The sequence below is a fragment of the Homalodisca vitripennis genome, chromosome 5 (assembly GCF_021130785.1).
Source record: "Homalodisca vitripennis isolate AUS2020 chromosome 5, UT_GWSS_2.1, whole genome shotgun sequence".
Taxonomy (NCBI): Eukaryota; Metazoa; Arthropoda; class Insecta; order Hemiptera; family Cicadellidae; genus Homalodisca; species Homalodisca vitripennis.
In genome coordinates, this window is record NC_060211.1 from 186,273,884 (window position 1) to 186,345,972 (window position 72,089).

Here is a 72,089-nt window from a genome sequence, read left to right on the forward strand (position 1 = left end):
TCAGGACCTGGAACGAACATGTGGCTCCATTTATACGTTTTTTCCAGGAAAAACGTTTGATATAACCTTTCAGATGCTTGTCTTCCAAACACTATCTTACTGGTTTTAGTTGGGTTAGTAAACGAGGGATTTACATTGTAGTATTGTTATACCATGTAGAGGGCAATATTGAAATGACACTGCTGAATTGTCAGATTACTATTCATCCAGTAGCAGAATATAATTTTGTTTTTGTGGCATTTGGCCCATGACTAGGCCTCTTTGTTGGACTCAGGCAACGATGAGACCAGTAATTTCTCAGCAGGCATTGGATGGGCCAGAAATGTAGCCGATCTTGGTCGACAGACATGCTCGAATTTTTAAAATGATTTGTCATTGTGGCCTGTACATCTCTCCTACCCCAACCTTATCTTCTTGGCTCAGTGTGCATTAGATCTGTGAAGCATATTACGATTTATAGATTGTAAAGGTACACAGTTTCTTTTGGGCTGTTCTCCAATCGTCATCAATTGTAAGTCAGCGTTTGATTCAATTCAATTTATTTTAATATTTTCACTGTAAATTTAAAATAATTTCCTAGTAATTTGAGAGTCTGGAAAATTTTAGACGTTTAAAGTAAGAAGGTCCCTATTTAAATGTTAGCCAATGTGTAACATAACTGTTTGGTTTCAGGAAACTCTCAGAGTACTTTAGTTTCAAACTTTTGGATTTTTTCTACATTCAGGTTACTTTTGTAACGTTTGGGATCTTTTAAACTTTTGGATTAGCTAACCTTTTGCATACATTTTATAGTTTTGTTATATCTTATTAATTAAGATTTGTTGCAATTTACACAAGAATTTTTAATTTTCAAGTAATTTTAATGTTCAATATTTTAAAAGTAATATAAAACATTAATTACAGCCTTGGATCAAGATTTGTAAAGATTGGAAAGTATTTTGCATAGAAGTTTTATTACAAGAAAGACTTTATATTTTGCAAAATAGCCAGACTCTTTATTTAGTTTTTTTGTGTGTGAATGAAATTTATATTAAAAAACAAGAATAATTGTAAAAACCTTGTATCGTTGTTTTCAAACATTCTGAAAATAATTAATCCAAAATTAAAATGACATTACTTTTTATTACCGGCCATTGCTTATATATTTATTAAATTAAATTACTTTATACCGTAATTAAATAAGAATACAGTATAGTATCATCAGCATACAAGGAGATAACTATACCTGATACGTAAGAGTACAAGCAATTCTGCATGGTGAAGGTCAGACTCCCTGGACACATACGAGTCGATATCAGCCGATAATTGCAAAGCCACAGAATATGCAGGAGTTTACACTGCTTATTTTATATTCTCTACAACCATAATTTACACAGATTGGTAGGTTTTCTACACCACTTATATCTGCACAGGGAAAGATGATAACTATTACCTGGAGGAGGCAGGAGTAACTCTACATGGGGAATGCAATGGGGTAGACCTAATATTCTCTAATCCCATCATTTACACAGCCTTGTGACCTGTCTATGTCTGTTTTAATGGAACTTTTTATGTAGTAACCCAATTTTAATCTTTTCTTATAATAGACTATTAGAAAATTAGTATAGCACTAATGTAAATGAGACTGTATATAAATTAATGGATCTTAAATTAAATGTTCTATTTATTTCCTAGTTGAACCAAAAATCTATTACGTATAGAGTGTTTTATTGATTTATCAATATTCTAAGGAATTATTTCGAAGTCAAAATATACTGGAATAATGATGTATTATACAAAGAATGCAGAAACAGGTAAGGTTTGTTATTTTTAGTTTTTTGTAAATATTGTATACTGAATAATTTTTTATTTAGTTCTGTATAAATGCTTTTCAAAGTAACATTCATAATGTTTAAAAACTATTCATATCTATTCATTGATTTCAAAATAGCATTTTATATGCCTTTTAAAACTGCAATATAAAATAACTGAGATTTGTCAGGACATACAGAAACATTAAATGGGTTGAAATATTTTCTTTGTTTTGTCCCAAATCTAATGAAAAACAATAAAAGAATTAAGTGTAAAAAAGCAGAGCTATAATGTAATGTGTGATTCTGTGTTTTTTATTTTCCTGAATTACAACATGGAGCATCTTTTCCCAACGCAATGCAACAATTGAAATGGAAATATTATCTTCAATATGAAAAATAACAATAATTTTTTAAACATTTCCAGAAAACTTTGGTTGACTAATAATTGTTGTTTTCCATGAAAGTAAATACCATAATTTATCAGTCTATTAATGCCTCAAGTTACAAAACTCATCTTGATGATGTGATATGCCAAATACAATACAAATTTTAATAATACTGATAATTTTGTACTGTTTGCCTATTACTATAATTTGGTAAAACTCCTAATTGGTAATATAGGTAAAAATCAAACATATGTTTTGTAAAACACCTTAATTTTTAAACATATACACAAGAAAAAAACTGCTGCTTTTAATGATAATAGATTTTATGTTACAAAATGTATTCACTTATGCTAGAATTCCACAAGTATCAAACAGTTTTATGTACAGTTTCAATCAAAGTTCCGCTTCAAGGAATGTTTATTTCTTCTCATCAAGACCATACTTGCTCTTCACTTTATCAATCTCTTCCTTCTTCTTGTCGACATCTACCCTCTTGAATGCTTTGTTGGCCTGAAATACAAGCAAATTATTAACTTAAGGCAGAAATGAAAAAAAATATTTGTTATGTAAATGAGTTTTGAATCGATTCTGCACACCAAAATGAAATAAAATACATAACGTACGCATAAATTTCAATAACTAGTACTAATCAATTTTTAAAAAGGTTAACTGATTCCATTACCTGATAGTACAGAACAACCAGATATCTGTTACACACGTTGAACCCTGAGAGATGATCGCAGGCGTTCTTGGCATCAAAAATATCTTCATAGACAACAAACGCAGTGCCTCTGGTGTCGGGAGTGTTCCCCCTGTAACACAATCACTGTTTGTACGTTGCCCTTAACCCTTCACATGCCACTAATAAATCCATTAACTTACCTATAACGCCAACACAAGCAAAAGTTTTTTTTTTACGTTCAAAGCTAATTTTTATTATAACTAAATTATAAAAGGTAAAAGCAAAATAAGTATAAAACAGGGCATTTTTTCTTAAAATGAGCGTATGGGGTATTGATATCCTACCGCAGATTGAAGGTCATTTATAAATACTTCCTTGGCAACTGCAATAAGCACGGAGCGTGCACCGGGCATTTTGAAGGCCTTTTGTAAAATAAAAAAACTCTTCAAGAGACATAAACTATAATATTGGACATACCTGTATTTGGCGTTTTGATCAAAGTTTACCATTCTAATATATTCATCTACGGCGTGGAAAGGGTTAAAAGTATTTATAATTTGAGACAGCATCAGATTTCAGACACTGCACTAAGCAGAAGGTGAAATGGAACTAGACTCAACATTCGCACAATTCCACCTAGAGCGCTCTGGTGCTGTCTCACACGAAACTGTCACACATCAAAGTCCGTCACCTACATAACTCACCGGTAAACCATAAAATGTAAATGAAATTATGCATCTATATGAGTCATCTGTGACTCACATTGAAATACAAGAGCGATTACAAAATTTAACAATTCAGCAAAACATGTTAAACATTCTTTCACAGCCATAAAACAGATCGATTTAAAACTGGTATTTTTGGTTTATACGATGCTTATTCTGATGCATAGCAATTGGTCTGGTACTGGAATCCGAATCCTCTTGTTATGAGGCAGTTAACTCACATATGAGTGAACTGACCCAACTTCCCAACTGGGGCATCAAGGGAAGCAGACATGCTGTTTAGGATGGAACTGACCCAACTTCCCAACTGGGGCATCAAGGGAAGCAGGCATGCTGTTTAGGATGGAACTGACCCAACTTCCCAACTGGGGCATCAAGGAAGCAGGCATGCTGTTTAGGATGGAACTGACCCAACTTCCCAACTGGGGCATCAAGGGAAGCAGACATTCTGTTTAGGATGGAACTGACCCAACTTCCCAACTGGGGCATCAAGGGAAGCAGGCATGCTGTTTAGGATGGAACTGACCCAACTTCCCAACTGGGGCATCAAGGGAAGCAGGCATGCTGTTTAGGATGGAACTGACCCAACTTCCCAACTGGGGGCATCAAGGGAAGCAGGCATGCTGTTTAGGATGGAACTGACCCAACTTCCCAACTGGGGACATCAAGGGAAGCAGGCATGCTGTTTAGGATGGAACTGACCCAACTTCCCAACTGGGGCATCAAGGGAAGCAGGCATGCTGTTTAGGATGGAACTGACCCAACTTCCCAACTGGGGCATCAAGGGAAGCAGGCATGCTGTTTTAGGATGGAACTGACCCAACTTCCCAACTGGGGCATCAAGGGAAGCAGGCATGCTGTTTAGGATGGAAGTAACCCAACTTCCCAACTGGGACATCAAGGGAAGCAGGCATGCTGTTTAGGATGGAACTGACCCAACTTCCCAACTGGGGCATCAAGGGAAGCAGGCATGCTGTTTAGGATGGAACTGACCCAACTTCCCAACTGGGGCATCAAGGGAAGCAGGCATGCTGTTTAGGATGGAACTGACCCAACTTCCCAACTGGGGCATCAAGGGAAGCAGGCATGCTGTTTAGGATGGAACTGACCCAACTTCCCAACTGGGGCATCAAGGGAAGCAGGCATGCTGGTTAGGATGGAACTGACCCAACTTCCCAACTGGGGCATCAAGGGAAGCAGGATGCTGTTTAGGATGGAACTGACCCAACTTCCCAACTGGGGCATCAAGGGAAGCAGGCATGCTGTTTAGGATGGAACTGACCCAAATTCCCAACTGGGGCATCAAGGGAAGCAGGCATGCTGTTTAGGATGGAACTGACCCAACTTCCCAACTGGGGCATCAAGGGAAGCAGGCATGCTGTTTAGGATGGAACTGACCCAACTTCCCAACTGGGGCATCAAGGGAAATGCTGTTTAGGATGGAACTGACCCAACTTCCCAACTGGGGCATCAAGGGAAGCAGGCATGCTGTTTAGGATGGAACTGACCCAACTTCCCAACTGGGGCATCAAGGGAAGCAGACATGCTGTTTAGGATGGAACTGACCCAACTTCCCAACTGGGGCATCAAGGGAAGCAGGCATGCTGTTTAGGATGGAACTGACCCAACTTCCCAACTGGGGCATCAAGGGAAGCAGGCATGCTGTTTAGGATGGAACTGACCCAACTTCCCAACTGGGGCATCAAGGGAAGCAGACATGCTGTTTAGGATGGAACTGACCCAACTTCCCAACTGGGGCATCAAGGGAAGCAGGCATGCTGTTTAGGATGTTACATTTTTAACGTCTCCTTTATAAACCTTTTTTACTTACTATACTTTCAATCAAATCAAATCTTTAATTGCTCGTAACAATTGCACATTGTATGGCAAACGTGATAATTAATTACAAATTTTAAACTCTTACACACATTACCACCACGTCCAAACTTACATAATTTTTCATACATTTCAGTCTCATTCATCCTTCGCCAATCTCAACCCACTTCTAATGCTGGAGTCAGTCATCGAATTGGGCGATCAACCAGTTAACACCAGAAACTCGTCAACGCTGTAGAATGCATTTGACACCAGAAAGAGCTTAAAACGAGCTTTTGACGCATTGGGCGTTTTTCATAGAATTTGGCAATCTGTTAATGAAATGAACACCTGCCTGCGAAGGTAAGTGCTCATAAACCACCGTTCTGTGTCTTCCAGTACGGTAGATATCTCTACCTCTAGTCTCATACCTGTGTTTGTCGCTTCCCCTGGTTAGGGCACATTTAGACAAACAGAACAAAGATGACTGGAGAGACTGGGCAAAGTCAACAGTTCAACAGTTGCAAATTTTTTTGATTTTAAAGTTTAACATTTCATTTTCATGTCAAACAAGATTTGACTATACAAAGATAACAGCCACTCTTTAAAAACAATACCATAACTCTATTATAATATCATGACCATGAATTACACTAAGAAATTAGACTTACACTCGTATTTGACGAATTGCACCGTACTTTCCGAATATGTCATACATTTCCTCTGCAGTTATCTTGTATGGTAAGTTGCGGATGTACAGAACTCTATTAACCTCAGGCGGCAAGCGCACCTGAAACATTCCATTGATCAATGTATCTTACTCACCCAGGAAAGGATTAAGTTTTTTTCTAATTATCTTTTTTACACTTGCCGCTCTTCAATCAATGTAAAATTACATTGATAGCAAGATCAGAAAAATGTGTCACTGTTATATTAAGATCAAAGAATTTTATATTGTTTCACTCTGTTTCTGATATAAACTGTGTTATTGCTGTTTAAAGTGCTTTTTAAGTGTATAAACTTCAAAAATTTATTTTATACACATTTGAATATATAGTATTGTGTATGTTAATTACATAAATAACTAGATTAAAAACAATCAACAATTTTTCAAGGTAAGTTCATACCTACTTGTGCCCTTTAAAATTTCACAAAAATACCTTTCAAGACGACTTATTTTCTTCTAACTATGTGACTAAACTACAGAAGTGAATGTATTATATATTAAATATAAATTTGTGTTTTAGCTGATTTTTGTTCCTAGTGCTATACAGTTACGATATAGAGTTATGTTATGTAGTTTGTTTTAGCTTTTGTAAAACATAATTGACGGTATTAGAGTTAACCCTTTTACTGCCGGCCATTTTTTTATCGTACCAGTCAAAAATTGCCAAGGGGGAAAATCGCTGTTGTGCATTCATTTACAAAAAATGCTGTATCTTTTTTATTTTTCATTAGATTTGCATGAATTTTTACTTTATTTACTCGTATTTAAATGCTGTTTTTTAAATAATAAAAAGAAATTTTAATTTGAAACAAACTCATTATTTAATTTTAAAAATTATGTAAATAAAAAATAAATAAAAAAATAAAAATTGTGTTTTGGCATCTGATAATTTATTTTTAAAATTATACTAAAATTTTGAGCATGATATCATTATAAAACTAGAGCAATTGCTTAGAACATATACCAAATTTGAAGGTGCTACCTTGAAACATAGCTGCACTATGAGGATTTTTCCCAAAACTGGTAGGCCTCCTCTAGGGCCCTACCAGTGGAAGTTGAAGGTAAACTTATCTGTGCCACATCCCCCTCACTATCTAATAACTCCTCATTATCTGATGGTAAGATAGTCAGGATCGTCATCAGTGTCATCCACATCACTTTGATTGTCATCAATAGCCCTAACACTAATATCGGCATATGAATCTGACAAATTCTGAAGGAAATCGTCACTCAGTTCGTCTTGCTCTTGTACACCACCATCGATTAGACTGTTTAATTATTGTTCCCTCACTCACAGGAGAGTTAGATGTAACTCTTTCACTCATTTTATCCTTGATCAACAAAAGTAACACTTCAAAAAACTTTCGATAACATTGTAAACAACAACAATGAACGAAGATTTCAGTAATCTAACCCGAATCATCTGGTTTTGACAGCTGTCTAGGTAGTTCGTCAATTCTAGTCAAAGACGACGAAAATAGAAATCCAAAGTTCTTCAAATGGCTTCTTTCATTATCCTTTCCTCCTAAACAACCAAAATACCGAATATTTCGGCATTTGAACATAACAGTAGCCAGTAACAATAAAAAAAACAGACGTCCGACATATCGGACGTTGGCGTTTTTCGGCAAAAATGCCGACGTCCGACATATCGGACGTCGGCAGTAAAAGGGTTAACACACTGCAGTCGAGTAATGGACGGCCTTCCATGAGGCAATGAATAACTACTTAGCTTTTCATAGTTCCGGAATATTTTTTATGATGTATATAAAGGTTACTTTTTTGCCTTTTCTCATAACTATGTAGTCTACATTTTCACACGCAAAAAATGAATTTAGATTATTCCTAACATAGGCTACAATAAACAATCCAGAACAAACTTGACAAGATTCATGAAGGAATTCAATGTGCGACTAGAAGTTTACCTAACATAAACAGTTTTGGTACTGTTCAAACAAACACTGTTGACACAACACCAGTCTCTAATGGTATCAGATAGGCCATCCAGCCTCAAACTGAGGTCTATATCTTTGTTCCCAAAAACGGAAACTTCTGTCATTAGCAAAGAGGTATGTCTCCGAGAATCCACTCCGAACATTGGCCGGGAGGTTGTTTATATAACCAAGAAAAAGAAAAGGCCCTAGCATAGAGCCCTGTGTGACACCATGCTCAACCAGCCAATAATCAGACATCATTACTACAAAGTGTTTGATCCCATTTGTTCAGGTATGACTTAATAAGACACACTAGAACTACAGAGACCATAGTAATCGAGCTTATGAAGTAAGATGCTGTTAGTAACCTCGTCAAAAGCTCTTGTAAGATCACAAAGTTGGGCACCAACTAAGACCACTTTCTAAGCCTTCACACATCTACATCTGAATTAAAGACAATAATAAAGCTTCAATTGTGCTATGGTTAGCTCTAAAGCCGTATTTACAGTCTACTGAACAAAGAGATAAACTCAAAATATCCTACAATATGACAATTAAGTATGGTTTCAAAAAATCTTGGATATCACACTAATAATGCTTAAAGGCCATAGTCCATGGTCTGAACTTAGGACCTTTTTGATGCATAGGTACAACTTTTAATTACTTGAACATGCAGGAAAAATATTATAGTTAATGCAAGAATTTATTAAATAAGCTAATGGTTCACATATATAATAGGCAGCTTCCTTCGAGTATGTGAGTTGAGGTTATGGATCATAGAGAAAACATTGTTTACTGAATGAAAAAGCATAAACTTAACTAGGCTACAATTTACCTTATAATCATTTTGTCTCTTATATACTAAAACACAACATAAAAACAATCAAAATTGAGTCTAAGATCGGTTATTAATCTTTATATCATAAAACTAGGGGCATTTTAAACTATGTACTTACATTTGCTCTCTTCTGCATCATAGCCATTTTATCTGTTGAAAGGAGAGAAAAATTCAAATACAAACAAGTAAATTAAAACCGTTGATTTTTAAAACTTATAAAATACGATCTTAGTGGAATTTATGTTAAAATCGCGATATTTGAGGTTATCCTGACTAACACAAACAAAGCGTACATATAAACGACGTACTCCCCTGGCCACTTCACTTTTCTAATCAATCACACTTTCCTTGCAGAATTACCAACGTCAAATAGCAAAAAAACCAAATGTGGACTAAAATTTCCTGACTGCTACCAATATCAAGCATTACAGCTCAAAATTAAATACTACAACAAATACAAGAATGTATCGAACCAAAAGCGTTGTAATTTAACAATTTAGACTTTGTATCATGAAATAGTAATACTCTACGATGGTTTAGACTCAAAATATTGAAGAACTCCATTGCTAGAAAGCATAATTTTTAATAAATACTTCTCTCATCGCGAGGAACAAAAGATTATATAAGGATGTTAAGGTAGTGCTTGGTGTATGGGTTCAGATTCTATGGTGGTGCCTTTAGAGGACCTTTTATCTATGGATTTGAAGCAGAGACGTTCTATTTGTCGATGTAAATGTTCGTCTTACAGTGCATCGTACAACCCCAACCTTACAATTACTTATTGTGGTCTAATAATATAGAACAAAATAAAACTATTGCTTGTATTATGTCATTTGAGGCAAAATATGACAGTTGAGTTATTGCAGCAGTTACCCGGGGAAGCATTAATCAAAATTCTACTCTCCTATTCCAAAAGATTAACATGATGGATTCCATAATTACAAATACACTACTAAGTACAATATTGTAATTGCCCTTGGTTTACTGTATTTGCCCTGCGGCACTCGAAAATCTGAATTATGATATCATTTTACAATTAGATTAAATAACATGTATCAAAGAACGTGCTGCTTGTAAATTTTACACCCGAACTTCAAGAACTGATATAAAGAATTTGATTTAACAAAACTGCTAATTTGTTAAGGTGCTTATAATGTCCTCGCCCTCTACAGAGCATTGAGGATGATTGTACGTTTATACGTTATAGGTACTATGTTGCGATGATATCATGAATTAACTACTTTATTATTCCCTTTCCTTAATCTTGCATGCATGTAGATACCTCCTTCAGAAAAACATCAGAATTTGAGCCCAGATGTTATAAGCAGTAATTCTTAAGCTTAAAACATTCTAAATAGGTTATTCCTTTATTAAATATATATATATATATATATATATATATATATATATTATATATATATATATATATATATATATATTAAAATTATATATATTTACAAGTGTCACGATTCAACACTTGAGTCCCCCTGTTCTCCTCGCGTTAACTGATCGCAATCATTCGGGTATTTAGTCCCGTTATTATGATTCTGCGCACGTGTCAAACGCAAAACTAACTCTCAATAGTTTTGTTTTTGTTTAAGGATTTTATTGTAAGGATGTGAAACGTACAGCTTTAGTTGGTAATTAAGTTACAAATAAATATGATACCCCTTCTCAGGGAAGTTTTATTATTTTTCTTGAATATAAAATCAAACATTTTAAATTACGAGACATTCGAGCATTAGATGGTGTGATTCAGCTCCAATACTTAAACTAACTATACTACAGTAAAGATAGCAACGTATTCAATTTGTGTTGAGAACAAAGTTTGTACAAGAGCTCTCTCGACTCCCCTGATATGTAACAGGGCAGTGTAATGGTATTTTACAACTATACTCGTATTTGATACACACAACGTACCTATAGTGGGAGGGATGGATTTAATGTGAATGATAAGTTGAGAGCTGCATTTCACATTCCCCTTACTGCAAAGTTTGAAATATGGCATTGTTACCGACTTTGACTCCTAGAATCTGGAATCTACTTTCGACTGTAGAGATAAAAAAGAGTCAGCGACGAAGTCATTCGAAACGACTTTTGATATGTTGTGCATCTGATGAGACAATCTATATTACACTGGATGGCTACTGAATAAACAACACATACCCAAAAAAGCTACCCACATTTTAAAAGTCATTAAAACACAAAATATTACAGATAAAAACTGTATATTGAAAAATAAAATACTGTTTTAAAAATAATCTTTATTCACCGTGGTTTTAAAATTATTTCTGCCAAGTGGCGTTCATTATTGTCGATACACAATTGACGATTTCCAAAGACTGTCATCACGTGATGTCCTGTCGTACGGAATAGCTGCTCTTGAATATATATTTCGATGTTTACGTAAATTTACCTTACATTTTAAGTTACACCACAGGAAAAACACATTAGTTGCGAGATCTGGGAAACGTGCTGGCCAATGAACATGGTCGAGGAATGACAACAGTTTTTCAGGAAAAGAGCACTTCAATTAATATGCAATCAGTGTAAGACGTAGAATCGTGTTTCTGAAACCACAAGTCACGGCTGTTTACTCATAAGTTTTGGAGTTAAGGCCTTAAATTATCTCCTTAATTAGTCTGTCTGAATTATCTTTGTATATGTCTAGTTTTGGACTAATACTTCGTTATCTTCAGACCTCGCCTGCTATATTTTCTCATTCGGTGTCGATAACCAACCTGAAGAAGGTACTCAATGTATTTAATTTAACAGAGCAGTACAGATAAGTCAAAGCTCATTTAAATAACAATATTAGGCCCGTACTCAGATCGGTTTTTCGGACAATTTTACCGGGGCACTGGCTTTTAGAGGGATCGGACCGAGTCCCGCCACATGTCTAATTGAACGGACTGTGTCGACGGACGAAATAGCTCAATATAATAACTGTAACGCTATTATAGACCAAATTTGTAATGTCGTATCTTTATAATTTCAAATACACTGTGTCTATTACTTTAAATTAATAATAATCTTACTTTTAATTTAACAATCTCGGTCGTGTTTATTTACATCGTGCATTCAAGCGGAAAAAGTCTATAATAATTCCTGCGATCAAACATAAAATACCACGACAGTTGAATTCATTTGAACCAGCTCCATACATGTAACACCTCTGAGTGGACTTGTCTTCGTTAAAGAATTGCACAGTTTGCAGTCAATTATCGTGAAACTAAGCGTAAAATATATTTCAATATCATTTCCATCTGTAATTAATGATTTGTTCTCCAAATTCGCTTTCTCGTTGATAATCCCATTCTTTTCAGTTTAAGACATATCAGCTGAATCCTTAACAAACTGAATTTTTATTGGCTGGAAATAACGCAGGTGATGGATGATCGAGCATTTTGAGAAACCAAAAGTGCATCCTTTATAGTAAGGGGTTCCTAATCACCAATAGCAAAGGCACAGTTGATGATATTAGCACACTAGAATTATCAGAGTTATTTCCAACGAATGTTGCCAGTAAAAAGAATGGCAAGAGTAACTGCCATCGAAGTCCATTTTAAAATGAAAGTACTTAATTTATTAGGATCCAACTAAGAAATCGCATCTTTTTTAACATCTGCTATTGAATATTTTAATTTTGTTTGATAAGGTATAGGAAATGACTTTTTTAAAGTTTCATGATTCGTTAGATAATTTCTAAATAAACATAAGGTAGTGCCAAAATATGCAAAACAAGTTTTTTATACTATGGCGATCTTTAGCAATCCTGTGAAATGTTATGTCTTTAAAAAAAATATTTAGTTCTGACACAATATTTTACAGTACCATATATTTATTTATATTTTTAAGGCGTAGGTATACGCAACCAATTAAAACTCACGCACAATGTACATAATTATAGCAAAATGTAAATCTGAACCCGTGAGGAAGCCAATTATAATCGTAAGTTAATATAAATGTTTTATGAGTGTGTGCCAAAGATTTTGTGTCACATGCTTATCTCATTATGGGAGGCATGTTTTGGGTTAGTGGAGGTGAGGAAAACCATCCTATTGCGAGAAGATTCACAGTTCTTTTTTAAAGTTTCTGCCAACAAAACTGGGGGTTTCCTTACTGTGCGACGACGCATCAACTAATTTCTTGAGCTATATAAAATTTTTTACAATTAGATTTTTTCATAATTATAACTTATTTTATACTTGATACCAATGACGTTTAATGCTTTAATATTATCCTGGAAATTAAAGTTCTAATGGCTCATTTCTTTTCACGTTACTCAGGTACATAATTTGCTGAACAAAAAAAATCAGGTATTCCCAGCCCGGTAGACCACTATAATACGACAGCAGAGAGGCACAATCAAAGTAAAGTGTTTAGTTTTCCTTTCCTAAGTTCAAACAGCTGTAGTTAACGTTTTTTAGTCAACTTGACGTTGTTGATATTGATAATATCTCAAGTAGCCTGTGTGATTGTGATGTGACTTGGAGATGGTTGATGCAGTTGATTGATGAGAAGGCTTGTCAAGTTTATGATGTAACCAAACCATTAAAAATAAGTCTAAATTTTTGGTACAGCACAGCGTTCTAAATTTGTTTTTTGTATTATTTTCGTAGAAAAAGCTATGTTACACACGCACAGTATGTATTTATCTAGATTGACACACAAGTGCAGGTATTTAATGTTCATAGATAAATTTAAAGTCACAACCTCAGAAACTATTAAGTTGTGTCAGAAAAGAGACCTAAGTGGCAAATTCTTTCCATGTAGTAAATGTACATGCATTAAAAATTCATCAGTATTTTCGTCTTTCATGGAGAAGTGTTTATCACATATTACATTTGGGTATATGAGAAACTTTTATGTTCCCATTATATGTATGCAGTTTTTTAAATTTAGAAAAACGTGGAAAGAGGGTGGAAGATTAAAGTTATTCCCAATTTCTGTTGCTTGTGGGCTTGCTGTTCTTTTTGTACAGTGTTCTCAAAGTATGAAAGGTAAGTTTAAACTAGCCTAGTATATCTCTTCAGCTGCAGTATAATAAGCGGCCACCACGCTATTTGAATCATCTATATTCATGAGTATAGGATCCTCAATATTCATTACCACTACTGAAAGCCAAGTTTCGAAACAAATAACATTATAGGTATTTCAAATTACAGTTTATTTTGGCTGTTTTTATATCTTTAAAAGTAAGGGCAGAGTACAATATGCACGGTTTTTATCTTGCTTATTACAATTATCGATACTTTATATACATAGATTAACAGAACTATGAATCAATATCAATGTATCTAAAATACTAAATTAGTCACATGTTTAAAATGAATAGAAATAGTTTAAACAATTATGTAATGCCATAAATACTAATGGAACCATAACCATTAATCAAATGATAAAATTAAGACAGGTGACAGGAAAAATGTCATATAAATAAACAAAAAAATGTAACAACAAAACAAACATCTTGAAACCGAGAAAGACACAGTAAATCGACTTTAAGTGGTATTTTGTAGTTCTCTAAAGTTAACCATCTTTTTTTATTTAAAAGAAGTTATTCATAGACAAAAATTATGTTGAGAACTGTCATCTGTAGACAGTTATTATCAACTATAAACACTTTTTTATATAATAAAAGTATTTTCTTTTATAGATAGTAACAGACAGTCAAAAGCTCGTGTTCAACCGTGAAACGAAGTTTATAAAGTGGCATATCAGCTGATCTGCTTGCAGATCATCTCAGTGAGTATTTGTACAGAAGAGAAGTACGGTTTTCTAGAGAAAATGCTTCAACAAGTTCTCTAAAGCGGTTAATCATTGCTAACCGGGAGAAAACATATAAATAATTACGCATATTTCACATTATTATAAATGTTTTTTTATGTTGTTATCATGTCATTATTATTTAGGAGTTTTTTTATATTTCCAGTTCTAATTGGTTATTTGATCGTTATAGCTCATTTATTATTTATAAGATTATCACTTTGTGCATTATATTAATTATTTTGTTTAAAAAATACGATTGTTATTATGACTATAGATATGTTGATATGATGTAGGCTATAAACTCATATTCGATAAATGAATATTAAGTATTGATGGTTGTACTAATGTGTTTTTTGTAACATTGTGTTTATTTTGACTTTTATTGCATCGAAACACTGGTTTCCACCTTTAATTCTATCTCCTCAATACAAACTGGACACTTTTGACTTAAAGAAGCAAGATCATTATCTTGTAGCCATTTGAAACGCTGGTCAATGTTTAACCCTTTGCGATCGGTCGTCGACTATGGGTCGACCCCGCGGCAGTTTCGCTGAACGCTCGCATGTCGACAATATGTCGACCGGATATTAACTAACAGAAATCAAATACGAACCTGAGGACAGTCGAAGCAATTTTTATTGAGACCTCAAAGGGTTAAAAATACATTTTTACGCTGAAACCGTATACTTATCGGCATTGTTCTTGCCGATATCATTACTCACTACTTTGTTTTATTAACTTAATTTTAAAAAATGTTGTTATTTTGTAAAATAAAAACAGCCTGCAGTAAACTTATTTAATTATGAATATAGGTCAATTGTGTTTATGTTTGATATTTTAAATATTTCTCATCGATAGTTAATTTAATTGTTTTGGTGTCCACTTATTATAAACTGCAACCTACACACTTATGAAACTGGCAAAAATTAATTATAAATAATTATAGAATATTTTTGTATTTGATAGTGTAGGTATTTCAGTATAGATTCACTGATTGATTGTCTTGTACTGCAGCCATCTCTTCATTTAACCGATTGATATGCTATTTTTATTTGCTATGGTTACCTGAGTACCTGCCCCATTAAGATCCCTCAGAAGTTCTGTTCTTTTATGGCTTCCCAGTAAATCATATAAGAATAATGGTTGATTCAGTGTGAACATTGAGTTAGCTCCAACTTCCAGGTACTGCACTCAGAGGAAGCTGAACTGGAGCTAAACTAAACATTCAAATTGAATCAACCCTTCCCACCATAGCTGCATTAGTTTAAGGTTCTTGAAAGAAGTGTTTTATGTCCATTTGAACAATTTGCCTGAGCAGAGATTTAATTTTTCAAAACAAATTGATGCACTTGTTTAGATGGCATATGTATCCTACTATTTGGTGGTGTTTTGAAATCAAAACTTATAGTCCTATGGTTGAATCTTAAAGTGAGTTTTTTTGGTTTCTTAAATATACTAACCACAGTACTACCTAATTTACTGCAGTTTAACTAATTTATCAAAATTTAATATGTTTTGCTCCTCTAATTTTGTATAATAATTATTATTGATCTAAATATTTTTTATTATACTTTCTACTGATTTAAAATATTTTTCAGACATTCGTTTCTTTAGAGCTGCAAAGTACGGGCCTGCGGAAGAACTAAAAAGGTAAATTGAGGGAAATTAATTGTTTTCATAGAAATATAATACGATTAAATTATCTCAGATGATTCTGGAAACTAAAAATGGTACAATGTATAAAAAAATTAAACTTTATTGGAAATATTTGTGCTATAAGATACAAACAGAAAGTAAGTTATATAATTTATTAAAAAATATGTAAAAAAATAGTGAAGAAATGCTATTAAATCACAAAGTGAACATCCTAAACTATTTTTATTTGATTTCTACAGTTGGCTAAACACTGTTAGGTGTGAAATAATTTGTTGCACCCTTTTTTATATAGTGATGCTACTTACAAAGTTAACTATAATGTTACCTTGTCTTCATTGTGTGTGTACCAATGAAATTACCTATTTTTAAAATTTATATGTGTGGTCTATTTTGAAGGAGACAAATTATAACAGCCCAAGACCGGCAGGATTTTTCCATGTTTTCTGAGTGTGGACAGCCATTTTTGTAAATGAGAAAAATACTGGCCGAGTGTGACCATAATTCTGTATTGCACAACATAATTCCGATTGTATCACAATAAGCATTGCTGTTATTTACCTGTTATCTAACAGACCTTCCAGTATTTAATGAGTTCCTTAAATTCTCTCTTTGTACAGATGACACAAATTTAGAAATATCTGCACCAACAGGGGAGGAAGTTGAATAGAATAGAATTTATTGATTGTTATAAACTGTATTAAATCTCGTCATCAATAAAGCATGCATAAGAGAAGATACGCATACAGAGCAAACTATGCAAAGTAAAACATATCAGGCACAAATCTCAAGTCAGGCTATACTAGGTTAAGCATATATTAGAACTACAGAACCAACTAAAAATAAGGTATACATAGCCTATTCAATTCAGATATATCAGTTTAACCTAGGAAAATTTATATTTATTGTGTCTACCTCAAGGAGTTCATCCAATTTAAAAAAAAAAAGATTAGCAAACGACCATTACATAAATGACTTGTTTTAATTTCCTAAAACTAGCATGCTGAGCACTCGCAGGCAACCTATTAAAAAGTTTTACACTCATAGCCTCATAAGAGTTGGCTTCTTTAGCTAGTGTAGTGAAAGGTTTAAAAATTTGAGAGCTGTTTCTGGTGCTATGTCCTTGCACGTGATTGTTTAGCGTTAAATCCGGTAGTTTGACTTTGACATGCTGCAAGCAAGGGAATATATGTACATATTTACAATTGTTAAAGCACTCTCTTAGACAAACAAAGTTCTACAGTGTGATATGTTGTCGGCTACGGCTAACAGCCTAACAACTGTCTTCTGAATTACATGCCACTCGCACTACCCCATAAAAGGAGGCCATAATATGTAAAAATACTTTGAAATAGTGCTGTCAATGAGAATTTGATAAACCTCAACAATTATTTTACTAAAAACCATTTGCTAATAAGTGCAGAAAAAACTACTATCATAGGTTTTTAAAAACACCAATCTAAGGACATTTTGTACTGACCAATTACCTTTTACAATCAGATTATAACAGAAATCAGTGCAACTAAATTCTTAGGGCTGACAATTATTGATTAGAACCTGAATTGGTGTCTTTTTCTAGATAGGTAACTTTTGCTAGAAACAGTGTTGAAATGTTTTCTTAGTGTCATTGTGTTAAAGTGACATGTCAAGAGATAGGGTTGTAATTTGAAAATTTAAAGTTACATCCTTCTATAATTCTTTGAAAAGGGATATTACTTTTTTTACCCTCCAAAAAATCCAAAATAGTAATATAATAAGTATGGTGAAGGTTATACATTGATATCTCAATCCGTTTGTAATATAATCAGGTGTGTCAGGATTTAATTTACACCCTTAGGTAAGGAGTTTTTTCCATGACTTTTGCTAGGATCATCGTGGAGATGTTTTGTTCATGTCATTATATTTCTGTTAAATTTACCTTTCAAATTACATTTCACAAGATATGGATTGCAATTTGAAAATTTAAAGTAATCCCCCCTAACCTAATTTGAAAAAGAGAGGGGGGAAATATTTTTACCCTCCAAAAAAGCCAAATAGTACTTTTAATTGAAGATTTTACATTGGTGTCTCAATTCGTTTGGACTATATCCAGATGTATCAGGGCTTAATTTAAGGGTGTATATGAAACTATACTGAATGCCAAACAGAAGTTAAACCTAAAATTATTAGGAAATTTCCATAATTATAATACCAGATGCCGCAATGAACTGGTTTTGCCTGCTCACAACCACCAAATTTATTGCAAACAATAAAAAAATTCTGGATCTAAATTTTGTATATTTCTTCAGCAAAATATTAAAGCAGACTAAAACAAATACTTTTAAGAGGAAGCTCAAAGTACATCTGATTAATAAGGCCTAGTACTCTTTTGAGGTTTTGTTTTTATTGTTTAGATGTTGTTAACTATAGATGTAGAATAGTCTTAAATAATAAAATAATTTAAGAACATTAATTTATTTAATAATTAATAAATTCATGTCAAGTCGTACCTAAACAAATTAACTTACAAATTTTAACATAATTTATAACCTATATTTGGTAATATGACACTATTCAACGCAACTATGTTACTCAATGAATAAAGATGTTTGGGTCGAATTAAATATTTGACTAATTAAACTATACATTTTAATAATTTTCCATTTCTAACATTCAGAAAAACAACTACACCATCCCCCAATGTTCTAAATATCCTTCAGCATTACTAATAATGAAAAGAGATTTTTTTCAGTTGACAGAAAAAAGTATTGTTTTGTTTCACTGTACCTGGCATGCATGCACAGAGTATTTGCTGCTGTAGAGGCGGTACAATTTTTTTTTTGAAATACTAGTGTTACCAACAACAACAGGACATTAGCTTAAGGTCTTTCAATGATACAATGTAGTTATGTTGTATCATAATAAACTTTGTGTATTTTGTTCATAGGATGATTGTGGAGGACAAGGTGAACGTAAACCAGAAACACCCTCTGGGATGGACTGCCCTGCAGGTGGCCATAATCAACAATAAGATGGCCAACGCCAAAGTGTTGCTCACTGCTGGAGCTGACCCTAACATACCCGACGACTTCTCTAACGTCAACAAGGTGGCTGCAGCCAAGCGTCTCTATACGCTTGACGGTACCGATCATGGTTGTCTATCTTTTCTTATCTTGATAGCCTCTACTGCATGCTCTTCTATTCCGGGATATCTCATTCATTGCTTCCTAATAACAGGGTGTGCTTTGTTGGAGCATTCAATATGGGTAAGATTATTCCAAAAGCTTTGGTATGTTGAGTCAATGTTTGTCATTATGTAATGGGACATGAATAATTAAACGTCTTTTAATTGACGATCCTAGATATTTTCACCTTAATATCTGGTCCCTTGATAATTTTATTATACATTACGTTAAAATAAAATGGTATGTTCAAATTTTATGTTCAACACGTCGTGCCTGTGTTTGATTTCCATGAATTTAGCTGTGTATGTGATCTGAATGTCTTCGTACCTTGCCTTGCAGTTGTCAGTGTCAGGACTCCTGCCGTCTTACCACTCCAACGCATAACCCCCTCCTCCTTGCAATGTCTTCGTACCTTGCCTTGCAGTTGTCAGTGTCAGGACTCCTGCCGTCTTACCACTCCAACGCATAACCCCCCTCCTCCTTGCAATGTCTTCGTACCTTGCCTTGCAGTTGCCAGGGTCAGGACTCCTCTCCTCTTACCACTCCAACGCATAACTCCCTCCTCCTTGCAATGTCTTCGTACCTTGCCTTGCAGTTGTCAGTGTCAGGACTCCTCCCCTCTTACCACTCCAACGCATAACCCCCCTCCTCCTTGCAATGTCTTCGTACCTTGCCTTGCAGTTGCCAGGGTCAGGACTCCTCTCCTCTTACCACTCCAACCCATAACTCTCTCCTCTTTGCAATGTCTTCGTGCCTTGAGTTGTCAGTGTCAGGACTCCTGCCGTCTTACCACTCCAACGCACAACCCCTTCCTCCTTGCAATGTCTGCATTATATCTGTCACTAAATGGCAGTTAAACATCTTTACATATTCTATGAAAACAATTAAATTATTTAAATTAATGAATGGATGGTTTTATTTCAAAATGTTTGGAGAAAATATTCAGTAAGTAAAGTCATTTAAAATATTTGATAAAACATGGCATGAATTAAATAATGTACAATTGAAAGGCTAATTTTGATATACTCTACTATTTTTTAATTTTTAAATAAGTAATAACCAGATTCACTTTCAATTAAATATTATCATACCTCTTTTTCAAGAGGAACATTAACATTTTGGTGAAGATTATTCTTAAACATTTTAGTGTGTGAGGGCACATCTTCACTTTGACCATAGATTGCAATGTTGATCTGATGCGAGAACAGCTACAACAGGTGTGAGTTAAGGAGTGCTTAACGTGCTTATTAAGTTTTATAAACGCCCGAAGAAGAGGATTAATCATTAACCTTGAAATGTGGTGTTCAATTTTTTAAACATAACTATAGCAAATAACCAAAATTTTGTCACCCTTTGAAATTATCTACAGTCATTAATAAATATCAAACAAAGTAGAAGGATTGCTTTTTAAAGGGAACTAATGTCAAATTAAATTTTTAAATGATTAATAATTGATCTGGTTTGTAAATTGTTTTAACTGTACCTCATACACAAGACGTGGATGTCTTATTTTATTTGGAAATTAAGGTGTTTACAGTAGTGCCGATTATTCAAAAAGTTGTTTAACCAAAAGCGCTTCTCACGAGTAGTCTAAATTCCCATAATGTTTACATTACACAAGCGGTTAACTTAATTTTAAAAAAACAAGTGACGATCAGAAGTGCGCTGTCTGGTTGTTTGATTGTTCCACATCCACCTGTACACCTAACCTCACTTTGTATTGCTGACATCAGGTTTTTAAACTATCCGTGTTGTTTGTTGTTGTGTATTGCTTCTAGTACTGTGAAGCGAAATTAAATGTTTTGTGCTTAGTCTTTGTGACAAACTTAAAATTAATTATAAAACAATGCAAGTGAATCAAGGTTAGTTCAGGAACACTGTGCACTAGTGTGTCATTAAAACGTATTGTAGTGGTCCAATAGTGTGTTTTAGTTGTGTCCTATCAACCACACTCCCCTAAACAAAACCTTGATTATCTTCAATATTTATTAACCAAATGCCTCCCCTCCCCCATTGTTTTTGATAATCAGTACTCGGCAATCTTCATCTACAGACATCCAATTGAATGGGCAAGACCACATTATTATGTTAGGAGTACACATTTTGTTCATTAGTACAATGGGACTACTGTTTCTATTTAACAGAACTATAAATAACCTCCAACATGGTTAATAGTGGTAAACATGTCTAATTCCTCTTAAATTTCAGAAACATATTTTCCTTGCATTTATATACAACAGTGTTACAAGGTGTTATTATTGCTTGTGTGGTGTGGCTATTCTGAACTAACCAGAAACTCAGTTTTGTTGTTGGAGGAGTCTGTGTTTAAGCAATTTTATCAGAGCCTTTTTTTGAATGAATGTACATTCTTGTTCATAGTTGTTACTAGGAATTTAAATTGCTATTCATAAGTCTATTGTATAGTATGTGTATGTATATATTTTATCCCGTAGCCAATGTCTGTGCAGTTTTGCTGTTGTTCAAAGAGCAATTAAGAGTTTTCAGTTTGGGTTCTTTGTAATTTTTTTAGTTAGTTAAAAAATATATTATCAGACCACGTGTGGTAGATTTCCTGTTGATACAGTCTAAGTGTTTCCTGTTGCTTAAAACCTTTTTGGCTGAGTGTTAGTGAAGCTTATCACTTGAGCAAAGATTTCGTTCCTGTCAGTCTGTCAGTCCGCACAAGATCTTGAGAACGAACTGATCATCAACATCGAGTTTGATGACGGTACATGTCACTCCATGGGACTTGGCTGAGCGTTAGCGAACATTTTAAAATTGTTCTTAGGGGTGGCCATGATGGCAACGAGAAAATCATGGAATAAATAAATTTGTAAACAAACCGAGTACAGTCATATTACATTTTAACATGACATGAGGTATTCTGTAGTTCAGTTTTAACCCTCTCCCGCTTGCAAGGCATGAAGCGGCACGGCTACCACATAGCCACTGCAGCTTAAACGACACAGATCGGCACACACTGCTTTACCCACTAGAGCCGATAAGTGCTGCTCTCGAGTAGCAATATTTTGTACTACTATGGGTTGTTTGCTATCAGGAGACCATTTACTTTACTTTTACAGTAGATTTATTCCATTATTTTGCTATTTATATTAGTTGTGCGGAAACAATGGCGGGTTGTAGTCGTACACTTCGTGACAGTGAAATCGATCTCGTTATTAGTAGTGATTGCGACGATTCAAGTGAGTGTAGTGATGTACCAGAGCCTTGTGATGTGGTTGGTGGCATTGAGGATGTAGTTCGGAGTGATCACAGTGGCAGTGGCAGTGACGGCGAGCCAGACAATGACCTTCACCAAGTAACTGCGCAACAAACAAACCCGTGCCACCGGCGCCCAGCTGTCCATGTGCCCCCTCCCTGGTCTCGTACAATCAACTTCATTGAACCAAATATTTTTGTAAAATAATTAATATATATAATTATAGTTAATTACAATGACAGAACGTGTGTAAGTTGAGGTGCCGCGTATTTTGACCGAGCGCGACCGGCAGAGCGAATTAATTGAGGTTAGAAGCACCGTGAGCGCCTGGAAACAATGCGAGCGGGAGAGGGTTAATGATTAGTGTTGTGTACAGTTTTTTATTAAGTGCATGTTTTTAGAGTTAGTGAATTTGACAAACAACATGGTGGTTGTGATTCCTGACTTAGGCGTGCCACAACGCTTTGGTATGATTTGTTTATTTTAACCTAGTTTGTAATTATGTATTAGGTTAGTTATTATTACCTGAAGAAGAGATCAGATTGCAGATCTCGAAACGTAGTGTTACTGATTTCTTGTTTCACTGAACGATGGCAAATGTCCGGAAAAATCCTGTTTCCTTCACAATCCTTCCATCGTCAAAAATAACCTTCAAACAAAGAATGACATGACATAGTAATACATATAATCTAATGAAATAAGCTGTATACTTTAAATTATGCATGCAACCTCAGTAGAGTCTGTCAATTGTCACTTGATGTGGCTTCTCCTACCTTATAATACAAGAGCTATTCAGAAAGTAAGGAATGTTTTGGAATTTTAAAAAAAACCAAGTACAAGATAAACATCTTATTATATACATGTAAAAGAGGGACTAAATTACAACTTTTAACTAAAATTTAATTTCTACTGTATTTTTTTTAAGTGTCTGAATAAGCTACATTAATTAATATGTCACAATACGTTAAAATCTCTTACAATTGTACTCAGCTTGTTTACAAATGTATTTATTCTGCTATTTTCTCATTCACATCATCGCATCCCATAAGACCAATGTGATAACACTTATGTGAGAAGTTTGCTAACACTCAGCCAATTAGTTTGTCCTGTACCACGTATGGTTTGAAAATATTTTTTCAAAAATTGGTGGGAGTGCACTGGTAAAATAATAATAATAAAAAAACTTAAATTCTGAGAAAGCCAGTTTTAAAAAATTTGATCTAGTTTGAGGAAATATACAATGGAAGAAAAATACTTTATATTGGTTCAAATCCGTAAATAGTACATATGTTATAAACGTACGTTTCACACTATAACATTTTTTATTTTATGGTAAAAAAAATGGCATGTTTATGAAGTTTTTAATTGCATGTGGTATCTTTAGTAATTTGACTAATATCCACAAGATTGCACCACTAACTAGACAACAATTCCTACTCATTTATGGCGGAATAGGGTCCCAAATAAAAATTTAAATAACATAGTATACCAGCTACCATCCTTAAAATAAAACGCCTTATTGTTTGAAAACAAGGCAACTAGGGCGTGAAGTTTATGCAAAACTCTAGTAATGCACATTATACTTTTAAGCGTGGAGGTTAAAGAGTTTAAAAAGACAATTCCAGGTCTAACTTCAAAGATAAAAACGGTAAAATAAGCGCTCCAGATTTATTTATAAAACAATGTTTGTTTTACAAATTTGTCATCGCACATACTAAACAAAATATTTAGCTTGAAAAAATAATCACAAAGTATTTTATCACGCTTCGTACAATTTACAAACTGTAATAACCAAAACATAGGCGGCTCGGTGGATGATGCTGGACAAAGCAAAATAAACATCACTAGAATGCTACTGGAAAAACCTAGTTGTGCCAGCTAGAGGCAGGGAAAGAGTGAAAAAGGATAGACTGAAACATTTGGATTCGAACCATATTAGCTAAAACACTGAAAAATGAAGAGAGAAACGTGCTACACAAATTTTAAATGTCGATGTCAAGACACTGGTACTATCTATCTCAAGCAAAGGGTTAAAAAAAATTAAAATTGTGTTGTTCAACTACCCCATTCTTGAGTTCTGTTACCTTAATGTGCTTTATCGCTTGCAGTGTTGCAGAAACGGGAAGATGAGTTCAGTGACCAGTTAAACCACCGGGCAACATTTAGCGGCTTCACGGCTCTCATGTACGCAGTGCTCATGGACAACACTGCTGCAGTCCAGTTGCTGCTGGAGAACGGAGCAGACCCTACCCTGGAGAACGAGATCGGAATGAAAGCACGTGGTTATGCCACCAACAACAACCAGATACAGAACATGCTCAAGGAGTATGAAGAGAAGGTGTGGCATTACTTAAGCGAGTTGTTATTTCTGGCTATCCTTTTAAATTATTATTGTAAACAAAGAGCAGCAGATATGTACAAAAACACAGATAAATTTGACAATTTGCACTCGTAATATTATGTAAGTAGTCAGACCCAGACAGCTCGAATGGACCATACATTGGTCCCTCACGTGTTTGCCGCTTGTCTTCGATTTTCTAAGGCGGTGCATGCCTCGTCCCGACTCTACAAGCTGACTAGCTGGTCCACCCCTTTTACCGACTCTACAGCTCGAATGGACTATATGTTGTTCCAGTTTTATTTTATTCAGTTTCAATCAATGCTGTTCTATATTCACCCGTTCAGGGCTGCTATCGTTGGGGGACATTATGAACTGTGTAAGGGAGTTTTCCCTTCCGCTCTCAAGTTCTTTCCTGTGTGAAAATCCACCTCAGCACTAGTTTTTTGTTATGTAATTCTATCCTGGATCACTAAAGTAAAACGAGAAAACTCAGTTAAAACGAAACACTGGTTTTCCTTTATTAAATTCTATCCCCAGCTATGTACAATATATACACGTAAGCTCTATTCTCTTAATTATAATATTTACAACTTGGTGTTCCTTCGAGAACTCCCGCACTGTACCTGGATCTTAATGGCTGAGTTGGGTATCGAATCACGATCTTGTCAGTTGCAGTCCTACGATCGACTGGTAGGCCTCCGTAAGCTCCTTAATCTTCGTTGAAGTGCTCGAGAACTAGTAACAGGGTTCAGAGATCGGCATAGCTGTCATGACATTATGGTCACCAGGTTGAAACAAAGGCCTATGAAGACTCTTAGCTAGATATCCTCTCGACTGGCTGGTAGCCCATCACATCCAAACTCTTGACTCCTCAGAGTACTTCGGATCAGGTAGCGATCTTTTTTATGGGAATTAAAATTTATAATGAGCTGCCTCCTTGTACTATTAATTAAAAAGAGGGTTTGTAGTTGCCATAAAAAAGTTTGTAATTTGATAGAACATATTAGGCTATAATGTAAGAGTTTTTAGATGACAATGTATAGTTTTACTTTTCTTTATAAAATGACATATTACCTATTTTTGGTTACAATTAATATTGTAACCAGTGTAAAATGTAATGTGCTAATGAAGGTTGAGTCGAATTACTGTTTATTGTTTTGTCAGCTATGAAGTATGGGTTTTATATTTCATAAGTTTTGTAATCGTAGTGCCTTGACAATTTTAATGTTTTCTTTTCCAGTTCGAGGAGCTGCAGAGGCAGAAGGCTATAGAGGAGCGGAGGAGGTTTCCTCTGGAGCAGAGACTCAAGCAGAACATCGTCGGCCAAGAAGGACCTATTGCCATTGTAGCATCTGGTATGCTTGGTTCTGCTATTGTTACATTCATAAAATTAACTTGGTCATTTCCTGAAACCATTGATATATACAAAACAATAGTGACAATGGCCAAGATTATTTTCCCAATACATGGGTAAGAAATCAATCCAGTCACTCTAAGAAATAACTAGTCATTACAGCTTTCAGTTTTAATAGATGTGACATCAATGTGGCCGCCTAAACAATGCTACTGGAAAATTTTGATTCCCCAGACAAAATAGATCATTCTCTCTTTTGAAAGGTACATTGCTTCTACATTGAAAAATGGAGAGTAATTCCAATTTTAAAGAAAGACGATTCTAGCTTATTCCCAACAACATTTCTGAAAAGTTTTATTATAATGAGAGTTCGTGAATAATTTCATCAAAGCCATGTTGTCTCAGACGCCAATCATTAGTGATCAGACCCACAACCTGATAAGACAGCGATCCATTTAAGGAGAGAAGATCAGGTTACTCAGCAGGAAGGTGATTCTTCTGTAAGCCAGGCTACAATTTTCATCATTAACACGTTCAGTGTGAATGAAACTCGAGACAGCCCTAGAGGATTGACACCTAGGAATAATAAAATACTATGTTTATTTCCAACACTAACACAGTACGGTTTGAAATAATTTAATTTGCCTAGCTGTGAATATAATTTTTGTAAATTACAGCGGTGAGACGAAAAGAAAATGGGTGGGCAGATGATGAGCATCCTCTGGTGTTTTTGTTCCTGGGATCATCGGGGATTGGCAAGACTGAGCTCGCCAAACAGCTGGCCCACTACATCCACAAGGACAAAGTCGACGCGTTCATCCGCTTGGACATGTCTGAGTACCAGGAGAAACATGAGGTAACTTGGAACAGACACGCTTGAAAAGGTTGATTAACCCTTTTGATCCCGACCATTTTTTTGCAATATATCTCCCAAAACTTCCTGTGATTCACTGTAATGTATCTGCTAAAAATCCTAGCACTGTAGCTCATTTTGTATACCCTTGGTAAAAGTATTGTTTTTTTAACATATATGCTAACTAATTTTCAAGATCTAATTTTCTTTTTATTCAGTATAAAATTATACTTAACTGTGGGAAATATTTATTTATGCATCATATTAAAGTAAAAATAACTTACTAAAAAAACCTTATTCCAAATATTTTTTTGTTTTATATTTACGAGAGATGTATGAAAAATATTAAGCACTCATAGAGATCACTTTATACAAATGTAAAGTTTAAAATGGGAAAACACCAAATTTCATTAGTATATCACACTTAATAAAATATGGATTTTTTTTACAAAATGTATAGGTTTTCAGGAATTGAACATATGTTCAGGATTACAAGTAAAAGTAAAACTTAATTGGGCTAACATAAAGTAAAAAAATCATTGATTTAAATAGATATAATCTTATAAAGAACAATACTAAAAGTAAATAATAAATGAAGTCAAATAACAATGCAGTCTCACGCAACAATAAACTGAATATTTAGTGGTAAAATAGCTTTCAAATGTATAAAATAAAAAATGTTCCTTTCATTTTGTCAATTTTTTATTTCAAAATAAAAAATAAAATATAAACAAAATAAAAAAGTCTGTTACTATCTGGACAGTCCGTGGAGGTTCTAAAAGTTGATTAGACAAAACAGTAGTACAGACTTTACAACCCTTTAAAATTTAGTATAAATATTTCGCACAACACACGGAATCTATTACTGTGTATCACAAATTGCAGTTCATTAAAGATATGGAAGATAAATAAGGATAACTAGATGCAGGAATGGAAGGTGATACTTTAAACCACGTCTTTGTTTTTAACAAAACATTTGAAACGCTGTATAATGTTAGCCCACAGACAATACCCACTATTACTTATGTTAGGCCACATTAAACAATGTACAATGTTGTAATACATGTTCGATCCTCAATTTGTTACCATAAAATTTTTATTACAATGTGTATTTCAATGTGATACAGTCTTTACCTACTGGCAGTGCTTGAGTGTTGTTGGTATATGTTGCAGTTGACACAATGCAGAGGCAAAGATGATCAAACTAGGATGATTGACACCTTATAAAGTAGCTCTGCAAATGTCCAGAAATTATTGTGATATTTGACGGAGAGGATGAGATACATTAAGACTTGCTAGTTCTGGAAGGTTTGCCGGAATAGTGTTTGCAGGCACCTGAGGTATGCAAATACCCAAATGCTATAGGGTTTGATGTAGGTGGACAAGCTGCATCAAGCCCTTTTAGTCCTGAGAGTTTGCAAAAGATGTATTAAATTGATCTGTGCAGATGGTGAATATGATCAGTGCATTGTCCGGTTACACGGGGTACAAGAGCAAACAGTAGTTCTGCAAATACCCAGCTTGCTAGTTCTGGAAAGTTTGCTAAAGTAATGTTGGCAGGCCTGTGCAGGTGGCGAAGATGATCGGTGCGCCGCCTGGGTACGTGGGCCATGACGACGGTGGACAGCTGACCAAGCGGCTCCGTAAGTGTCCGGATGCTGTTGTACTGTTTGACGAAGTAGACAAGGCACATCCTGACGTGCTCACAGTCCTGCTTCAGCTCTTTGACGAGGTTTGTTGGATAGTAATAGTCTTGTTGATAAATAAGTATAAACTAGGGTAGTGTAGGAATATTATTGATCAGAAAGAGTATACAAAATTATAATAAAAATGATTATTATTGTAATGCTGATATTTACATTGACCGTTAAGTCTTATCTTCCAATTTGACTAGCTTCTCATAAGTGATAGTGGACACATTAATCATTTAAACTCTTCCCAGCCGTAGACGGATATATTAGAATGGCAGGACTTTGATCAAAACGCCAAATACAGTTATATCCGATATTATAGATTATGTCTCTTGGAGAGGTGTTTTAGTTCAGAAAAGGCCTTTTAAAATGTCCGGTGCATGCTCCATGCTTATCGCAGTTGCCTAGAAAGTATTTAAAAACAACCTTCACTCTATGGCAGGGTGACTGCTCCTACAGAGCCATAACCAAACATCTGTTGCTTGTATTACTGCTTTCTCGGTTGGTATGAGTGCGCATCTACTACATATCTCGTTGTTATTCTTCATCGTGTGGTAGTGTTGTGATTAGTTAAAAATATTGTTTTATGGTAAAATGTAATTACACTTTTCAGTTTAATTACATTTTACAATGAAATTAAAATTTATTTTAAATTATCAGTTTTGTAAATAGTTTCTTTTTTATTTTTATCAATAAATACGCTAATTTTAAGTCAAATGTTTTTAAATACTTTTTTTGCTTTACATTTTATAATTTAGTTATAGTACAAATTAACTGAAACATACATGTTAAGAACTGTTATTCTGTCTTCCAACCCTTCAACATGCTACTTAGTTTCAGCCAGGCATCCCGTAACTGGACTTGATTTTCCATTTGTGACATAGTGAACTTATACTAGACATTTTTCTGTTATGTCTATGCTTATAAATCTTTTTTTGTATTAAAATATAAATATACATTAAACAAAAATGTACAAAATACCAGAACACACGTTCAACAATTTATGTATTAGCAATTATTTGCTGTACAGAGATGTCTATATTTTTCATATAAGTAAACAATTGTTTAGTGAATTTTTCTGGGAGGACCTAATTAATTGTTTTTGGCGTTTTGTGGAACTGCTAAAATTTGGAAACTGGCAGGCTTCATATTATACTTCGGAGTGCACAAGAAGGTCCCCTGCATGATGACAGTAGGCTGCCTCTTAGAAGAAGAAACCACTTGTCATTCGCCATATGGATGTCCATATCTTTGGAATGTAGCATATGATATCAGATACGGATATCACTGTATCTTCCTATTTTATAAATTAAAATTTATAAAAGTGGAATGTGTGGACCATGAATAAATGATTAACCATTTATAGTCTTTCATTTTGTTGGATGGCGGGCAGTTTTGCAGTTGGTGTTGTAAAACTATTAGTCTGCATTCATTTAAGTTATTTAAAGACCGAAAATTCAACACTTTGTTTGTCATAAAGTTTTATTTTGTATTGTTATATTATTGGAATTAGTTATAATTTGCAAAATATGTAATTTTTTAATTAAAACATTATTTAAGTGTTTTCTAGCAATAATATTACAGAAGTTTTCAAAAATATGTTTTAGTTTTTTCGTGTTAAAAAATAGAGCTTTTAACAGCAATGGGAATTCACACTAACTCAATCTAGGTAAAATAAAGTTTTCGTCAGCGCTTTAAGGGCTAAATATTAATTTGGAATACTGTACATCTGTATGTATATAAGTGTAATATTGCCGTAGGGAAGACTGACAGACGGTAAGGGAAAGACAATAGAGTGTAAGGATGCCATATTCGTGATGACATCCAACCTGGCCAGTGACGAGATCGCAGAGCACGCCTTGCAGCTGAGGCGTGAGGCCAAGGAACTCATGGATCAGCGGCTCGAAGGCAAATTTGGTTAGTTCTCATTTGTAATTATTTATAATTCAAAACTGTTTAACTTACTGATCTAAAGTTTAAATAATTTGTAATCCTCCTGAAAATTTTGATTCAGCATTTTTTACTACATCAAACTGAGGTTCCATCACGTTTCAAATTCCAGATGAGGAGCTATCAACGAACATAACCATCTCCCGCCACTTCAAGGATAAAGTGGTCCGACCCATCTTGAAGAAACATTTCGGCAGAGACGAATTTCTCGGAAGGATCAACGAGATTGTCTACTTCCTCCCCTTTTCAAACTCTGAACTCAACAAGTTGGTGTCAAAGGAGTTGGGTACATGGGCAAAAAAAGTGAGTTTGTTTATATATATTTACAAGGTCGAAATATATTATGATACGAGTTAATCTTAGAGTTGGTGCACTGACAAATGAATAAGAGAAAGTATTGATGGAAACATGTCACCTTACCATGGGTGCAAAAGCATATGAATTCAGACGCTCCAAGACTGTGACCTTAGTGAGATACAACAGTTTGTTGTATAAGTTTTTCCGGCTCTAATAAAATAAATAAATAGCAAAAAAATGTAAAAAAAAAACACTTTTCTAGTTCCGTGAAAATCTGTTATTAACTAATTATTATGCATAGCTCAATCTCTCATTGAATCTAGAAAGTAGCAAAATGTTTTTGTCAATTTAAAAAAGGGCGTCTGTGTCTTATTTCCAGTGAATTGGTCCGGAAAGTAGAAAAGACAGATTGTTCACATAGTTCATTCGACATATAAGAGATTCACAATCTGTGTTCCAAGTTTTCACAAACAACAAAGTAGTGCCAAAACATAACCATTTTGGAGTGTTTAGTTTAAATTACAAAAAAAGTCGTTTGTCCTTTATGAATTCCAGAAATGGTTGATAACAAGGTAATTATGTTGAAAGTGCATGAACCTTTTTTTTATCACCTTTATGAAAAGTATGAATACGAAATAAATTTTTAATAATAAAAATGTATAGTTCGATCCTGCATTCGGTGATATCTTATGTCACAACATTTAAACATAAATTTCTCTTTGATGATACACCGAGTTTTAGTTAGCACTTTGCACTTTGTAATGGTAAAACTTTACATTACATGGGATTTCTAGCACTTCTCCCAATGTAGTCAAATATATACACTGGCTGTACAAGCCTAAGATGTAAGTATTCCGGTTCACACTGTACACAAAACATTGTTAACACAGTGTGAACCAGAAATCTTACATGACACTGGCAGTACAAGCCTAAGATCTAAGTATTCCGGTTCACACTGTACACGAAACATTGTTAACACAGTGTGAACCAGAAATCTTACATGACACTGGCTGTACAAGCCTAAGATGTAAGTATTCCGGTTCACACTGTACACAAAACATTGTTAACACAGTGTGAACCAGAAATCTTACATGACACTGGCAGTACAAGCCTAAGATCTAAGTATTCTGGTTCACACTGTACACGAAACATTGTTAACACAGTTGTGAACCAGAAATCTTACATGACACTGGCTGTACAAGCCTAAGATGTAAGTATTCGGTTCACCACTGTACACAAAACATTGTTAACACAGTGGTGTGAACCAGAAATCTTACATGACACTGGCTGTACAAGCCTAAGATGTAAGTATTCCGGTTCACACTGTACACAAAAACATTGTTAACACAGTGTGAACCAGAAATCTTACATGACACTGGCAGTACAAGCCTAAGATCTAAGTATTCTGGTTCACACTGTACACGAAACATTGTTAACACAGTGTGAACCAGAAAATCTTACATGACGACTGGCAGTACAAGCCTAAGATCTAAGTATTCTGGTTCACACTGTACACGAAACATTGTTAACACAGTGTGAACCAGAAATCTTACATGACACTGGCTGTACAAGCCTAAGATGTAAGTATTCCGGTTCACACTGTACACAAAACATTTGTTAACCACAGTGGTGAACCAGAAATCTTACATGACACTGGCAGTACAAGCCTAAGATGTAAGTATTCCGGTTCACACTGTACACAAAACATTGTTAACACAGTGGTGAACCAGAAATCTTACATGACACTGGCAGTACAAGCCTAAGATGTAAGTATTCCGGTTCACACTGTACACAAAACATTGTTAACACAGTGTGAACCAGAAATCTTACATGACACTGGCAGTACAAGCTACCCCCCCCACCCCCCCCCCCCCCCACCCCCCCCCCCCCCCACCCCCCCCCCCCCCCACCCCCCCCCCCCCCCACCCCCCCCCCCCCCCACCCCCCCCCCCACCTTTTTTATAGTTTTATTACTGAATAAAACAATTATTTAGGTAAAAAAAAAAGTGTTAACTGTGCTCGAATTTCTTCTTTTATAAATAATAATAAAGTTAGTAAAGCATTTATATTAATAATAAATAAGTGTATTTCTTTTCCTCTTGAGCGTTTCAAACATTAGGCCTATATGTAGGGCAAAATTTGGCGCGGACAACATAATTATATTTTTAATCCACACTTCTTATTTGTTGTGTAAAAATAAAATAAAATATATGGAATTTTGTTTTAGTTTTAGTTGCTCTTTCCGATGGTAGCCTAAGAAAAATAATATAAAATTGTTTACATACTAAAATCCTTTGCCAAAGTGAAAAAAATTAAATAAAAGATTTACATTATAAAGAAAAAATTTTTTATAACAATCCAAATATGTAAAAATGTATTTTTTGTATTTATTTCTGTTTATTGGTTATTTATCTTTAATACAAAAAAAAGTAATAAGCTATGACCTCAAATAAGGAAATAGTAAGTATTTTACTAAAAACTCTGCATTTATGCACTAAAATGCTTAGCACTCTTGGGTATGGCAATGCACCAGACCCCTTAGCACTAAAAGGGTTAAACTGAAAAGTGTAATTACATTTTACCATAAAACAATATTTTTAACTAATCACAACACTACCACACGATGAAGAATAACAACGAGATATGTAGTAGATGCACACTCGTACCAACTGAGAAAGCAGTAATACACGCCACGGATATGTTTGGTTATGGCTCTGTAGGATACGTAGAACTGATGAGCAGGTGGTCAGAGTTAGACAAAGGGCAACTGCTCCCCTCCCCCTGGCTGCAGAGTGAAGGTCGTTTATAAATACTTCCTTGCAACCACAATAAGCATGAAGCGTGCACCGGACATTTCAAAGGCCTTTTGTAAACTAAAACACCTCTCCAAGATACATAATCTATAATATCGGATGTAACTATATTTTGGCGTTTTTGATCAAAGTCTGCCATTCTAATATATCCGTCTACGGCTTGAGAAAGGTTAAATGGTAAATGTGTCCACTATCACTTATGAGAAGCTAGTCAAATTGGAAGATAAGACTTAAACGGTCAATGTAAATAATCAGCATTACAATAATAATCATTTTTTATTATAATTTTGTATACTCTTTCTGATCAATAATATTTCTACACTACCCTAGTTTATACTTATTTATCAACAAAACTATTACTATCCTACAAACCTCGTCAAAACAGCTGAAGCAGGACTGTGAGTACGTCGGGATGTGCCTTGTCTACTTCGTCAAACAGTACAACAGCATCCGGACACTTACGGAGCCGCTTGGTCAGCTGTCCACCGTCGTCATGGCCCACGTACCCAGGCGGCGCAACCGATCATCTTCGCCACCTGCACAGCGGCCTGCCAACATTACTTTAGCAAACTTTCCAGAACTAGCAAACTGAGTATTTGCAGAACTACTGTTTGCTCTTGTACCCCCGTGTAACCGGACAATGCACGGATCATATTTCACCATCTGCACAGATCAATTTAATACATCTTTTGCAAACTCTCAGGACTAAAAGGGCTTGGTGCAGCTTGTCCACTACATCAAACCCTATAGCATTTGGGTATTTGCATACCACAGGTGCCTGCAAACACTATTCCAGCAAATCTTCCCGAACTAACAAGTCTTAATGTATCTCATCCTCTCCGTCAAATATCACAATAATTTCTGGACATTTGCAGAGCTACTTTATAAGGTATCAATCATCCTACTTGGATCATCTTTGCCTCTGCATTGTGTCAGCTGCAACATACGCCAACAACACTCAAGCACTGCCAGTAGGTAAAGACTGTATCACATTGAAATACACATTGTAATAAAAATTTTATGGTAACAAATTGAGGATCGAACATTTGTATTACAACATTGTACATTGTTTAATGTGGCCTAACATAAGTAATAGTGGGTATTGTCTGTGGCTAACATTATACAGCGTTTCAAATGTTTTGTTAAAAACAAAGGTGTGGTTACGAAATATTTATACTAAAATTTAAAAGGGTTGTAAGTCTGTACTACTGTTTTGCCTAATCAACTTATAGAACCTCCACGGACTGTCCAGATAGTAACAGACTTTTTTATTTTGTTTATATTTTATTTTTTATTTTGAAATAAATTGACAAAATGAAAGGAAAATTTTTTATTTTATACCTTTGAAAGCTATTTTACCACCAAATATTCAGTTTATTGTTGCGTGAGACTGCATTGTTATTTGACTTCATTCATTATTTACTTTTAGTATTGTTCTTTATAAGATTATATCTATTTAAATCAATGATTTTTTTTTACTTTATGTTAGCCCAATTAAGTTTTACTTTTACTTGTAATCCTGAACATATGTTTAATTCCTGAAAACCTATACATTTTGTAAAAAAAATCCATATTTTATTAAGTGTGATATACTAATAAAATTTGGTGTTTTCCCCATTTTAAACTTTACATTTGTATAAAGTGATCTCTATGAGTGCTTAATATTTTTCATACATCTCACGTAAATATAAAACAAAAAAATATTTGGAATAAGGTTTTTTTAGTAAGTTATTTTTACTTTAATATGATGCATAAATAAATAATTTCCCACAGTTAAGTATAATTTTATACTGAATAAAAAGAAAATTAGATCTTGAAAATTAGTTAGCATATATGTTTAAAAAACAATACTTTTACCAAGGGTATACAAAATGAGCTACAGTGCTAGGATTTTTAGCAGATACATTACAGTGAATCACAGGAAGTTTTGGGAGATATATTGCAAAAAATGGTCGGGATCAAAAGGATTAATCAACCTTTTCAAGCGTGTCTGGTCCAAGTTACCTCATGTTTCTCCTGGTACTCAGACATGTCCAAGCGGATGAACGCGTCGACTTTGTCCTTGTGGATGTAGTGCGCCAGCTGTTTTGCGAGCTCAGTCTTGCCAATCCCTGACGATCCCAGGAACAAAAACACCAGAGGATGCTCGTCATCTGCCCACCACCGTTTTCTTTTCGTCTCACCGCTGTAATTTACAAAAATTATATTCACAGCTAGGCAAATTAAATTATTTCATTCCGTAATATGTTATTGTTGGAAATGAACTTAGTATTTTATTATTCCTAGTGTGAATCCTCTAGGGCTGTCTCGAGTTTCATTCACACTGAACGTGTTAGATGATGAAAATTGCAGCCTGGCTTACAGAAGAATCACCTTCCCGCTGAGTAACCTGATCTCTCCTTAAGTGGATCGCTGTCTTCTCAGGTTGTGGGTCTGATCACTAAACACTGGCATATGAGACAATATGGCATTGATGAAATTATTCACGAACTCTCATTATAATAAAACTTTTCAGAAATGTTGTTGGGAATAAGCTAGAATCGTCTTTCTTTAAAATTGGAATTACTCTCCATTTTTCAATGTAGAAGCAATGTACCTTTCAAAAGAGAGAATGATCTATTTTGTCTGGGGAATCAAAATTTTCCAGTAGCATTGTTTAGGCGGCCACATTGATGTCACATCTATTAAAACTGAAAGCTGTAATGACTAGTTATTTCTTAGAGTGACTGGATTGATTTCTTACCCATGTATTGGGAAAATAATCTTGGCCATTGTCACTATTGTTTTGTATATATCAATGGTTTCGGGAAATGATCAACTTAATTTTATGAATGTAACAATAGTAGAACCAAGCATACCAGATGCTACAATGGCAATAGGTCCTTCCTGGCCGACGATGTTCTGCTTGAGCCTCTGCTCTAGAGGAAACCTCCTCCGCTCCTCTATAGCCTTCTGCCTCTGCAGCTCCTCGAACTGGAAAAGATTAAAATTGTCAAAGCATTAGGATTACAAAACTGATGAAATATAAAACCCAATAAAGTAGAGCAATTCGACTCAACCATTATTAGCACATTACATTTTACACTGGTTACAATTAATTGTAACATAAAATAGGTGCTATGTCATTTTATAAAGAAAATTAAAACTACGCATTTATATTAAAGAATTATTTTACATTATAATATCTTCTCCCCGATTTACAAACTTTTTTTATGGCAGCTACAAACCCTCTTTTTAATTAATAGCACAAGGGTTAGCTCATTATACATTTTAATTCCCATAAAAAAAGATAGCTACATGATCCAAAGTACTCTGAAGAGTCATGAATTTGGTTGTGATGGACTACCAGCCAGTCGAGAGGATATCTAGCTAAGAGTCTTCATAGGCCTTTGTTTCAAACCTGGTGACCATAATGTCATGACAGCTATGCCGATCTCTGAACCCTGTTACTAGTTCTCGAGCACTTCAACGAAGATTAAGGAGCTTACGGGGGCCTACCAGTCGATCGTTTAGGACTGCACCTGGCAAGATCGTGATTCGATACCCAACTCAGCCATTAAGATCCAGGTCCAGTGCAGGATTATCAAGGGAACATCGTTGTAAATATTATGATTAAGGAAATAGAGCTCACGTGTATATATTGTACAGAGCCGGGGATAGAATTTAATAAAGGAAAACCAGTGTTTCATTTTGACTGAGTTTCTCGTTTTACTTTAGTGATCTTGGATAGAATTCCATTACAAAAATTAGTGCTGAGGTGGATTTTCACACAGGAAAGAACTTGAGAGCGGAAGGGAAAAACTCCCTTACACAGTTCATGATGTCCCCCAACGATAGCAGCCCTGAACGGGTGAATATAGAACAGCAATTGATTGAAACTGAATAAAATAAAACTGGAACAACATATAGTCTATTCGAGCTGTAGAGGCGGTAAAAGGGGTGGACCAGCTAGTCAGCTTGTAGAGTCGGGGCGAGGCATGCGCCGCCTTAGAAAATCAAAGACAAGCGGCAAACACGTGAGGGACCAATGTATGGTCCACTCGAACTGTGGGTCTGACTACTTACATAATATTACGAGTGCAAATTGTCAAATTTATCTGTGTTTTTGTACATATCTGCTGCTCTTTGTTTACAATAATAATTTAAAAGGATAGCCAGAAATAACAACTCGCTTAAGTAATGCCACACCTTCTCTTCATACTCCTTGAGCATGTTCTGTATCTGGTTGTTGTTGGTGGCATAACCACGTGCTTTCATTCCGATCTCGTTCTCCAGGGTAGGGTCTGCTCCGTTCTCCAGCAGCAACTGGACTGCAGCAGTGTTGTCCATGAGCACCGCATACATGAGAGCCGTGAAAGCCGCTAAATGTTGCCCGGTGGTTTAACTGGTCACTGAACTCATCTTCCCGTTTCTGCAACACTGCAAGTGATAAAGCACATCAAGGTCACAGAACTCAAGTATGGGGTAGGGGAACAACACAATTTTTATTTTTTAACTGTTTGCATACCGAGGATTGCTGCAATGAATGATACCAGTGTCTTGACATTGACGTCAAAAATTTGTCATTGCACTTTTTCTTCCTTATTTTTCAAGTGTTTTAGGCTCATATGGTTTGAATCAAAATGTTTCAGTCATTCACTCTTTCCCTACCTCTAGCTGGTACAACTAGGTTTTGCCAATAGCATTCTAGTGATGTTTATTTTGTTTTGCCAGCATCCACCGAGCCGCCTATGTTTTGGTTATTACAGTTTGTAAATTGTACGAGTGTGATAAAATACTTTTTGATTTTGTTCAAGCTAAATATTTTGTTTACTACGTGCGATCACGAATTTGTACAACAAACATTGTTTTATAAATAAATCAGAAGCACTTGCTTAATTGTTTTTTCTTTGAAGTTTGTCCTAGAATTGTCTTTTTAACTCTTTAACCTCCACGCTTAAAAGTACAATGTGCATTACTAGTATTGTGAAACAATTGTCACGTTTCGAGATATATCGTGCATTGCTAGTTCTTGAAAATAAAGTGACCTATTGACTAGTAATTTTGTATGAAGCTTCATTTCTATACAGGCAACAATGTTCAGTTTATGGTCAATGTTAATCCATGGAATTTGGCTCAGCATTAGCTAATATTCTTACATTGGCCTTATGGGATGCGATGATGTGAATGAGAATATAACAGAATAAGTACATTTGTAAACAGGCTAAATACAATTGTAAGATTTTAACGTATTGTGACATATGAATTAATGTAGCTTATTCAGACACTTAAAAAAAATACAGTAGAAATTAAATTTTAGTTAAAAGTTGTAATTTAGTCCCTCTTTTACATGTATATAATAAGATGTTTATCTTGTACTTGGTTTTTTTAAATTGCAAAACATTCCTTACTTTCTGAATAGCTATGCATTATAAGGTAGGAGAAGCCACATCAAGTGACAATTGACAGACTCTACTGAGGTTGCATGCATAATTTAAAGTATACAGCTTATTTCATTAGATTAATGTATTACTATGTCATGTCATTCCTTTGAAGGTTATTTTTGACGATGGAAGGATGTGAAGGAAACAGGATTTTTCCGGACATTTTCCATCGTTCAGTGAAACAAGAAATCAGTAACGCTACGTTTCGAGATCTGCAATCTGATCTCTTCTTCAGGTAAATAACTAACCTAATAATCACAAACTAGGTTAAAATAAACAAATCATACCAAAGCGTTGTGGCACGCCTAAGTCAGGAATCACAACCACCATGTTGTTTGTCAAATTCACTAACTCTAAAAACATGCACTTAATAAAAAACTGTTCACAACACTAATCATTAACCCTCTCCCTCCCGCTCGCATTGTTTCCAGGCGCTCACGGTGCTTCTAACCTCAATTAATTCGCTCTGTCGGTCGCGCTCGGTCAAAATACGCGGCACCTCAACTTACACACGTTCTGTCATTGTAATTAATTATAATTACATATATTAATTATTTTACAAAAATATTTGGTTCAATGAAGTTGATTGTACGAGACCAGGGAGGGGGCACATGGACACCTGGGTGCCGGTGGCACGGGTTTGTTTGTTGCGCAGTTACTTGGTGAAGGTCATTGTCTGGCTCGCCGTCAATGCCACTGCCACTGTGATCACTCCGAACTACATCCTCAATGCCACCAACCACTTCACAAGGCTCTGGTACAGCACTACACTCACTTGAATCGTCGCAATCACTACTAATAACGAGATCGATTTCACTGTCACGAAGTGTACGACTACAACCCGCCATTGTTTCCGCACATCTAATATAAATAGCAAAATAATGGAATAAATCTACTATAAAAGTAAAGTAAATGGTCTCCTGATAGCAAACAACCCATAGTAGTACAAAATATTGCTACTCGAGAGCAGCACTTATCGCTCTAGTGGGTAAAGCAGTGCGTGCCGATCTGTGTCGTTTAAGCTGCAGTGGCTATGTGGTGGCCGTGCCGCTTCATGCCTTGCAAGCGGGAGAGAGGGTTAAAACTGAACTACAGAATACCTCATGTCATGTTAAAATGTAATATGACTGTACTCGGTTTGTTTACAAATTTATTTATTCCATGATTTTCTCGTTGCCATCATGGTCACCCCTAGGAACAATTTAAAAATTTTCGCTACTGCTCAGCCAAGTCCCATGGAGTGACATGTACCGTCATCAAACTCGTGTTGATGATCAGTTCGTTCTCAAGATCTTGTGGGGACTGACAGACTGACAGGAACGAAATCTTTGCTCAAGTGATAAGCTTCACTAACACTCAGCCAAAAAGGTTTAAGCGACAGGAAACACTTAGACTGTGTCAACAGGAAATTTACCACATATGGTCTGATAATATATTTTTAACAAACTAAAAAAATTGTAAAGAACCCAAACTGAAAACTCTTAATTGCTGTTTGAACAACAGCAAAACTGCACAGACATTGGCTACGGGATAAAATATATACATACACATACTCTACAATAGACTTATGAATAGCAATTTAAAGTCCTAGTTACAACATCGGCAAGAATGTACATTCATTCAAAACAAAGGCTCTGATAAAATTGCTTAAACACAGACTCCTCCAACAACAAAACTGAGTTTCTGGTTAGTTCAGAATAGCTACACCACACAAGCAATAATAACACCTTGTAACACTGTTGTATATAAATGCAAGGAAAATATGTTTCTGAAATTTTAGAGGAATTAGACATGTTTACCACTATTAACCATGTTGGAGGTTATTTATAGTTCTGTTAAATAGAAACAGAAGTCCCATTGTACTAATGAACAAAATGCGTACTCCTACCATAATAATGTGGTCTTGCCCATTCAATTGGATGTCTGTAGATGAAGATTGCCGAGTACTGATTATCAAAGACAATGGGGGAGGGGAGGCATTTGGTTAATAAATATTGAAGATAATCAAAGTTTTTGTTTAGGGGAGTGTGGTTGATAGGACACAACTAAAACACACTATTGGACCACTACAATATGTTTTAATGACACACTAGCGCACAGTGCTCCTGGGCTAACCTTGATTCACTTGCATTGTTTTATAATTAATTTTAAGTTTGTCACAAAGACTAAGCACAAAACATTTAATTTCGCTCACAGTACTAGAAGCAATACATAACAACAAACAACACGGATAGTTTAAAAACCTGATGTCAGCAATACAAAGTGAGGTTAGGTGTACAGGTGGACGTGGAACAATCAAACAACCAGACAGCGCACTTCTGATCGTCACTTGTTTTTTTTTAAATTAAGTTAACCGCTTGTGTAATGTAAACATTATGGGAATTTAGACTACTCCTGAGAAGCGCTTTTGGTTAAACAACTTTTTGAATAATCGGCACTACTGTAAACACCTTAATTTCCAAATAAAATAAGACATCCATGTTTGTGTATGAGGTACAGTTAAAACAATTCACATACCAGATCAATTACTAATCATCTTAAAAATTTAATTTGACATTAGTTTCCCTTTAAAAAGCAATCCTTCTACTTTGTTTGACATTTATTAATGACTATAGATAATTTCAAAGGATGACAAAATTTTGGTTATTTGCTATAGTTATGTTTAAAAAAATTGAACACCACATTTTAAGGTTAATGATTAATCCTCTTCTTCGGGCGTTTATAAAACTTAATAAGCATGTTAAGCACTCCTTAACTCACACCTGTTGTAGCTATTCTCGCATCAGATCAACATTGCAATCTGTGGTCAAAGTGAAGATGTGCCCTCACACACTAAAATGTTTAAGAATAATCTTCACCAAAATGTTAATGTTCCTCTTGAAAAAGAGGTTATGATAATATTTAATTGAAAGTGAATCTGGTTATTACTTATTTAAAATTAAAAAATAGTAGAGTATATCAAAATTAGCCTTTCAATTGTACATTATTTAATTCATGCCATGTTTTATCAAATATTTTAAATGACTTTACTTACTGAATATTTTCTCCAAACATTTTGAAATAAAACCATCCATTCATTAATTTAAATAATTTAATTGTCTTCATAGAATATGTAAAGATGTTTAACTGCCATTTAGTGCCAGATATAATGCAGACATTGCAAGGAGGAAGGGGTTGTGCGTTGGAGTGGTAAGACGGCAGGAGTCCTGACACTGACAACTCAAGGCACGAAGATATTGCAAGGAGGAGGGAGTTATGGGTTGGAGTGGTAAGAGGAGAGGAGTCCTGACCCTGGCAACTGCAAGGCAAGGTACGAAGACATTGCAAGGAGGAGGGGGTTTATGCGTTGGAGTGGTAAGAGGAGAGGAGTCCTGACCCTGGCAACTGCAAGGCAAGGTACGAAGACATTGCAAGGAGGAGGGGGTTATGCGTTGGAGTGGTAAGACGGCAGGAGTCCTGACACTGACAACTCAAGGCAAGGTACGAAGCTATTGCAAGGAGGAGGGAGTTATGGGTTGGAGTGGTAAGAGAGGAGTCCTGACCCTGGCAACTGCAAGGCAAGGTACGAAGACATTGCAAGGAGGAGGGGGTTATGCGTTGGAGTGGTAAGACGGCAGGAGTCCTGACATTGACAACTGCAAGGCAAGGTACGAAGACATTGCAAGGAGGAGGGGGTTATGCGTTGGAGTGGTAAGACGGCAGGAGTCCTGACACTGACAACTGAAAGGCAAGGTACGAAGACATTCAGATCACATACACAGCTAAATTCATGGAAATCAAACACAGGCACGACGTGTTGAACATAAAATTTGAACATGCCATTTTATTTTAACGTAATGTATAATAAAAATTATCAAGGGACCAGATATTAAGGTGAAAATATCTAGGATCGTCAATTAAAAGACGTTTAATTATTCATGTCCCATTACATAATGACAAACATTGACTCAACATACCAAAGCTTTTGGAATAATCTTACCCATATTGAATGCTCCAACAAAGCACACCCTGTTATTAGGAAGCAATGAATGAGATATCCCGGAATAGAAGAGCATGCAGTAGAGGCTATCAAGATAAGAAAAGATAGACAACCATGATCGGTACCGTCAAGCGTATAGAGACGCTTGGCTGCAGCCACCTTGTTGACGTTAGAGAAGTCGTCGGGTATGTTAGGGTCAGCTCCAGCAGTGAGCAACACTTTGGCGTTGGCCATCTTATTGTTGATTATGGCCACCTGCAGGGCAGTCCATCCCAGAGGGTGTTTCTGGTTTACGTTCACCTTGTCCTCCACAATCATCCTATGAACAAAATACACAAAGTTTATTATGATACAACATAACTACATTGTATCATTGAAAGACCTTAAGCTAATGTCCTGTTGTTGTTGGTAGCACTAGTATTTCCAAAAAAAAAATTGTACCGCCTCTACAGCAGCAAATACTCTGTACACGCATGCCAGGTACAGTGAAACAAAAACAATACTTTTTTCTGTCAACTGAAAAAAATCTCTTTTCATTATTAGTAATGCTGAAGGATATTTAGAACATTGGGGGATGGTGTAGTTGTTTTTCCGAATGTTAGAAATGGAAAATTATTAAAATGTATAGTTTAATTAGTCAAATATTTAATTCGACTCAAACATCTTTATTCATTGAGTAACATAGTTGCGTTGAATAGTGTCATATTACCAAATATAGGTTATAAATTATGTTAAAATTTGTAAGTTAATTAGTTTAAGTAATTATTAAATAAATTAATGTTCTTAAATTATTTTATTATTTAAGACTAGTCTACATCTATAGTTAAACACCTAAACATTAAAAATAAAACTCCTCAAAAGAGTACAAGGCCTTATTAATCAGATGTACTTTAAGGTTTCTTTTAAAAGTATTTGTTTTGGTCGACTTTTGTAGAATATTTTGTAGAAGAGATATAAAAAAGTTAGACCCAGAATATTTTGACTGTTTGCAATAAATTTGATGGTTGTGAGCAGGCAAAGCCATTTCACTTAGACACCTGGAATTGTAATTATGGAAATCTCCTAATAATTTTAGGTTGTTTAAATTCCATAAATAGGCAGTATACTTAATGATGTCAAGTGCTACTTAACCGAGGTTTGTGGTTCAAGTTTTAATGTTATTCTGATGGCTTTTAATGGACGTTAAATGCCCTTATTCGAATCCTCTGTAATCAGTAACAAAAAGTTTTTCATAAGGAAATTTTTCAGGCTTTGCTGAGATTCCCTTTGGGGTACCAAAGGGGCCGATACTGGGTCCACTTTTGTTTTTGATAATGATTAATGATCTTGATGTAAATGTTAAGTGTAAAACAATAATGCTTGCTGACGATGTACATAAATTGATGATCCCCAGTAAAATTTCTGTAACTAGTCTAGTAGATGAGGCTGAAAAATAATACAGAGCCAATATGATTTATTTAAACAATAATAAGACCTATCAAATTAATTTTTCACCCAACAGATCCACACAAGTTGGCTCAGATAACCCTTGTGTAAATCTGCTTGGTTTGTTTATCAATACTAAGTTAGCATGGCATGCAAAGGTTGACTTTGTGTCAAAGATATTAAATAGAGTCATCTATCTAATAAGGCATCTTAAACCACTCATAACCATTGACCCCTTGAAAATAATGTATTTTGCACTATTTCAGAGTATTTTTACATATTATGTCCTCTTTTTATGGAGTAGTGCGAGTGGCATGTAATCAGAAGAAAGCTGTTAGGCTGTTAGCCATAGCCGACAACAGATCACACTGTAGAACTTTGTTTGTCTAAGAGAGTGCTTTAACAATTGTAAATGTGTACATATATTCCTTTGCTTGCAGCATGTCAAAGTCAAACTACCGGATTTAACACTAAACAATCACGTGCAAGGACATAGCACCAGAAACAGCTCTCAAATTTTTAAACCTTTCACTACTTAGCTAAACAAGCCAACTCTTATGAGGCTATGAGTGTAAAACTCTTTAATAGGTTGCCTGTGAGTGCTCAACATGCTAGTTTTAGGAAATTAAAACGTCATTCATTTCCTAATCATTTTTTATAAATTGGATAAACTCCTTGAGGTAGACACAATAAATATCAATTTTCCTAGGTTTAAGCTGATATATTTAAATTGAATAGGCTACGTATATATCTTAATTTTAGTTGGTTCTGTAGTTCTAATTTATGCTTAACTTAGTATAGCCTGACTTGAGATTTGTGCCTGATATGTTTTACTTTGCAAGGTTTGCTCTGTATGCGTATCTTCTCTTATGCATGCTTTATTGATGACGAGATTTAATACAGTTTATAACAATCAATAAATTCTATTCTATTCAACTTCATTCCCTGTTTGTGCAGATACTTTTAAATTTGTGTCATCTGCATAAACAGAGAAATTAATTAACTCGTTAAATACTGGAAGGTCTGTTTGATAACAGGTAAATAACAGCAATGCTTATTGTGATACACTCGGAATTATGTTGTGTAACACAGAATAAATTATGGTCACACTCGGCCAGTATTTTTCTCATTTACAAAAATGGCTGCCCACACTCAGAAAACATGGACAAATCCTGCCGGTCTTGGGCTGTTACAATTTGTCTCCTTCAAAATAGACCACACATATCAATTTTAACAATAGGTAATTTCATTGGTACACACACAATGATGAGAAGGTAACATTATAGTTAACTTTGTAAGTAGCATCACTATATAAAAAAGGGTGCAACAAATTATTTCACACCTAACAGTGTTTTAGCCAACTGTAGAAATCAAATAACAATAGTTTAGGATGTTCACTTTGTGATTTAATAGCATTTCTTCACTATTTTTTAAATATTTTTTAATAAATTATATAATTTACTTTCTGTTTGTATCTTATAGCACAAATCTTTCCAATAAAGTTTAATTTTTTATACATTGTACCATTTTTAGTTTCCAGAATCATCTGAGATAATTTAATCGTATTATATTTCTATGAAAACAATTAATTTCCCTCAATTTACCTTTTTAGTTCTTCCGCAGGCCCGTACTTTGCAGCTCTAAAGAAACGAATGTCTGAAAAATATTTTAAATCAGTAGAAAGTATAATAAAAAATATTTAGATCAATAATAATTATTATACAAAATTAGAGGAGCAAAACATATTAAATTTTGATAAATTAGTTAAACTGCAGTAAATTAGGTAGTACTGTGGTTAGTATATTTAAGAAACCAAAAAAACTCACTTTAAGATTCAACCATAGGACTATAAGTTTTGATTTCAAAACACCACCAAATAGTAGGATACATATGCCATCTAAACAAGTGCATCAATTTGTTTTGAAAAAATTAAATCTCTGCTCAGGCAAATTGTTCAAATGGACATAAAACACTTCTTTCAAGAACCTTCAACTAATGCAGCTATAGTGGGAAGGGTTGATTCAATTTGAATGTTTAGTTTAGCTCCAGTTCAGCTTCCTCTGAGTGCAGTACCTGGCAGTTGGAGCTAACTCAATGTTCACACACTGAATCAACCATTATTCTTATATTATTTACTGGGAAGCAATAAAAGAACAGAATTTCTGAGGGATCTTAATGGGGCAGTTACTCAGGTAACCATAACAAATAAAAAATAGCATATCAATCGGTTTAAATGAAGAGATGGCTGCAGTACAAGACAATCGAATCAGTGAATCTATACTGAAATACCTACACTATCAAATACAAAAACATTCTATAATTATTTATAATTAATTTTTGCCAGTTTCATAAGTGTGTAGGTTGCAGTTTATAATAAGTGGACACCAAAACAATTAAATTAACTATTGATGAGAAATATCTAAAATATCAAACATAAAAACATTTGACCTATATTAATAATTAAATACTGCAGGCTGTTTTTATTTTACAAAATAATAACATTTTTTTTAAATTAAGTTAATAAAAACAAAGTAGTGAGTAATGATATCGGCAATAACAATGCCGATAAGTATACGGTTTCAGCGTAAAAATGTATTTTTAAACCCTTTGAGGTCTCAATAAAAATTGCTTCGACTGTCCTCAGGTCGTATTTGATTTCTGTTAGTTAATATCCGGTCGAAATATTGTTGACATGCGAGCGTTCAGCGAAAACTGCCGCGGTCGACCTATAGTCGACGACTGATCGCAAAGGGTTAAACATTGACCAGCGTTTCAAATGGCTAGAAGATAATGATCTTGCTTCTTTAAGTCAAAAGTGTCCAGTTTGCATTGAGGAGATGAAAACTAGAATTAAAGGCGGAAACCAGTGTTTCATTGCAATAAAAGTCAAAATAAACACAACGTTACAAAAAAACTCATTAGTACAACCATCAATACTTAATATTCATTTATCGAATATGAGTTTATAGCCTAACATCATATCAACATATCTATAGTCATAATAACAATCGTATTTTTTAAACAAAATAATTAATATAATCCACAAAGTGATAATCTTATAAATAATAAATGAGCTATAGGCTAACGATCAAACAATCAATTAGAACTGGAAATAGAAAAAAACTCCAAAATAATAATGACATGATAACAACATAAAAAACATTTTATAATAATGTGAAATATGCGTAATTATTTATATGTTTTCTCCTGGTTAGCAATGATTAACCGCTTTAGAGAAATTGTTGAAGCATTTTCTCTAGAAAACCGTACTTCTCATCTGTACAAATACTCACTGAGATGATCTGCAAGCAGATCAGCTGATATGCCACTTTTTAAACTTCGTTTCACGGTTCAATACGAGCTTTTGACTGTCTGTTACTATCTATAAAAGAAAATACTTTTATTATATAAAAAAGTGTTTATAGAGAGAGAGAGAAATCTTTATTGACAATCTTCAAGATTGAAATGGCGTCAAACAAAACATTTTTTAAAACTGATAAAAAGACATACAGTTTTACAGTTAAAAAAATTAAAAAAAAGTTCACAGTTAGGAGTCACGGTTGTGCCAGTCCAGGTACTCTTCCACACTGTAGAAGGGGTTGATCAGGAGCCAATGGTGTAGCACCGCCTTCAGCTTCTCAGGGTTGGACATCTTAATATTCTCTGGCAGCTGGTTAAACAGTTTGGCGCCAATGTAAGAGGGCTTGCCTTCAAATCTTCTGCTGTGATGCGTTGGTAGGTTGAAGTCACAGGCACGACGAGTGTAGTGTTGGTGGAGGTCTTCATTTCTTGGTGGACTGATTCTGCAGGCTGTTGTCACCACTTCTAGAATGTAGGCATTTATTACAGTAAGAATTTCCCACTCAACAAACGCCCGCCTGCAACTCACCCTCCACCCCAAGTCAGCCATCACACGCACAGCCTTTTTCTGCAGCACTAAAACCCGCTGCAAATTGTGTTGTGCTGTGGCACCCCAGAGCACTATGCCATACTTTATGTGGCTGTCCAGTTGATAATAAACTACTATAGATGACAGTAACATAATTTTTATCTATAAATAACTTCTTTTAAATAAAAAAAGATGGTTAACTTTAGAGAACTACAAAATACCACTTAAAGTCAATTTACTGTGTCTTTCTCGGTTTAATATGTTTGTTTTGTCGTTACATTTTTTTGTTCATTTAAATAACATTTTTCCTGTCACCTGTCTTAATTTTATTGTTTGATTAATGGTTATGGTTCCATTAGTATTTATGACATTACATAATTATTTAGGTAAATATTAAGCTCAGCGACTACCGCTCCAATCGTCGTAATTTTTTGCATACTAACGCAGGTTAACGTAATTTCACCGAAAACAATAGTCCCGATTATCGCTAACGTATAAAAACCAGTTTTTCGGCAGTAAAATGTTGGCAATACAAAACACATAAATAACGAGATTTTCGACTATCAAACTAAAAACAATGGCCGACCATGGTCGTTTTGATGAGTTGTTGACAGTAGTCACGTGACAAACAGGAAAGTTTCCGATTGGCCGGGCGGGTCACGTGACCTATAGGACGGCTTCGATTGACCGCCAGACGTAAACAAACAAACCCACATGGACAAGGAATAAATAGTGAACTTATTGACATGGCGTGCGATGGTTCTTGTCACACGCTAAAAAGACCCTAGCTTGTGTATTCAAAACTCAGATCACGCGATGCTTGCCCGCTGCGCAGCGCTTTGCGCTGCTTGCTCTTTTAGAAAAAAAATTAACTCGAGCTTGCAAAGTCCAAGCCCAGATCACGCCATGACTGCTTACACACACAAAACTCAGACAGAACTAACGTAGGTTTCATTACAAGCAAAAGGTAACCGGCGCGCGTTTATCACTGATAAGATAAGACGAGTTTATACTAGAAGTAGTACCTGGACTACTGCCCTACGAACTAATAAGACCAAAAAAATGAATAAATGCAATGTCAGTCAGGTTTTTTTTAATTTTATTTTTTCCGACATTTTTGGGGGGGGGGGAGTAAACGGCTACGGCGATAATCGGGATTATTTTTTTCGGTGAAATTACGTTAATTTGTGTTAGTATGCAAAAAATCACGGCGATTGGAGCGGTAGTCGCTGAGCTTAAGATTTACCATTATTTAAACTATTTCTATTAATTTTAAACATGTGACTAATTTAGTATTTTAGATACATTGATATTGTTTCATAGTTCTGTTAACCTATGTATATAAAGTATCGATAGTTGTAATAAGAGAGATAAAAACCGGGTCTGCGCATATCGTACTCTGCCCTTACTTTTAAAGATATAAAAACAGCCGAAATAAACTGTAATTTGAAATACCTATCATGTTATTTGTTTCGAAACTTGGCTTTCAGTAGTGGTAATGAATATCGAGGATCCTATACTCATGAATATAGATGATTCAAATAGCGTGGTAGCCGCTTATTGTACTGCAGCCGAAGAGATATACTAGGCTAGTTTAAACTTACCTTTCATACTTTGAGAACACTGTACAAAAAGAACAGCAAGCCCACAAGCAACAGAAATTGGGAATAACTTTAATCTTCCACCCTCTTTCCACGTTTTTCTAAATTTAAAAAACTGCATACATATAATGGGAACATAAAAGTTTCTCATATACCCAAATGTAATATGTGATAAACACTTCTCCATGAAAGACGAAAATACTGATGAATTTTTAATGCATGTACATTTACTACATGGAAAGAATTTGTCACTTAGGTCTCTTTTCTGACACAACTTAATAGTTTCTGAGGTTGTGACTTTAAATTTATCTATGAACATTAAATACCTGCACTTGTGTGTCAATCGAGATAAATACATACTGTGCGTGTGTAACATAGCTTTTTCTACGAAAATAATACAAAAAACAAATTTAGAACGCTGTGCTGTACCAAAAATTTAGACTTATTTTTAATGGTTTGGTTACATCATAAACTTGACAAGCCTTCTCATCAATCAACTGCATCAACCATCTCCAAGTCACAATCACACAGGCTACTTGAGATATTATCAATATCAACAACGTCAAGTTGACTAAAAAACGTTAACTACAGCTGTTTGAACTTAGGAAAGGAAAACTAAACACTTTACTTTGATTGTGCGGTTGTGCCTCTCTGCTGTCGTAATAGTGGTCTACCGGGCTGGGAATACCTGATTTTTTTTGTTCAGCAAATTATGTACCTGAGTAACGTGAAAAGAAATGAGCCATTAGAACTTTAATTTCCAGGATAATAAAGCATTAAACGTCATTGGTATCAAGTATAAAATAAGTTATAATTATGAAAAAATCTAATTGTAAACAATTTTATATAGCTCAAGAAATTAGTTGATGCGTCGTCGCACAGTAAGAAAACCCCCAGTTTTGTTGGCAGAAACTTTAAAAAAGAACTGTGAATCTTCTCGCAATAGGATGGTTTTCCTCATCTCCACTACCCAAAACATGCCTCCCATAATGAGATAAGCATGTGACACAAAATCTTTGGCACACACTCATAAAACATTTATATTAAATTACGATTATAATTGGCTTCCTCACGGGTTCCGATTTACATTTTGCTATAATTATGTACACTGTGCGTGAGTTTTAATTGGTTGCGTATACCTACGCCTTAAAAATATAAATAAATATATGGTAGTGTAAAATATTGTGTCAGAACTAAATATTTTTTTTTTAAAGACATAACATTTCACAGGATTGCTAAAGATCGTCATAGTATAAAAAACTTGTTTTGCATATTTTGGCACTACCTTATGTTTATTTAGAAATTATCTAACGAATCATGAAACTTTAAAAAAGTCATTTCCTATACCTTATCAAACAAATTAAAATATTCAATAGCAGATGTTAAAAAAGATGCGATTTCTTAGTTGGATCCTAATAAATTAAGTATTTTTATTTCAAAATGGACTTCGATTGCAGTTACTCTTGCCATTCTTTTTACTGGCAACATTCGTTGGAAATAACTCTGATAATTCTAGTGTGCTAATATCATCAACTGTGCCTTTGCTATTGGTGATTAGGAACCCCTTACTATAAAGGATGCACTTTCGGTTTCTCAAAATGCTCGATCGTCCATCACCTGCGTTATTTCCAGCCAATAAAAATTCAGTTTGTTAAGGATTCAGCTGAAATGTCTTAAACTGAAAAGAATGGGATTATCAACGAGAAAGCGAATTTGGAGAACAAATCATTAATTACAGATGGAAATGATATTGAAATATATTTTACGCTTAGTTTCACGATAATTGACTGCAAACTGTGCAATTCTTTAACGAAGACAAGTCCACTCAGAGGTGTTACATGTATGGAGCTGGTTCAAATGAATTCAACTGTCGTGGTATTTTATGTTTGATCGCAGGAATTATTATAGACTTTTTCCGCTTGAATGCACGATGTAAATAAACACGACCGAGATTGTTAAATTAAAAGTAAGATTATTATTAATTTAAAGTAAGACACAGTGTATTTGAAATTATAAAGATACGACATTACAAATTTGGTCTATAATAGCGTTACAGTTATTATATTGAGTTATTTCGTCCGTCGACACAGTCCGTTCAATTTGACATGTGGCGGGACTCGGACGACTCGGTCCGATCCCTCTAAAAGCCAGTGCCTCGGTAAAATTGTCCGAAAACCCGATCTGAGTACGGGCCTAATATTGTTATTTAAATGAGCTTTGACTTATCTGTACTGCTCTGTTAAATTAAATACATTGAGTACCTTCTTCAGGTTGGTTATCGACACCGAATGAGAAAATATAGCAGACGAGGTCTGAAGATAACGAAGTATTAAGTATACATAAGGTAAATTTACGTAAACATCGAAATATATATTCAAGAGCAGCTATTCCATACGACAGAACATCACGTGATTATAGTCTTTGGAAATCGTCAATTGTGTATCGACAATAATGAACGCCACTTGGCAGAAATAATTTTAAAACCACGGTGAATAAAGATTATTTTTAAAACAGTATTTTATTTTTCAATATACAGTTTTTATCTGTAATATTTTGTGTTTTAATGACTTTTAAAATGTGGGTAGCTTTTTTGGGTATGTGTTGTTTATGCAGTAGCCATCCAGTGTAATATAGATTGTCTCATCAGATGCACAACATATAAAAAGTCGTTTCGAATGTCTTCGTCGCTGACTCTTTTTTATCTCTACAGTCGAAAGTAGATTCCAGATTCTAGGAGTCAAAGTCTGTGACAATGCCATATTTTCAAACGTTACAGTAAGGGGAATGTGAAATGCAGCTCTCAACTTATCATTCACATTAAATCCATCCCTCCCACTATAGGTACGTTGTGTGTATCAAATACGAGTATAGTTGTAAAATACCATTACACTGCCCTGTTACATATCAGGGGAGTCGAGAGAGCTCTTGTACAAACTTTGTTCTCAACACAAATTGAATACGTTGCTATCTTTACTGTAGTATAGTTAGTTTAAGTATTGGAGCTGAATCACACCATCTAATGCTCGAATGTCTCGTAATTTAAAATGTTTGATTTTATATTCAAGAAAAAATAATAAAACTTCCCTGAGAAGGGGTATCATATTTATTTGTAACTTAATTACCAACTAAAGCTGTACGTTTCACATCCTTACAATAAAATCCTTAAACAAAAACAAAACTATTGAGAGTTAGTTTTGCGTTTGACACGTGCGCAGAATCATAATAACGGGACTAAATACCCGAATGATTGCGATCAGTTAACGCGAGGAGAACAGGGGGACTCTAGTGTTGAATCGTGACACTTGTATATATGTAAATGTATGTAAATATATATAGTATTAAAATGTTTATATTTAATATAAGTCGATGCCTGACTGATTTAAGATATAATGATTCTGATTTGATCATACATATATATATATATATATATATATATATATATATATATATATATATATATATATATATATATATATATAATAAAGTAAAAACCTATTTAGAATGTTTTAAGCTTAAGAATTACTGCTTATAACATCTGGGCTCAAATTCTGATGTTTTTCTGAAGGAGGTATCTACATGCATGCAAGATTAAGGAAAGGGAATAATAAAGTAGTTAATTCATGATATCATCGCAACATAGTACCTATAACGTATAAACGTACAATCATCCTCAATGCTCTGTAGAGGGCGAGGACATTATAAGCACCTTAACAAATTAGCAGTTTTGTTAAATCAAATTCTTTATATCAGTTCTTGAAGTTCGGGTGTAAAATTTACAAGCAGCTCGTTCTTTGATACATGTTATTTAATCTATTGTAAAATGATATCATAATTCAGATTTTCGAGTGCCGCAGGGCAAATACAGTAAACCAAGGGCAATTACAATATTGTACTTAGTAGTGTATTTGTAATTATGGAATCCATCATGTTAATCTTTTGGAATAGGAGAGTAGAATTTTGATTAATGCTTCCCCGGGTAACTGCTGCAATAACTCAACTGTCATATTTTGCCTCAAATGACATAATACAAGCAATAGTTTTATTTTGTTCTATATTATTGTGTGTTGCAACTTGTTCATTTATTGACCGCGCTTTTTAATTCTGGAATAGTATTATTGAACTAGTAAGTTTATTAGTATTATTGTGTGGACAATTGTGTGGATTGCATTCCTGGCGACACGTAAGCTGTATGTGTGTATCACATTCCACCTGCACACGCCTCATAAAACAACGCGGACTAACAAATTGTATACCATATCTTGTCAATAACGGAAAATATGTCAACATAACCTTCTTGGTTCATGTTCCACCGTTCCCTCTCTACAACTCAACCCAACATCAGTGTTTGTCAATCACCTGTCACCAGTGTCAACTTGCGGAGCATCTGCTGACAGACCTGCGCAAGTTTTTTTTTCTCTTCCACTGCCATCTTGATCACTCGTCAACGTACGACTTCTGCATTATATCAAATACTGTTTGAACATTGATTGTCAAGCTTCTATCCTCACGTCATGGCTGACAGTGCTGCGTGCAGAGTGTGCATGAAAAAGGTTCTTGACACGGACGATGGACTTCAGTGCGACTCAGACTGCCAAAGTTGGTTCCACATCAAATGCGTAGGAGTAAACAAAACTGAATATTCCCATTACGCCAGTAACGTAAATAAAAAGTGGCACTGCCTACGTGTTGACTGTTACGCGGCCAACTCTAACCCATCTCAACTACTAGTTAGTAAAATGGATGAGCTACTCAATAAATTCTCCCTTCTCGCAACCAAGGATGAGGTTAAGGGTATTGCTGATGGGCTTCAGGATATAAAAACAGATATAAACAATTTGAGCGCCAAAATTAGCTACCTAGAGCCACGCATCGATAAACTCGAGAGTGATGTCAATGATTTAAAAGCCAAAGCTGCAGCTAAGGGAGAGGGCCGGGACATTCCAGTTGAGGATATCTTTGAGGAAATCAACGACAGACAGCGCCGCACACGTAACGTGATCGTACTCGGACTTAAGGAATGCGAATCATCTGTGCTGGCAGCTGCGAAGGAGCACGATAAGAGTCTTATCAATATCATCTTGGAACGTTGTGGTCTGGGAGCGTCCATGGGCCGGGCTAGATTTTTCAGACTTGGGAAAGCAACTAAAGATAAACCCCGAGCTATAAAGCTCTGCCTCTCGTCTGAGAATGAGGCCGTTACACTCTTCAAAACCTTTGGCACCAAGAGAGACTCTGGAGATGAGTTGGATGGCGTTTCCCTGGCTCGTGATCGCACCTTGAAGGAAAGACAGCACCTCTCGGATCTGCGGGATACTCTGAAGTCCCGTATTGATTCCGGCGAGCCAGATTTAACCATCAAATATCTAAACGGCATCCCCAAGATTGTAAAAAAAAACTAAGTACTTCCAACGGCAAAACTAGTTTGAACTTATACTTCCAAAATGTCAATGGAATTAGAACTAAGCTTCATACTTTGAAAAATGCTTTTGCGTGTAGTGTTTATGACGTTCTGTTGCTGTGTGAAACTAACCTCTCCCCTGATGTGTCTACTTCTGAACTGCAATCGACCGACAGCTATACAATCTATCGAAAGGACAGAAACGCCCATTCAAGCAGCAAAACTTCTGGTGGTGGAGTAATGGTGGCAGTCAATAAAAGCATACATTCCCAAGAGATTATTTATGACTCGCCAATCGAGAGTCTTTTTATCTCTCTACCTGCTCATAAATTGATATTGAACTGTGTCTATATCCCTCCTGGGCAGCCTGCATCTACTTATGATACTTACTGCAGTTCAGTAGACGAAATTGTATCGTCTTCGCCGTCATCTTCTCTTATATTGGCGGGTGACTTCAACGTCCCCTCCTATGATATCCCCATCTCCGACCAAAAACGCTGCGGACAGAACTAAAGGGGAGCTTCTTGAGAACCTTGCCGAGTTGCACTCCTTGGATCGGGTTAATCGCATGCGGAACTTCAGACAAGTCACTTTGGATCTAATATTTAGCAGCATAAAATTTGTCTCCGTGGTTGCTGCTGATGATTGTCTGGTTCAGGCTGATCCCCACCATCCCCCTTTGGCCTTTTCCGTTCCAATTGGACGAAGGACTCTTCCTGCTAGATATTTCACCTGCCCCAACCTGCGCAAGTGTGACTTGAATGCTGCTTCTGAGATGCTTTCAGCGGAGGATCTCTCCTTCGTCTATGCTACAACCAACGTCCAAGACAGCTTCGGAGGATTGGTTTCATTGCTTGGTGATATTTGTGTTAAATGCAGCCCTCTTAAACGACTGGGAACCTCACCCTTCCCAAAATGGTTTTCCAGGGAACTCATTAACCTGGTGATACAAAAGAAGATTGCGCACAAACGTTATAAACTTACCTATCTACCTACGGACTACACTCGCTTCTGTATACTGCGTGAGGCTTGCAAGAACCTTAGTCGTAGATGCCGCATGGATTATCTGAGTCATATTGAAGATTCCATCCCGCACAATCCCAACAGCTTTTGGAGTTTTGTCCGCACTTCTACTGAATCTCTCGGAGTCCCTTCTACTGTCACACTTAGTGGACGCACTTCATTGGACCTGCAGGATAAAGCAAATATGTTTTCAGAATTCTTTTCTTCTGTCTTCTCCCAGCCAGTAACTTCAGCTCCACACTTCGATTTCAACACACATTCTTCTTTGGCGGCTATATCTTTCTCTGCTTCGGAGGTCTTGGAGGTCTTGAGGAATCTTGATGTTATGAAGGGTGCTGGCCCTGACAACGTACCTCCATCATTTTTGTATTACTGCAAAGACATCTTAGTTTCAACCCCTGAATACTCTATTTAAAAACCTATCTCTACTGCATGGAATATTTCCTGAAATTCTTAAAGTGGGGACACGTGGTTCCTATACTTAAGAGTGGTAGTTCCTCAGAAGTTGAAAACTATCGTCCCATTACCATTCTCTCTGCTGTTGGGAAGGTGTTTGAAGGGCTCGTACTGTCTCGTTTGAGACCATACTTGAAACCTCTAGTTTGTCCTAGTCAACACGGTTTTACCGCCTGCAAATCCACAGTAACCAATTTACTTCTGTTTGAAGAAAAATTACTATCCACCATGGGGTCTGGTAAACAGCTGGACGTTGGCTTTTATTGACTTTGCCAAAGCCTTTGACAAGGTTGACCACTACATTCTTGGACAAAAACTCAAAGCTTATGGCATTCACGGCCCACTCCTCTCCTGGCTGAGCGACTATCTGCTGCGATGGCGCTTGCTGGTAAGGCTTCCTGGTGCACTTTCTCAGGAATTCCATCAATCCTCGGGCGTCCCTCAGGGCTCCTTATTAGGCCCATATCTTTTCACTGTATTCACATCAATGATATTACTTCGATACTGAAAGTGGATGCCCTGCTTTTTGCTGACGACGTCAAAATCTACACGGTGGTCTCCAGCCGGGACGACTCTGCACTGCTTCAGTCGAGTCTTGATGGTGTTCTGGATTGGTGTGTAGAACTAACAACATGAAGCTAAACTCGTCCAAATGCTCTGTAATGACCTTCAGTCGATTGCATCAACCTAGTATTTTTCAGTATTCACTGGATGGTCAACCTCTGGATAGAGTATTCAAAATTAAGGACTTGGGTGTTACCTTCTCTGCTGATCTTTCCTTCAATGACCATGTCGATGAGCTGTGCAGAAGAGCGTATAGGATGTTGGGATTCATCAACAGGTCTACTCGTGGAATGACAAGCTCTGCAGTCTTAAGGACTCTCTACTCATCCTTCGTTCGCCAGTTATTGGAATATGCGAGTCCTGTTTGGTCTCCCTACCAGCTGGGTCTTGTTGACAAAACTGGAAGCGGTCCAAAGGAGATTCCTGAGACTGGTGGGACTGCGGCGAGGACTGCTGTTTAGAGACATTCCTGTTGCTGAGCTGCAGGCCGAGCTTCTTCTCCCAGATCTTCGGACCAGGCGCTGTGTGGCGGATGTCTTGTTGCTGATTCGGCTGATGAGGGGGGAGCTGGACTGCCCGTCGCTGCTTTCGCGAGTGGATTTTCGTATACCATCGGGGACTCGTTCGAGGGAGTTGTTTGGGAGGCGCCAATATTCAAGAAACTATGACTTCCATGGTCCACTTGCAAGGATGATGAGGATTGGCAACCGTCACTGCGGCGGGTTGGATCTCTTCCACGACGGGGTTTCGACCATAAGGAGAGGAGTATTGACAGCCGCACAGCAGGACTCTACATGAAGCGTCCTACCGTATCTATTCTTCATTTGTTATTATTTTTTTTTGCATACGTACATTATAGTATTTATTGATTGTTATTGTTTTTGTTACTATATAATGCATTTTATTGATTGTTATTATTCTTAGTATATTTTTCAAGTTGTTGCATACTTTGCTCGTATTTATATCTGCATGTATTCGGTTGCTGGTATACTTATTGTTTGCTTGTTATAGGTTTGATTTGTAAACATTGGTTTGTCTTTTTATTTCTTGCATACGTACAGATAGTATTTATTAATTGTTTTTGTTTTTGTTACTATATATACATATTTATCGCTGTTATTATACTTAGTATACTTTTCAAGTTGTTGCATACTGCTTGTATTTATACTGCTTGCATGCTAGTATTCTGTTACTAGTATATTTAAGTATCTGCATGTTATAGATTTGATTTGTAAACATTGGTTTTGCCGTTGGAATGAAATAAATAAATAAATAAATTATTAGACCACAATAAGTAATTGTAAGGTTGGGGTTGTACGATGCACTGTAAGACGAACATTTACATCGACAAATAGCACGTCTCTGCTTCAAATCCATAGATAAAAGGTCCTCTAAAGGCACCACCATAGAATCTGAACCCATACACCAAGCACTACCTTAACATCCTTATATAATCTTTTGTTCCTCGCGATGAGAGAAGTATTTATTAAAAATTATGGTTTCTAGCAATGGAGTTCTTGAATATTTTGAGTCTAAACCATCGTAGAGTATTACTATTTCATGATAAAAAGTCTAAATTGTTAAATTACAACGCTTTTGGTTCGATACATTCTTGTATTTGTTGTAGTATTTAATTTTGAGCTGTAATGCTTGATATTGGTAGCAGTCAGGAAATTTTAGTCCACATTTGGTTTTTTTGCTATTTGACGTTGGTAATTCTGCAAGGAAAGTGTGATGTGTGATTGATTATAAAAGTGAAGTGGCCAGGGGAGTATGTCGTTTATATGTACGCTTTGTTTGTGTTAGTCAGGATAACCTCAAATATCGTGATTTTAACATAAATTCCACTAAGATCGTATTTTATAAGTTTTAAAAATCAACGGTTTTAATTTACTTGTTTGTATTTGAATTTTTCTCTCCTTTCAACAGATAAAATGGCTATGATGCAGAAGCGAGCAAATGTAAGTACATCGTTTAAAATGCCCCTAGTTTTATGATATAAAGATTAATAACCGATCTTAGACTCAATTTTGATTGTTTTTATGTTGTGTTTTAGTATATAAGAGACAAAATGATTATAAGGTAAATTGTAGCCTAGTTAAGTTTATGCTTTTTCATTCAGTAAACAATGTTTTCTCTATGATCCATACATAACCTCAACTCACATACTCGAAGGAAGCTGCCTATTATATATGGGAACCATTAGCTTATTTAGTAAATTCTTGCATTAACTATAATATTTTTCCTGCATGTTCAAGTAATTAAAAGTTGTACCTTTGCATCAAAAAGGTCCTAAGTTCAGACCATGGACTATGGCCTTTAAGCATTATTAGTGTGATATCCAAGATTTTTGAAACCATACTTAATTGTCATATTGTAGGATATTTTGAGGTTATCTCTTTGTTCAGTAGACTGTAAATACGGCTTTAGAGCTAACCATAGCACAATTGAAGCTTTATTATTGTCTTTAATTCAGAGATGTAGATGTGTGAAGGCTTAGAAAGTGGTCTTAGTTGGTGCCCAACTTTGTGATCTTACAAGAGCTTTTGACGAGGTTACTAACAGCATCTTACTTCATAAGCTCGATTACTATGGTCTCTGTAGTTCTAGTGTCTCTTATTAAGTCATATCTGAACAAATGGGATCAAACAGTTTGTAGTAATGATGTCTGGTTATTGGCTGGTTGAGCATGGTGACACACAGGGCTCTATGCTAGGGCCTTTTCTTTTTCTTGGTTATATAAACAACCTCCCGGCCAATGTTCGGAGTGGATTCTCGGAGACATACCTTTTTGCTAATGACAGAAGTTTCCATTTTTGGGAGCAAAGATATAGACCTTAGTTTGAGGCTGGATGGCCTATCTGATACCATTAGAGACTGGTGTTGTGTCAACAGTGTTTGTTTGAACAGTACCAAAACTGTTGATGTTAGGTTCACTTCTAGTCGCACATTGAATTCCTTCATGAATCTTGTCAAGTTTGTTCTGGATTGTTTATTGTAGCCTATGTTAGGAATAATCTAAATTCATTTTTTGCGTGTGAAAAATGTAGACTACATAGTTATGAGAAAAGGCAAAAAAAGTAACCTTTATATACATCATAAAAAATATTCCGGAACTATGAAAAGCTAAGTAGTTATTCATTGCCTCATGGAAGGCCACGTCCATTACTCGACTGCAGTGTGTTAACTCTAATACCGTCAATTATGTTTTAAAAAGCTAAAACAAACTACATAACATAACTCTATATCGTAACTGTATAGCACTAGGAACAAAAATCAGCTAAAACACAAATTTATATTTAACATATAATACATTCACTTCTGTAGTTTAGTCACATATTTAGAAGAAAATAAGTCATCTTGAAAGGTATTTTTGTGAAATTTTAAAGGGCACAAGTAGGTATGAACTTACCTTGAAAAATTGTTGATTGTTTAATCTAGTTATTTATGTAATTAACATACACAATACTATTCAAATGTGTATAAAATAAATTTTTGAAGTTTATACACTTAAAAAGAACAGCAATAACACAGTTTATATCAGAAACAGAGTGAATCAATATAAAATTCTTTGATCTTAATATAACAGTGACACATTTTTCTGATCTTGCTATCAATGTAATTATACATTGATTGAAGAGCGGCAAGTGTAAAAAAGATAATTAGAAAAAAACTTAATCCTTTCCTGGGTGAGTAAGATACATTGATCAATGGAATGTTTCAGGTGCGCTTGCCGCCTGAGGTTAATAGAGTTCTGTACATCCGCAACTTACCATACAAGATAACTGCAGAGGAAATGTACGACATATTCGGAAAGTACGGTGCAATTCGTCAAATACGAGTGTAAGTCTAATTTCTTAGTGTAATTCATGGTCATGATATTATAATAGAGTTATGGTATTGTTTTTAAAGAGTGTTATCTTTGTATAGTCAAATCTTGTTTGACATAAAAATGAAGTGTTAAACTTTAAAATCAAAAAAATTTGCAACTGTTGACTTTGCCCAGTCTCTCCAGTCATCTTTGTTCTGTTTGTCTAAATGTGCCCTAACCAGGGGAAGCGACAAACACAGGTATGAGACTAGAGGTAGAGATATCTACCGTACTGGAAGACACAGAACAGTGGTTTATGAGCACTTACCTTCGCAGGCAGGTGTTCATTTCATTAACAGATTGCCAAATTCTATGAAAAACACCCAATGCGTCAAAAGCTCGTTTTAAGCGCTTTCTGGTGTCAAATGCATTCTACAGCGTTGACGAGTTTCTGGTGTTAATTGGTTGATCACCCAATTCGATGACTGACTCCAGCATTAGAAGTGGGTTGAGATTGGCGAAGGATGAATGAGACTGAAATGTATGAAAAATTATGTAAGTTTGGACGTGGTGGTAATGTGTGTAAGAGTTTAAAATTTTGTAATTAATTATCACGTTTGCCATACAATGTGCAATTGTTACGAGCAATTAAAGATTTGATTTGATTGAAAGTATAGTAAGTAAAAAAGGTTTATAAAGGAGACGTAAAATGTAACATCCTAAACAGCATGCCTGCTTCCCTTGATGCCCCAGTTGGGAAGTTGGGTCAGTTCCATCCTAAACAGCATGCCTGCTTCCCTTGATGCCCCAGTTGGGAAGTTGGGTCAGTTCCATCCTAAACAGCATGCCTGCTTCCCTTGATGCCCCAGTTGGGGAAGTTGGGTCAGTTCCATCCTAAACAGCATGCCTGCTTCCCTTGATACCCCAGTTAGGAAGTTGGGTCAGTTCCATCCTAAACAGCATGCCTGCTTCCCTTGATGCCCCAGTTGGGAAGTTGGGTCAGTTCCATCCTAAAACAGCATTGCCTGCTTCCCTTGATGCCCCAGTTGGGAAGTTGGGAAGTTGGGTCAGTTCCATCCTAAACAGCATGCCTGCTTCCCTTGATGCCCCAGTTGGGAAGTTGGGTCAGTTCCATCCTAAACAGCATGCCTGCTTCCCTTGATAACCCAGTTAGGAAGTTGGATCAGTTCCATTCCTAAACAGCATGCCTGCTTCCCTTGATGCCCCAGTTGGGAAGTTGGGTCAGTTCCATCCTAAACAGCATGCCTGCTTCCCTTGATGCCCCAGTTGGGAAGTTGGGTCAGTTCCATCCTAAACAGCATGCCTGCTTCCCTTGATGCCCCAGTTGGGAAGTTGGGTCAGTTCACTCATATGTGAGTTAACTGCCTCATAACAAGAGGATTCGGATTCCAGTACCAGACCAATTGCTATGCATCAGAATAAGCATCGTATAAACCAAAAATACCAGTTTTAAATCGATCTGTTTTATGGCTGTGAAAGAATATTTAACATGTTTTGCTGAATTGTTAAATTTTGTAATCGCTCTTGTATTTCAATGTGAGTCACAGATGACTCATATAGATGCATAATTTCATTTACATTTTATGGTTTACCGGTGAGTTATGTAGGTGACGGACTTTGATGTCTGACAGTTTCGTGTGAGACAGCACCAGAGCGCTCTAGGTGGAATTGTGCGAATGTTGAGTCTAGTTCCATTTCACCTTCTGCTTAGTGCAGTGTCTGAAATCTGATGCTGTCTCAAATTATAAATACTTTTAACCCTTTCTACGCCGTAGATGAATATATTAGAATGGTAAACTTTGATCAAAACGCCAAATACAGGTATGTCCAATATTATAGTTTATGTCTCTTGAAGAGTTTTTTTTATTTTACAAAAGGCCTTCAAAATGCTCGGTGCACGCTCCGTGCTTATTGCAGTTGCCAAGGAAGTATTTATAAATGACCTTCAATCTGCGGTAGGATATCAATACCCCATACGCTCATTTTAAGAAAAATGCCCTGTTTTATACTTATTTTGCTTTTACCTTTTATAATTTAGTTATAATAAAAATTAGCTTTGAACGTAAAAAAAACTTTTGCTTGTGTTGGCGTTATAGGTAAGTTAATGGATTTATTAGTGGCATGTGAAGGGTTAAGGGCAACGTACAAACAGTGATTGTGTTACAGGGGGAACACTCCCGACACGAGAGGCACTGCGTTTGTCGTCTACGAAGATATTTTTGATGCCAAGAACGCCTGCGATCATCTCTCAGGGTTCAACGTGTGTAACAGATATCTGGTGGTTCTGTACTATCAGGTAATGGAATCAGTTAACCTTTTTAAAAATTGATTAGTACTAGTTATTGAAATTTATGCGTACGTTATGTATTTTATTTCATTTTGGTATATGCAGAATCAATTCAAAACTTATTTACATAACAAATCATATTTATGTCATTTCTGCCTTAAGTTAATAATTTGCTTGTATTTCAGGCCAACAAAGCATTCAAGAGGGTCGATGTCGACAAGAAGAAGGAAGAGATTGATAAAGTGAAGAGCAAGTATGGTCTTGATGAGAAGAAATAAACATTCCTTGAAGCGGAACTTTGATTGAAACTGTACATAAAACTGTTTGATACTTGTGGAATTCTAGCATAAGTGAATTCATTTTTGTAACATAAAATCTATATAATTAAAAGCAGCAGTTTTTTCTTGTGTATATATTTAAAAATTCAGGTGTTTACAAAACATATGTTTGATTTTTACCTATATTACCAATTAGGAGTTTACCAAATATAGTAATAGGCAAACAGTACAAAATTAACAGTATTATTAGTATTTTCTATTGTACTTGGTATATCGGATCATAAAGATGAGTTTTGTAACCAGGCAGTAACACACTGATAAATTATGAAAACAACAACTATTAGTCAACAAACTTTTTTGGAAATGTAAAAAAATTTTTGCTATTTTTCAGGACATATTGAAGGTAATATTTCCATTTAAATAGTTGCATTGTGTTGGGAAAAGATGCTCCATGTTGTAATTCAGGAAAATTCAAAAACAGAATCACACTTTACATTATAGCTCTGCTTTTTTACACTTAATTCTTTTATTGTTTGTCATCAGATTTGAGATAAAACAAAGAAAATATTTCAGCACATGTAATGTTTCTGAATATCCCGACGAATTTCAGTTATTTTATATTGACATTTTAAAAGGCTGCTATTTTTAAATCATGAATAGATCTGAATAGTTTTTAAACATTATGAATGTTACTCTGAAAAGCATTTATACAGAACTAAATAAAAAATTATTCAGTATACAATATTTACTAAAACTAAAAATAACAAACCTTACCTATTTTCTGCATACTTTGTACAATAGATCATTATTCCAGTATATTTTGACTTCTAAATAATTCCTTAGAATATTGATAAATCAGTAAAACACTCTATACGTAATAGATTTTTGGTTCAACTAGGAAATAAATAGAACATTTAATTTAAGATTCATTAATTTATATACAGTCTCATTTACATTAGTGCTATACTAATTTTCTAACAGTCTATTATAATAAAAGATTAAAATTGGGTTACTATATAAAAATTTCCATTAAAAAAGACATAGACAGGTCACAAGGCTGTGTAAATGATGGGATTACAGAATATGAGGTCAGCTATGAAAACTTCACCACATTCTGTAACTTGTGCAGTAGGCCTATCAGTGTTCAGGGATAATAATCAATAGTGTGTGGTATCCCCCATGTAGAGTTACTCCTGCCTCCTCCAGGTATAGTTATCATCTCCCCCTGCGCAGACATATAAGCGGTGTAGAAAACCTACAAATCTGTGTAAATTATGGTTGTAGAGAATATAAGATAAGCAGTGTAAACTCCTGCGTATTCTGTAGGTTTTCAATTATCGGCTGATATCTGTGTCCAGGGAGTCTGACCTTCACCATGCAGAATTGCTTGTGCTCTACCAGGTATAGTTATCGCCTTGTAAGCTGATGATACTATACTGTATTCTTATTTAATTACAGTATAAAGTCATTTAATTTAATAAGTATAATATCAATGGCCAGAAATAAAAATTAAAGTGACTTTACTTTTGAATTTATTTTATGTTCAGAATTTTTGAAAACAACATACAAGGTTTTTACAATTATATAATAGCAATGGCCGGTAATAAAAAGTAATGTCATTTTAATTTTGGATTAATTATTTTCAGAATGTTTGAAAACAACAATACAAGGTTTTTACAATTATTCTTGTTTTTGAATATAAATTTCATTCACACACAAAAAACTAAATAAAGAGTCTGGCTATTTTGCAAAATATAAAGTCTTTCTTGTAATAAAACTTCTATGCAGAATACTTTCCAATCTTTACAAATCTTGATCCAAGGCTGTAATTAATGTTTTATATTACTTTTAAAAGATTGAACATTAAAATTACTTGAAAATTAAATTCTTGTGTAAATTGCAACAAATCTTAATTAATAAGATATAACAAAACTATAAAATGTACGCAAAAGGTTAGCTAATCCAAAAGTTTAAAAGATCCCAAACATTACAAAAGTCCTGAATGTAGAAAAAAATCCAAAAGTTTGAACTAAAGTACTCTGAGAGTTTCCTGAAACCAAACAATTATGTTACACATTGGCTAACATTAAATAGGAACCTTCTTACTTTAAACATCTAAAATTTTCCAGACTCTCAAATTACTAGGAAATTATTTTAAATTTACAATGAAAATATTAAAATAAATTTAATTGAATCAAACCCTGATTTACAATTGATGACGATTGGAGAACAGCCCAAAAGAAACTGTGTACCTTTACAATCTATAAATCGAAATATGCTTCACAGATCTAATGCACACTGAGCCAAGAAGATAAGGTTGGGGTAGGAGAGATGTACAGGCCACAATGACAAATCATTTTAAAAATCGAGCATGTCTGTCGACCAAGATCGGCTACATTTCTGGCCCATCCAATGCCTGCTGAGAAATACTGGTCTCATCGTTGCCTGAGTTCAACAAAGAGGCCTAGTCATGGGCCAAATGCCACAAAACAAAATTATATTCTGCTACTGGATGAATAGTAATCTGACAATTCAGCAGTGTCATTCAATATTGCCCTCTACATGGTATAACAATACCACAATGTAAATCCCTCGTTTACTAACCTAACTAAAACCAGTAAGATAGCATTTGGAAGGCAAACATCTGAAGTTCAAATTATTCCTAATATATATGTATAAATGGAGCCACATGTTCGTTCCAGGTCCTGACTAAACACAATAATGTGACGTGGACACCACATATAGATACCCTTAACCAAAAACTGAATACTATTTGAATCAATAAGTTTGGATGTCAGAATTTGAAAATTACCTATAAATTAATCTGTAGAGCAACAGTAATGAGAATTACATTCAAATGTATACACACAAAGCAAATTATTTACAAACAATGGCTTCTAATTTTTATGTCAAAAACAAAATAGTATTGGTGTTTTGTACTTCTCAACCAAAACCCATTATCTTGGGCATGTAATTGTGTAAACCACTATTTTAATAGTTTAATTTTAACATTGATTTTTTTTTTAATTTGAGCACAGGTTTTGTGAATTTACTATGTACCCATCTGAAAGTGCTAACTGTTATACTGCCAAAGAAACGCCAATATGTTGGTATTTTAAAACTTGATTTGTATAATTTTAGAATTCCATATGAATAGTATTCTTGTAAAATATGTACCCTTAATCAGATTACAAGCTTTCAAGTTATAAATTTTCGAAATTTCAGGTTAGTTTAAAAACACCTAAAACTGATACTTTTTTTGTCGTTAGACATATAGATTAGAAGTTATTGTTTATAAAATGTGCTTTATATATTATCTAAATTTAGGAACAAACTAAATTTTAGTGTAAATCCCATTATTGTAGCTCTACTGGTTAGTTTTTGGTTAACTTTTAAAGTCGCGAACTTTTTGTGGTGAACTTTTTGATCCGAGAGTAGGCTATTCTATGATAATAAAAGTAAAATCCTTCAACACAGCTTATGTCAGCCTATTTCTTGCTTTTTGATGTCCAGGTGAGATGTGGCCTTGCTGTATTGGTGGGGGGGGGGGGGGGTACAACGGCAGCAAATTTAAAAAGGATTCTGATCACCCAAAAAATGTCCTAGCAGGTTTACATCACCTGGAAAGTTGCAGAGATGTTTTCAAATTCTTGACAATTATGGCAGTAGAGTATCTACACATACTGGAAGATGTAGTTAATGTATATTTTTTTTATGGAGAAGATATGCTTAGAGAAAGGAATATTCACTACTCTAATAACATAAATAGTGAATTATATCACCTTCCAGCATACCATTGTAGCTGTATGAATCTAAATCAACCTACATTGGAAGGAAACTACACAACACACTGCCACAAGAAGTGCAACCAACACTCACTAAAAGCAGTGCTGAAAGGATGGCTCTTGGACATACCCTTTTACTCTCTTGAAGAATTCTCACAAGGAACGTTTCAGAACTGTCCTATTCTACCATAATATTTAAATATTTTTTAAACTGTAAAGACTCTCACACTGTTTGTAATCTGGATGTTTATTATTAAACCTTAGCAATTATAATACTGCATAAAACATCATATACTCTACGTGAATAGTTTCATCACCAGCATTAGGTTAATATGAGCCATGATAACACTGTTAATACCAATAACACTACAATGAAATCATAGTACTATTACGTAGAAACATAAATTTGGTTCTATTCAGTAATTAAAAGGCTACTCGAAATACAAATCATAAAATTGTTGTGACCGCTATTCTAAACTGGACTTAACTGAGTTATACTGCTCTTTATGTAATTGATTTGCGGTCTACTTCGAAAATCATTAGATTATGTTGTCTGTGAGCTAACTTTTGTCAACACATAGGACAAAGATAATACCATAAATTGTGAAAGTTAACTAACTCATTAGATATTGAAATCTCTAATTATTAAATTTCATGCTATATATTTCTGGAGATTCGGAACAAATTTTATTACTGTAGAGTTAACTAAATATGTAGCATTCGTCAGAACTTGTTGGCAAAACACAGTTTATGCTCTCACGTCCCACTCATTCCTGCCGATACTCCCACTTCCAGCGCTGGTTATCGGTGTACTAATTAATGACCTAGAGTTGGTGGGTGATGTACTTCTGTTCGCAGATGATTCTACATTCTTTAAAGCGGGAGCCACACCTGAAGATGCGAGAGCTCAAGCGCTCGAAGTCCATGACAGAGCTAAGGAATGGTTTTCAGCCAACAAACTCAGTCTAAACCTTTCCAAAACGCAGGAGTTAACATGGACCTTATCTCTAGCTAACCGTACAGTTGGGAGTGTCAAACTTTTGGGCTTTACTCATGATTCCAAACTTGCGTGGAACGGGCATGTGGCAGAACTGAGTAAGAAACTGTCTCGAGTAACCTGCTTGTTGCGCAGACTGAAGCCTCTATTGACGGAAAAACACCTTGTCACTATATATCATGGGCTGTTTCATAGCCACATTCTCTACGGTCTGCTGCTCTGGGGTCATTCTTCTGGATGTGCCGAAATTTTATTGCTGCAAAAACATGCTGTGCATATCATCTCATCTGCAGGCTTCTTAGATCACTGCAAGCCCTTGTTCAACCGACTTAAGATCTTAACGGTTTTTAGCCAGTATGTTGTCGCCAGCTTGTTACATGTCAAGGAAAACCTTGCAGGCTTCGGAACTAGGGATGAAGCTCAGGATGCCTACAGGCTGAGGATGCCTACAACTAAATGCAGTCTCCTGTAGGCTAAGCAAGACAAGAGATTGTTTCCCCGCATTAGCATTAAGAATGTACAACTGCCTCCCTCAACATCTTAAAGCTCTTGAGAGCAGGACTTTGAATGCAGGCTTAGGAAGTGGTCCCTGGCCAACCCTCTCTACTCAATCAAAGATTTTTTCGAGAACGTAAGCAACATAGCCTAGCCTTGCCACCACTTGCATTTGTAAATAGTAAAATTTAGTTAGTTATTTATTTTATTGTGACGCTTTCTATCCAGCAACGCTGGTCAATGAAGAAGACATCAGGTACTGATAATGGTGGCAATGGATTGAAACACAAATTAAATTTAGTTTAATCTTTACAAATTACAATATGTTATTTTCCATTAGTGCAGACACTATTGATAAAGTTAGTTCGCAGCTGAAAATATATCTTATATGTTTGGGCATTGACTAAAATAAATGGAAAGTCTATTTTTATTTTTACACACTTATTTTTAAACCATTGGCTACCAATGACGTATATTGCCCATCATCAGTTAACATCGGCGCAATTACCGATCACGGGTGGCATCACATCACGTCATGCTGTTCGTAATTAAGGACTCGAAATATAATCCCCAAATCGATTACTTTGACATTGGTCTATGCTGTTATATCGATGGTCTGTTAAAATATAATATGTTCGATTTTGAAGATGGTCGACTCTCTCAAAGTCGATTTTCGTTTTATCGTTTCATCTGTTGATTGTTTTGATTAGTTACTGCCTGAAATGACAGATCATTTCATTTCAGAGTTTTGGTAACTAAGCCAGAGATGGACATGAGAATGTTTTCAAATTTTGCAAACTACATAGAAATAGCTAGCTGCACTAAATCTTTGTGTGACATTTTGGTTTGATCTTGCAATAGTTTGGTTCTAATATCACTATTATACAGTCTCCTGGTAAATTGTAGACGCAAAAACGTTTCAGCAACACATTGTCCGCATACACAATGAAAATCAAAATTTATTGTTACTAAAAATCATTTATACTTTCAAACTCTTGTTGTTTTCTTGCCACACACTTGTGTTGTAACGCTTTTCCACTTGGTTTGGTTTTTTAAACAGAATCTTTTAACAATATTTCCAGCTCGGTGTAACTTTTGTCAAGAGGGGTTTCAGGTGCGCAAATGTCGTACAATATGTTAATGTAGTAGAGGTGAAAGTGCATACAAAAATGTGTAAACTTTTAATTTAGGATCTAATTCATCAAATTAAAGATCCAAAAAAACTTCTATACTTCTAATAAAGTTTGTAAAAATTTTATCTTTTTAAATATATGTAAAGTTCAAACTAGCTACTAGATTTAGTAAGTTAAATATCGATTAGAATTATGGTGTCTACCATTTGAAAACTTACTAGATACGGTAATAAGTTACCTTGTAACATGTTGTTTAGTGTAGTCTTTAGGTGCAGATACTTATCCTCAATAGTACAGCTGTAATTTATTTCATCATCTATTTTACTCTCATCAATTAATGAATAAATTCCATCAACTTTATCAACTAATATCGATTCATGGGAATATGGATTCTTTTTGACGTGACAACGTCTTAAATTAGGTTGCGGCTCGGAGTCACTCATGAAAAAGTGTAACGCCCGGTAACGTTACGATGCCCGTCCAGTGGGTCCGCCGCACGGGATCCGCACGGGATAAAGCAGATAACTGTGGGTCCGCCGCACGGGATAAAGCAGATAACTATGTTTATTCGTGAAAATGTGGAGTGCTTAGATTCGTCATTTACAACAACTACAACAATAAAGGTAAATAATTGTACACTGATATTTCATTATCGTAAACTATGATTGATTGATTAATTGTTAGATTGACACAAAAGTTGAGAAACTGAGTTTATAGGTTATGTCATACTATTGACAAATGTTGATCGTGTTAAGTAAATTATTAGTTTAAATCACTCTGCAATCAATCGTAATTCAGTCGATTGAGAAGAAACAGCGCGTATTGCTAGTCAAACATTTAAAATAACAAATTATAACCTCTAACCTGTCATAACAGTGCGACCAAACAAACGAACTAAACCGACCAATCACCACGCGCGGAGTTAGAATTTAACTGTGTTTAGCAAGAATTTCAAATTCCAATTTTAGTAAATGTTTTATTCAACTTTACCATTTACAATAACAAATTTTAATTAATTTCAAATTATGTACAATGTTTTAGTAAACAAAATATATTTCTATAGTTAAAATTTGTGCAATTCTTATTTTCATTCAATTCCTTGTTCCTATTGTGCAATTTAATAATATTCATATCAATAAATATACTACCGAGAAAAAGACGTTGTCACGTAAAATCTTCGCCCGTAAAACCGACTTTACAGGCAACCATATTTTTTTTTTTTTAAATTATTGTCTTAACCTTATTTATGTTAAGAGTACCCTCCAGCATTCATATTGCTTTTGCAAATTGTCCCTTTAAAATAGATCTCATTTTGAGTAGCTTTAGTAGTTCTTCTTTTATGGATTCTTTATTATCATTAGTTTTGCTCGTCGCCATTATTATATTATAAAAGTTTAAATAAAACATATTAAAAGTTATAGTGTTCAGTTTATTCTCAATTACACAATATAGATCATAATCAAAATATAAATATATGTTATCATATTAGATAAATATAAACATGTGTTTAAAAATA

The 72,089-nt window shown here is 35.2% G+C and overlaps 4 protein-coding genes across 5 annotated transcripts; 2 read left to right on the plus strand and 2 right to left on the minus strand.

Moving 5' to 3' along the window:
• Positions 1-2,450: 2,450 nt before the first annotated feature.
• Positions 2,451-9,244, minus strand: LOC124363979 (splicing factor 3B subunit 6-like). Its single transcript, XM_046819250.1, has 4 exons — positions 9,019-9,244; positions 6,073-6,191; positions 2,862-2,991; positions 2,451-2,689 (listed from the first exon to the last, which is right to left on the minus strand). Exons 1-4 carry the CDS (start codon positions 9,043-9,045, stop codon positions 2,597-2,599), a joined length of 369 nt encoding a protein of 122 aa, XP_046675206.1. The 5' UTR covers positions 9,046-9,244; the 3' UTR covers positions 2,451-2,596.
• A 4,146-nt stretch (positions 9,245-13,390) lies between these two features.
• On the plus strand, positions 13,391-31,270 carry LOC124363329 (caseinolytic peptidase B protein homolog). Of its 2 annotated transcripts, none has more exons than XM_046818575.1 (9): positions 13,391-13,903; positions 16,271-16,322; positions 19,252-19,457; positions 24,818-25,047; positions 26,291-26,405; positions 27,082-27,260; positions 28,828-28,989; positions 30,709-30,865; positions 31,011-31,270. In XM_046818575.1, exons 1-9 carry the CDS (start codon positions 13,531-13,533, stop codon positions 31,253-31,255), a joined length of 1,719 nt encoding a protein of 572 aa, XP_046674531.1. In that variant the 5' UTR covers positions 13,391-13,530; the 3' UTR covers positions 31,256-31,270. The 2 variants fall into 2 exon arrangements, with proteins under 2 accessions (XP_046674531.1, XP_046674532.1); XM_046818576.1 differs by having other exon boundaries at positions 19,252-19,445.
• A 3,114-nt stretch (positions 31,271-34,384) lies between these two features.
• Positions 34,385-48,216, minus strand: LOC124363330 (caseinolytic peptidase B protein homolog). The gene is given in 10 exon segments (XM_046818577.1): positions 34,385-34,525; positions 34,527-34,544; positions 36,013-36,168; positions 36,171-36,193; positions 36,867-36,981; positions 38,197-38,364; positions 38,366-38,427; positions 43,536-43,729; positions 46,440-46,491; positions 48,129-48,216. Coding segments are annotated over 8 exon segments (876 nt in total). The 5' UTR covers position 43,729; positions 46,440-46,491; positions 48,129-48,216.
• An 11,294-nt stretch (positions 48,217-59,510) lies between these two features.
• Positions 59,511-64,308, plus strand: LOC124363980 (splicing factor 3B subunit 6-like). Its single transcript, XM_046819251.1, has 4 exons — positions 59,511-59,727; positions 61,491-61,609; positions 63,765-63,894; positions 64,071-64,308. Exons 1-4 carry the CDS (start codon positions 59,701-59,703, stop codon positions 64,161-64,163), a joined length of 369 nt encoding a protein of 122 aa, XP_046675207.1. The 5' UTR covers positions 59,511-59,700; the 3' UTR covers positions 64,164-64,308.
• Positions 64,309-72,089: the final 7,781 nt, after the last annotated feature.

What these genes read in the sequence shown, in the direction of transcription:
- LOC124363979 (XM_046819250.1), bottom strand. Translation starts at nt 9,045, where the DNA reads ATGGCTATGATGCAGAAGAGAGCAAAT. An exon ending in TGATGCAGAAGAGAGCAAAT is followed by an intron (nt 6,192 to 9,018) that starts GTAAGTACATAG and finishes GGAATGTTTCAG; the next exon opens with GTGCGCTTGCCGCCTGAGGT. An exon ending in GCAATTCGTCAAATACGAGT is followed by an intron (nt 2,992 to 6,072) that starts GTAAGTCTAATT and finishes ATTGTGTTACAG; the next exon opens with GGGGAACACTCCCGACACCA.
- LOC124363980 (XM_046819251.1), top strand. Translation starts at nt 59,701, where the DNA reads ATGGCTATGATGCAGAAGCGAGCAAAT. An exon ending in TGATGCAGAAGCGAGCAAAT is followed by an intron (nt 59,728 to 61,490) that starts GTAAGTACATCG and finishes GGAATGTTTCAG; the next exon opens with GTGCGCTTGCCGCCTGAGGT. An exon ending in TGGTGGTTCTGTACTATCAG is followed by an intron (nt 63,895 to 64,070) that starts GTAATGGAATCA and finishes CTTGTATTTCAG; the next exon opens with GCCAACAAAGCATTCAAGAG.
- LOC124363329 (XM_046818575.1), top strand. Translation starts at nt 13,531, where the DNA reads ATGTTACACACGCACAGTATGTATTTATCTAGATTGACACACAAGTGC. An exon ending in AGTACCAGGAGAAACATGAG is followed by an intron (nt 27,261 to 28,827) that starts GTAACTTGGAAC and finishes AGGCCTGTGCAG; the next exon opens with GTGGCGAAGATGATCGGTGC. An exon ending in GCGGCTCGAAGGCAAATTTG is followed by an intron (nt 30,866 to 31,010) that starts GTTAGTTCTCAT and finishes TTCAAATTCCAG; the next exon opens with ATGAGGAGCTATCAACGAAC.